The sequence below is a fragment of the Macaca mulatta genome, chromosome 6 (assembly GCF_049350105.2).
Source record: "Macaca mulatta isolate MMU2019108-1 chromosome 6, T2T-MMU8v2.0, whole genome shotgun sequence".
Classification (NCBI taxonomy): domain Eukaryota; kingdom Metazoa; phylum Chordata; class Mammalia; order Primates; family Cercopithecidae; genus Macaca; species Macaca mulatta.
This window is the reverse complement of record NC_133411.1, coordinates 187,532,113-187,603,274: the sequence shown is the minus strand read 5'-3', so window position 1 is coordinate 187,603,274 and position 71,162 is coordinate 187,532,113. Positions and strand designations below refer to the sequence as shown.

At 45.3% G+C, this 71,162-nt stretch overlaps 2 protein-coding genes across 5 annotated transcripts; both read left to right on the top strand.

Moving 5' to 3' along the window:
• Positions 1 to 23,460: 23,460 nt before the first annotated feature.
• On the top strand, positions 23,461 to 43,655 carry ZNF354A (zinc finger protein 354A). 4 transcript variants are annotated; one of them, XM_015141603.3, is made up of 5 exons: positions 23,461 to 23,579; positions 24,921 to 25,003; positions 26,847 to 26,973; positions 28,512 to 28,607; positions 41,621 to 43,655. In XM_015141603.3, exons 2-5 carry the CDS (start codon positions 24,971 to 24,973, stop codon positions 43,180 to 43,182), a joined length of 1,818 nt encoding a protein of 605 aa, XP_014997089.3. In that variant the 5' UTR covers positions 23,461 to 23,579; positions 24,921 to 24,970; the 3' UTR covers positions 43,183 to 43,655. The 4 variants fall into 4 exon arrangements, with proteins under 4 accessions (XP_014997089.3, XP_077793625.1, XP_077793626.1 ...); XM_077937499.1 differs by having other exon boundaries at positions 23,461 to 24,052; XM_077937500.1 differs by having other exon boundaries at positions 23,461 to 24,080.
• An 8,669-nt stretch (positions 43,656 to 52,324) lies between these two features.
• Positions 52,325 to 61,546, top strand: MSANTD5 (Myb/SANT DNA binding domain containing 5). The gene is made up of 6 exons (XM_078004380.1): positions 52,325 to 52,378; positions 55,796 to 56,131; positions 58,263 to 58,376; positions 60,034 to 60,118; positions 60,618 to 60,929; positions 61,273 to 61,546. Exons 1-6 carry the CDS (start codon positions 52,325 to 52,327, stop codon positions 61,509 to 61,511), a joined length of 1,140 nt encoding a protein of 379 aa, XP_077860506.1. The 3' UTR covers positions 61,512 to 61,546.
• Positions 61,547 to 71,162: the final 9,616 nt, after the last annotated feature.

Here is a 71,162-nt window from a genome sequence, read left to right as displayed (position 1 = left end):
GTTGTGAATTAAATAAAAGACGGACCTTCAGAATGCCTGGTACCTGGCGTGCATTTGGTTTACATTGGAACTTCCTTCCTCCTGCTTCTGAGTTAGTCAGGTTAGCTTAATGCCTTCGTTAAGATGGAGCTGGCCTTTCTGTTTGTCACTCCTCTGTGCTGTTAGAAAAGCAGACAAACTCCCTAGCACTGCTGCAAACCAAGTCAGATGGCAACAACTTTAGCTTTCTGTCCTTTCGTGGTTTGTGCTGCTTTTTCGAAGTTCAGGTTTATTGAGGCATAATTTATAGAGAGTAAAATTCTCCTGTTTAAGGTGTTCAGTTTGATGAGTTTTGATAAATGTATACAGTCATGTTATTACAGCCACACTCAAGATAGAGAATAGTTTCATCAACCCACCAAGTTCTCTTGGGCCCCTTCTCAAATCTGTCACCTCGGGGGTGGATTTCTTCAGGTGATTAGTGCTCAATCCTATAGATCAGTGTCGTGGGTTTTCCCTGTTGTTGTGTTCTCTTACAAGCTTCTCTACCGATCCTTGAGTCCCACTGTGAACCCCACGAGGGGACGTGCTTTCCTTTAGGGCACACGGGTGTGGAGCAGGAAGCAACCAGGTCTGCAGCATAAATTCTCTGTTCTCTAATTGCTTTGATGCAAGGGGATAGGAGTGAGATGGGAGGGGCTACCTACACCAGGTATTTCATAAACAGTCCTTTTATTAATTACACTGATTACTGCTCTGCTTCCTGCTTCTGCTTTGGTTTCTTGCTATCTACAAACTTAGGGTCTCCTAGGACTCTGACGTAAAGAATGGCTACCGCCTGTGCTGTAGCCGTCTTCCAAACGTGTTCTGGACCTCAGCTTCCTTTGCTGTGGTTTGTCCAGTACTATGTTCCTGTCCTCTTTCTTCTTGCCAAGAACGTCACAAAAGCATATTTCTCTCAGATGGTCTTCCTTCTGGTCACAGCAGTGTCATGACTTTATTTCTGCCTTATTTCTTTACCATAAATGTCATGTGGCTTTGCAAGGGGGAAGTGAACTTGTGTGCCCAGCCTGCCATCCTGAAGCGTAAGTCTTCAAGGATCCAATTCATAAGAATCTATGGTATATCTAAGAGGTCAGCAAATAGTCAAATTATCTGGATGTCTTCTTAAGTGAAATAATTCTTCAGAAAAAAGAACAAGTTCCATGACTCACACTCACGTCAGCAGGTACCTTGGCTCTCTTCATTCAAGTTTTTTTTTTTTTTTTTTTCAGTAAAATGAAGTCCTAATTAAAAGAAAAAATGAACAGATTCTCACAGGTAGTTTCAGGAAGTATCCCAAAGACACTTAAGTACTGACATCTTCGATAAGTTTAGCTTAGTTTTTTAGCCATTCTGTAAATATGGCCTGATAGTAGGTTACCTCCCCAGCTTACATATTGTGACATGGATGGAAGCTACAATTTAATTTTTACCAGTGTGGAACCTGAGAGAGGGCAGCTTGACCTGGGTCATAAAGAAATTCAAAATTCAAAAGGGACTCAAGACATTAAGTTAAAACCTACTAAAGTGGATATAAAAATATAAAACACCTGCCTCACCTCAGCTCCCACTAATTTTTTGAAAGAGATTCTTTAGAAAAGGAAAATTCATTTAAAAACAAAACTAACACCCATTTATCTTTCCAAGGCATAGATGACCACCGTCTTTCACTTGGGCCTTTCTTTTCTCTCTTAAAAATCAAGGGGAGTTGGAGGTGCTATAAAAGTCCGTCTTTGGGTTGCAAAGAAAGGGAAGCTTTCTGTAGGCAAAAATCTCCGGCAGGTGGGCTGCAGTCTCCTCTCCATGAGATCTTACAGGTATAATATTCTGGCAAAAATGGCTTTTCATTCCATGAGAGGGAAGGAAGACGGTGAGGACATCACAGCTTTCAAACCTCTTGTGAGAGGCCAGTGTCCACCGTCCTGAAGTGGGACGGTGGTGAAGCTCTCACATTCGCTTGCCTTTCGTGTCTTCTGGCTCTTCGCTCATCCTCTTCTACTGATCTTGCTAGGGTCCCTCTCTTCCTCCTGCTCCCTGCTGTTGCCATACAGGCTCCTTTCTGTGCCTTGGACATATTGGGGTTGTGATGCTGGAAATACTCTTGGAAACTGGTTAACACCTTCCCATCCATCAGGTATCTGCCTTAATGGCAGAAAAGCCTTCCCTGACAGCTGCACTCCAAGTGACCCTGTACAATTACTCTATCGTATCAACCCCGTTATTTTCTTCATAGCATTTATCACCAGCTATAATCTTCTGTATAATCTGTATACTTTATCCACTAGAATGTAAGCTGGGGATTTTACTACCTTGTTCATGACTCCTTTCCTAGGCTTAGACCAAGTCCTGATATATAGAAAATACTCAAAAATGTTTGTTGATTGAATAAATGACCAAATGAGCTTAGGCTTCTTGATGCCAGGCCAGTGCCCCTTCCTTCACTGGCCCCCTACGATACAGGCATGTGACGTATTTGGAAGATGGAAAACAGAAAGGTTACCTCCAGAGGTTAGTAGAGTCAGGAGAATGGAGAATTTGGAAGCAGAGAGAGAGCCTAAACAGACTAAGAAGCATGGGAAGGGAGAGCAGGGATTAAGTCTGGATTGTGGCCTGTGACAAGATCTCCAGAGAATATTTCTTGATTTATCCACACACACTGTGATGGGGTCTTATTACACATAACAGCAAATTCCAAAGCAGCAGTGGCCACAGAAAACAACGAAGGCAAAGGAAGTAAGCCCGGGAAGAGAAAGGTTTTTGGACAACAGTTCCTTCATCTCAGCACTTTTCATGGATTTCAAATAAGCGGTAACAATATTTTTACTTGCACATTTTCTTTGAAAATAAAAGTGATCTTATTTTGATTTTCAAAAAGGAAATGATCAAAGCACCCGTTTCCATTTTTCTTGCTATTTTATCTTATTTACAGGTGTAATGGTTACCATTCAGGTGAGTTGGCATATTCTGAAGCACCCAGCAGCTTTCTCTCCAACAAAATTATCTTCCTCATTTTGTTTAAATTTTATATAAGTAGCTGAATGGAGTTTTAAAGTGCTGACAGTCAAGGCTGAGAAGTTACTACATACAATCCCATGATCCTTGAGCATGATGCATAGACTTTGAGAACTTTGAGGTTGGGCTCTGTGCTCTGTTCAGTTTAGTGTTCTTTTCTTTTTTCTTTCTTTTTTTTTTTTTGTAAGGTCAAGGACATATGGTGTTGTGCTAGATACTTGGGAAACAGTCACTATCTTCAGGGTGCATAGTAGATGTTAAATAAATGTTTAAGATATGCGGGGGGAGCAGATATGAAATTGTAACAAAAAGTAGTACAGGGTAAATGTCCCAAGAGAAGTGCAAAACTTGGAGACCTAAAGCAGAAAATTATGGCTTTTCAGAGGGGTCAGGGAGAACCTTATGAAAGGCAAGTATTTGAAGATAGAAAAGATGGGCTTTTTTTGTTTGTTTGTTTGAGACAGAGTCTTGCTCTGTCGCCCAGGCTGGGGTGCAGTGGCACGATCTCGGCTCACTGCAAGCTCTGCCTCCCTGGTTCACGCCATTCTCCTGCCTCAGCCTCCCGAGTATTTGGGACTACAGGTACCCGCCACCACGGCCGGCTAATTTTTTTGTATTTTTAGTAGTCGGGGGTTTCACCATGTTAGCCAGGATGGTCTTGATCTCCTGACCTCGTGATCCACTCGCCTTGGCCTCCCAAATACTGGGATTACAGGCGAGCCACCATGCCCCGTCGGGCACTTACTATTAAATGAATGAATGCATGTATTAAGTTAGCAAAGGACAGAAAATTCCAAGCAAACACAGAGGCAGGAAAGCATCGCAAGTGTAGGATTCAAGCAGGGGAAGAAAAGCCAAATGTCTGGAGCAGCAGGTTGAGGAGACTGTGCTGTTGAGGTCTGGGACCCCAGTAGACGCCAGTAGAGTGTGCTGGATGTTTCTGTGAGCCTTCATCCCACCTTGCTGGAGGTAAATTCAGTCTGTCATTTGGGTGTTCTCTCTTCTTCAGCATCTCAGAGACTTTGTGGTTCCTTCACACAAAGGAGAATTGCCCCTAATTTTTGGCTCATTACCGTGGCCCTTTTGTCAGAGTTGTCACGGACCCTTGAATGGCAGTGAGTCTGATTCTCTTGTTGACCTGCAGGCATCTTTCTTCACAGTGGAAGCCCTGTTGCCAAGGGTACAGCCTCGCTAGCTTCACCACACAGTCGGGCCCTGCAGAGGCCGCCTCTTCTTCCCCAGGTTCTGCCAGAAGTAGGACACAGGCCCCTTGATGATCGTAGAAACCACCACACCTTCCTGGTATAGGGCAGTCTCCTCCTCCTCCTTTGTTACTTCTGCTTCTACCTGTGTTCCTCCAGCATAATCCACTTCAGGAACCCAAGCTCTTGAAGACCAGACACAAGCAGGGGTAGCAGGGCATTTGCTTTCAAGCTTCTGCCACAGACTTCCCTGAAGTAAGGCAGCAATTCGCCTGGCTACTTGCTTGGAATAGGCGAGGAAAACACTGGCAATACAAAGCACAGATTAATAGTTCAATAAATTATCCTTCATAAGCTTAACTGGGTGGACAATGAGAAAGCACTGAAGGTGAATGAATAATAGCATTCATACTTTATTATTCACTTTATTCTTCCATTAGATTAAGAATAGAAGGGAAGATGAAAGGTGGAGGATGCTAGAAATTGCAGATTTGGAGGACAAAAGTCTTACCAGGAACTCATTTGTCATGGCCAGCTAAACTCTGGGCTGCCCACTTCCTTTTTCCTTCACTTTGTTTAATCAAGGCTGAAGCAGGTGGCCCTGGTAATAGGGTTGCGAGGTTTCCTGTTGCATCTACCAGGGAAATCAACTCTTCATTTGTTCCTGGACATTACATTCACTTTGAAAGCTATCTATGGGGAGTTTTTAGCTGAGACTATTTTCAAATAGGCCTTCCGTGAAGAGAGACATTCACCAGGCCTCGAGTAACAGAAACCCAGAAAAAAGTGACTTTAAAAAGTAGGGGTCCGGTTATTCTTATTTACATCTGGAAGCAGAGTCAGATTTGAGGATGTGCAAAGCCCCCCGGATCCTCCTGTATTTCAGCTCAGTAATCCTTACCATGCTTTTGGGGCCTGGTGGTCACAGTGCTGTGGCTCCACCTCCAACACGATGTATCTAGGAAGGAAGCAGGGTACGCGCAAAGCATCCAGTCACTTGCGTCTATCTGCCTTGTAAAGAGCTTTTGCAGAAGTTTCATCCTTTGACTTTCGCTTGTATTTCGTTGGCCAGAACTGTTACATGGCCATTCATAGGTGTCAAGGGGGCGGGGAAATGAAGTTTTCAGCTAGGCACGTTGCCACTGAGAAAAATTCAGGTTGGTTTGTGAAGAAGAAACGGATGCTGAATAGACAGCTAACAGTGACTGCCACATTCTATACCATTTTGTCTTTTGATCCAAATTAATGTGCCTTCTGGGAGAGCAAGCCAAATTTTAGCAAACGTAAGTAAATCTTCTATCAATGCTTCTCTCCTCTGTGTGTCCACCAAAATGAATATAAGAAGTAATTTTTGTATTGATATCATGCATATTATAATTTCCCTCCATTTGCATCTCTGTTTGCATAGATTGTACTGAATTGATTCTATTTAGGGATGCATAAATGTAGTTCCAGTTCCCTGTCATGACCAGTTCTTTGTTAAGTATCTTTTAGTGCTTTCTTCTTCTCTCACTTTTTACTTTTCTGCATGGGCTAGCATCTCACCTGTATTGGTAGTTCAATAACAACTTATTTCCAACTTCCATATCTTTTTTTTTTTTTTTTTTTTTTTTTGAGACGGAGTCTTGCTCTGTCACCCAGGCTGGAGTGCAATGGCACGATCTCGGCTCACTGCAGCGTCCACCTCCCTGGGTCAAGCAATTCTCCTGCCTCAGCCTCTTGAGTAGCTGGGATTACAGGCACACACCACCACGCCCGGCTAATTTTTTCGTATTTTTAGTAGAGACGGGGTTTTACCATGTTGGCCAGACTGGTCGCGAACTCCTGACCTCACACAATCCACCTGCCTCGGCCTCCCAAAGTGCTGGGATTGCAGGCGTGAGCCACCGCGCCCGGCCTCCAACTTCCATATCTTTATGAGCCAGTTATCGCTTATAACTGCATTGTCCTATACAGCCAACTGTATTCAGAATAAGAGCTAGTCTCACAGATGCCTTAAATTCAACATACCTAAGGGAACTTAGCGTCTTTCTCTCCTCGACTTTTACCTGCTCTGTGTTTATTCACCTCGGTGAGCACACATGCCCACGCCAGAAACCTGTGAGTCATTCCTGAATCTTCCCGTATGTTTCTTCCTCCCCACGACCATTTGATGTTTAAAGTTTTGTCCAGACAGAGTACTGAATATTCTTAAATGTGTGCTCTTCTCTCTCATCCATTACTACCCGTTGGGTTCACCTAGTTCGGACTAGTTGTTTTTAGCTATTTGTTGCCATATGAATAGCTGTCTGTTAGATTTCTTCAGTCACTGCATATCATCCAGAAGCTGCAGTTCTCTGTAGTAATTTTTAAATTACCGTGTTTTCATTTGGATGATATTTTAAAACATGAACAATTGTGGATCACCTGAATGGCTGCCTTAGAGCTGAGTACTGACAACTGATGTTGGTGTCTGCACATGCATTTTGTTTTCATTGTACCAATGGGCATTACTGTAATTATTAATAGCTTATGCAAAAAAGACGGGGAATTTGTACCTCAAAATGAGGCATTTGGGATAAAGTTCCATGAAGTCACTGTCTTTTGTTATATTAACAAAAGTTTTACTCTAGTTCAAAGAAGTAAAGCCATCCTGTGGTCTGCGTGGTATAAGCTGCCGAATTCAAAAGTACCTGTGCTGTGACAGTCAAGTGTTCGCGGTGGAAATCTGTCTCCATACAAGTGATGTCACATTGAATCAATACATTAATTTGAATTGTATTGTTTTTGTTTGTTTATACAAATTTTTATAGTTGCAGAAGAGCTATAAGCATAAGATGCTTGCACTTAATTTTAAGTTTGGATATATCTAAATAACAATATACTAACAATATTTAAATAGAGTTTTGACTCTAGGATAATTTATCCTTTTAAAGAGGGTGCATATATTACTGAAGTGGGTTGGGTCAGGGTCAGCAAACTTTTCTTTTTTTCTCTTTTTTTTTTTTTTTGAGACGGAATCTCGCTCTGCCTCCAGGCTGGAGTACAGTGGCACAATCTTGGCTCACTGCAACCTCCGCCTCCAGGGTTCAAGCAATTCTCCTGCCTCAGCCTCCTGAGTAGCTGGGACTACAGGCACTCGCCACCATATCCAGCTAATTTTCGTATTTTTAGTAGAGATGGGGTTTCACCATGTTGGCCAGGATTGTCTCCATCTCTTGACCTCATGATCCACCCGCCTCAGCCTCCCAAAGTCCTGGGATTACAGGCGTGAGCCACCAGGCCCAGCCAGCAAACTTTTAAGGTAAAGAGCTGGATAGTAAATATCCCAAGCTTTGGTGGCCATATAGCCTCTGCCATAACTAGTCAACTCTGAGGTTGAAGCATGAAGGCAGCTGAAGACAGTATGTAAACAAATGAGCATGACTGTATTCGGTACAACTTTGTTTACAAAACCAGGCTAGATTCGGATTCCATGTACAGTTTGCCAAGCCCTGGTCTAGAGAATACAATCCAAATCCTTTGGCTTGATGTACAGTGTATTCATCTCTCTAGAGTCATCTCCTACCCAGTAAGTATTCTAGCTGGACAGAACTACTTGTATTTCCCAAGCACGTCACCCCCTCCCACTATTCCATGCCCTAGCAAATTCCCCCTGAGGTATCCCTGTCTTAAACTTACTATCTCTGTCTCACTCTTTAAGATAAAACTTAAAAATTGCCTCCTCTTGGAAGCTTCTCTGGCCCCTTGAGCTGAGTTTATGCTTCTTTATACTTGCTCTGTACTCCCAAAACATTTTTGGTAAACTTACCTGTATTACAATTGGGCATTTACTTGATGAGTTGACAGTCTACTGTTCTAGACAGTCTCCTTGAGAGAACTGAGAGGATCTTTTCTTTTCTGCAGCTCAAGCTGCTCTACCTACTGCCCCCAGACTTAGGGAGTGATGGAAAGAACAGAAGGAAATAAGAGAAAGCATGAACTTCATTTTGACTTCCTATTTACCCAAAGAAACTGTGAAACAAATCCCAGAAATGTCTGAGTTTTCCTTGAATTGGCAGTAAGGTATTTTTCATTTGTGGAAGTGAGTCTTGTGATCTAAGTCAGTCTGAAAAAAAATAAAGGGGGTTTAATGTTTGCACATCTGGGTTTTGGGACTGTGAAATTCATGCTTGTTACAGAAGTTATTTAACTTCGGCCAGGCGCAGTGGCTCACGATTGTAATCCCAGCACTTTGGGAGGCCAAGGCAGGTGGATCATGAGGTCAGGAGTCCGAGACCAGCCTGGCCAACACAGTGAAACCCCGTCTCTACTAAAATCTACAAAAATTAGCTGGGTGGTGGTGGGTGCCTGTAATCCCAGCTACTCCGGAGGCCGAGACAGGAGAATCGCTTGAACCTGGGAGGCGGAGGTTGCAGGGAGCCGAGATTGCACCACTGCACTCCAGCCTGGGCGACAGAGGGAGACCCCATCTCAAAAAAATAAAAGTTATTTAACTTAAATAAATGATGGGACATCATTGAAAAATAAGAGACGAAGAAGAAAAAGAAAACATGCTGTGTGTGTTTGGGGTATGGGTAGGTAGGCTGAGGTGGGGGAGACAATAATGAAAGCCTGGATTTTTAAATCCTACAGCAGAAAGAAGCCCAGAGGGGGCTGTTTAGGGAAGTAAGCCTGTGAGTGGTGGAAAGGGCAGTAACTCTAAGTCCTGGGGAGGGTGAGATTTGAAGACTCAGGGCCAGGAATGTTGGACTTTCCCTCTTCCTCCACCTCTTTGCCCTTCTCTTGCTTCTCCCTGCTCCTTTCCTCTATTTCTGTCATCTAGATGTTTCTATCCTATGGTATCTTCTACTGAATTTTTGGGAAATGTTAATGCTAGTCATCTAATTGTTAAAATCAAACGCTTTTGCCCTATGTAGTTCTCATTAAATGATGTTGATGATTTTATACAAATGTGTTGACATTTTACCGTATTATGTTTTTAACAGGGTACAAACTTCAGACTCTCTCTCTCTCTCTCTCTCTCTCTATATATATATATATATATTTTTTTTTTTTTTTTGAGAAGATAAGAGTCTTGCTCTGTCACCCAGGCTGGAGTGCAGTGGTGTGATCTTGGCTCACTGCAACCTCCACCTCCCAGGTTCAAGCAAATTCTCCTGCCTCAGCCTCCCAAGCACTGGAACTACAGGCATGCACCACCATGTCTGGCTAATTTCTGTGTTTTTAGTAGAGACGGGGTTTCGCCACGTTGTCCAGGCTGGTCTCAAACTCCTGACCTCAGGTGGTCTGCCCGCCTCGGCCTCCCAAATTTCTGGGATTACAGGCATGAGCCACCACGCCCAGCCTCAGACAATATTTTTGTATAAATATATATAAAAAAAAATTTAAGGTCTTCCCCAGTGGAACAGAACAGAAGCCTCAGAAATAACGCCACACATCTACAACCATCTGATCTCTGATAAACCTGACAAAAACAAGAAATGGGGAGAGGATTCCCTATTTAATAAATGGTGCTGGGAAAACTGGCTAGCCATACGTAGAAAGCTGAAACTGGATCCCTTCCTTACACCTTATACAAAAATTAATTCAAGATGGATTAAAAACTTAAATGTTAGACCTAAAACCATAAAAACCCTAGAAGAAAACCTAGGCAATACCATTCAGGACATAGGCATGGGCAAGGACTTCATGACTAAAACACCAAAAGCAATGGCAACAAAAACAAAACTTGACAAATGGGATCTCATTAAACTAAAGAGCTTCTGCACAGCAAAAGAAACTATCATCAGAGTGAACAGGCAGCCTACAGAATGGGAGAAAATTTTTGCAATCTACCCATCTGACAAAGGGCTAATAGCCAGAATCTACAAAGAACTCAAACAATTTACAGGAAAAAAACAACCTCATCAAAAAAATAGGCAAAGGATATGAGCAGACACTTCTCAAAAGAAGACATCTATGCAGCCAACAGACATTTGGAAAAATGCTCATCATCACTGGTCATTAGAGAAATGCAAATCAAAACCACAATGAGATGCCATCTCATGCTAGTTAGAATGGTGATCATTAAAAAGTCAGGAAACAGATGCTGGAGAGGATGTGGAGAAATAGGAATGCTTCTACACTGTCGGTGGGACTGTAAACTAGTTCAACCATTGTGGAAGACAGTGTGGCGATCCCTCAATGATCTAGAAATACCATTTGACCCAGCAATCCCATTACTGGGTATACACCCAAAAGATTATAAATTATGTTACTATTAAGACACATGCACTGGCTGGGCGCAGTGGCTCACGCCTGTAATCTCACCACTTTGGGAGGTGGAGGCGGGCAGATCACTAGGTCAGGAGATGGGGACCATCCTGGCTAACACGGTGAAACCCCGTCTCTACTAAAAATACAAAAAATTAGCCAGGTGTGGTGGTGGGCGCCTGTAGTCCCAGCTACTCAGGAGACTGAGGCAGGAGAATGGCGTAAACCTGGGAGGCAGAGCTTGCAGTGAGCTAAGATTGCACCACTGCACTCCAGCCTAGGTGACAGAGCGAGACTCCATCTCAAAAAAAAAAAAGACATATGCACACGTACGTTTATTGCGGCACTATTCACAATAGCAAAGACTTGGAACCAACCCAAATGTCCATCAGTGATAGGCTAGATTAAGAAAATGTGGCACATATACACCATGGAATACTATGCAGCCAAAAAAAGGATGAGTTCATGCCCTTTGCAGGGACATGGATGAAGCTGGAAACCATCATTCTCAGCAAACTATCACAAGAAAACCAAATACTGCATGTTCTCACTCATAGGTGGGAATTGAACAATGAGGACCCTTGGACACAGGGCGGGGAACATCACACACTGGGGCCTGTCAGGGGATGAGGGGCTGGGGGAGGGATAGCATTAGGAGAAATACCTAATGTAAATTAATTTTACATTATTAATTAATGTTAATTAATTTCATTAATGTAAATGACGAGTCGATGGGTGCAGCAAACCAGCATGGCAAATGTATATCTATGTATCAAAACTGCACATTGTGCACATGTGCCCTAGAACATAAAGTATAAAACACCAAAAAACAAAAAAAACCTTAGGGTCTTCCTTTAGTCAGCCATGGAAGTTAGTGGTCCTTCTCTAGAAACATTACCATCATCATCATCATCATCCCGTTGACAGCTTGTGGTATGCCAGGCACTGCACATGTAGCATCTCAGTGCTCACACCAACCATATAGGAAGAGTTCTATGATGACTCGTATTACAGATGTGGACACAGAAAGGTTAAGTAACTTGCCCAAAGTCACACAGGTGGGAAGGGGCAGGGCAGTCTGGCTCCTGAGGTGAGGTGCTTCCCCTCCAGACTTTTACTTCCTCTCCGGATTCTAATTCCCAAGCTTGCTGATTTTTTCCAATTTTTAGGATCTTCATACCCCATCCATGTCTATTTATGATCTATATCCATCTTTTGCAAATAATTTGTATAAATGATCCGTGTAAATGTCTCTTGGCGTTAAGATGGCTCATGAGGAAATAGAAATTATATTTTGCAGTCTTTGTCTGGTTTCCTCAGTAATGGATATGTCTATAGGATATGAACTCAATAGGTTAGAAATAGATCAGTAATGGTACGACTGACATCATGTGGTTCCTGAGGTGATACGTTGAGAAGGACAAACATCACCTATGCGATAGTACCGCCAAAATGTTTCACCTCAATCTATTCATGAGTAAACAATCAGACAAACGCACTTTAAAGGACATCCTGCAAAGCCGCTGGCCAGGACCCTTCGCCAGCCTCAATATCACAAAAGACACAAACGCTGAGGAACTCTTGAGACTGATGGACTGTGGGATCTGGCCAGCAGCCCACAATGCAATGGGGCTCTCTCTTTGCTCCCAGGCGGATCGGCAGGTCGAGAAATAATAGACACACACAAGATGGTGACAGCTGGGTCCAGGGGGGTCACTGCCTTCTGGTCCCGCAGTGCCAACAATGCACTGGATATGCCAGCATTTATTATTAAGTTTAGTGAGGGCAGGGGTAGGTAAGTGAGGGATTTAAGATCATTTGATTATGAGGTGAGATGGTCACATGGGGATGAAGCAATTCTTTAACATAACATCTGTACGCAGAAGTACAGTGTACAGAGATAAGAATTTACAACGTAGTGTGTGCATCTAATTTCTAACAGAGCCTTAAAACGGATGCATGAGGGGCACCTGTCCATACGGATAAGATAGGGCTATAAACGCCCTCATCTTGCCGCAGCTCTTCTAGGCCTCTTTAGGGTTAAGGCGTACTCCCTTCTGAGAATTTGTGGTCTAACCAGTTGTCTAACTTCACGTCCTGTTTCTATGAATTTTTTGTAACCAGCTTTTGCTGCAACTGTTACTGCTGATTAATATCTTGCTAATCACAGGTTATGGAAAGACGGTGTTCCTGTTTTAAGGCTCTGTTAGAAATTAAATTTCATGTCCTGTTTCTATGAATTGTTTGTAAGCAGCTTTCTACTGCTGTGTATATACACAGATATATGTATATATACACACAGTATATATATGTGTGTTACTGTTATGTAACTTATATGTATGTAACTGTTTATGTATATACTGTGTGTATATATATATATGTCTGTGTCTGTATATACACATACACACAGTATTACATATATATACTTTCTATATATAAAGTTAACAAAATGTTAACAATGGATCTAGATGAATGTTAAATGGATGATGATTGTGGTACTCTCACAATTTTTCTGAAGGTTTGAAATGTTCATAATTTAAAAATATATCTGAGAGTAGAGAAAGACTGGGAATATAGATCAGGCAAGATTAGTCCAGCATTGATTGTTGTCGATGCTTAAGGTTGAGCATATAGGGGTTCATTAAATTATTCTATCTACTCTTTTAGATGTTCAAGATTTTTGCCCAATAAAGAGTTGTTAAAAAAGAGAACGATTTAGTCAGAGTTCCTGCTGCTGACTCTCACTGAACGTTTGATGAGGATAAGCTGCCATGACAGATGGCTCCTCTCCCTGTGTCTTACCCTCACCCCTGCTTCTGCTCAGCCCCAGCTGTTTCCCTTGCCTGGACCCTGACCCCATCCCCCATTTATCATTCAGCCTGAAGCCAAGGTGATGGTTTTTTAAATGCAAAACTGATTATACGAGCCCTGCCTGAAACCATTCAGTCTACCCAGTATTTTAGGAGGAAACTTTCTACGTCTGCTCAGCCCGGACCCTACCTACTCACCGGCTGCTTTCCTTGGGTTCCGGCCTCAGGGCAGTTTTAAGTCTCTGATTCCTGCCCCAGTCTTCCCTACACCTATGTAGAGGCTTGTCCCTCAGACCGGAATGCTGTTTTCCCTCTTTACCAAGTCAGGGCTTATTCATTATTTAAATATCAGTTCAATATCACTTCTTGAAATCCTTCCCTAGTCTCTCTGCTTAGCATGAAGCCCCAGCATAGGCCTGGCCCGTTTCTCTGGTAACATCCCAGTTGGAATGATAATTCTCTGTGATTGGCTAATGCCTTCCTCTAGGTTGAAAGCTCTCTGATGTGTCTGTTTTGCTCATCATTGTATCTATAGAAGGTGCTTGATATAGATACATAATTTCACCCATTTTTAACCAATTTTTTTTTCACTAACATTTAGAATGCTTATCTTCATAGAGTTCCCTTGTACTTTAAAAGGACAGGTGATTGTCTCCTGAAGCTTAATTTCAGTTCTTAAATTGATGTGATCCTCTCTGACAATACGGAAACATTACTGTCATAATGCTCCTTGAAAAACTGCTTAAATCACTTGGCTTCTGTTGCCTTTCACAATCAATATGACTTCATGCAACATGATGCAGCAGTTCACATCTTTCTCTCAGCCCCCATCAAGGAAACATTGTTTTCTAAAATTAAAATTGTGAATCCACTCACAGGAGGATGTTGTCAAACAAACAAAGAATCATCACCTATATTACACTGCCAAATTTTCGATAAGCTTAATTCCTCTAAATGCATTTAACTTAATGAAGAGTAATACAATTTAATAACAACATAAAATGGAATAGTTTATCTTTCCAGACCTAGACATTGGGCAGCTGTCTTCTGCTTGATAAATTGTGTCAAAATGCGAAAGTTTTTCCTCCTCCTTCAGATTTATTTCTCCTTATTTTTATATATGTGGCTTTGGGAATGATCTATACGTACATATTTAATTAAATCATCAGGCTATAGTGTTTATGGTTACACATCTCTGGGATTTGTTATTTCAAGTTCCCGAGGCACTGATATTTATATAACCCAATAAAATTTGATTTTTTTTTTTTTTTTTTTGAGACAGAATCTTGCTCTGTCGCCCAGGCTGGAGTGCAGTGGCGCACTCTCAGCTCACTGCAAGCTCCGCCTCCCGGGTTCACGCCATTCTCCTGCCTTAGCCTCCCGAGTAGCTGAGACTACAGGCGCCCGCCACCACTCCCGGCTATTTTTTTTTTTTTTTTTTAATTTTTAGTAGAGACGGGGTTTCACCGTGTTAGCCAGGATGGTCTTGATCTCCTGACCTTGTGATCCGCCTGCCTCGGCCTCCCAGAGTGCTGGGGTTATAGGCATGAGCCACAGCCCCCTGCCAAAATTTAATAATTATTAGTGTATTAGTGAAGATTATTTCAGTTGCAAGTGGCATACAACCAAACTCCAGCAACAAAGGGATTTTATTGCCACATGTAACTGTGGAAAACAAAGTTGGAGGTTGGTTTCGGGGGCTCAGATGAGGTTGATGGGGGCGTCTCTTCATCTCCCGGCTTGCTTTGCCCCGTGCTACCGTCGTTCTCAGGTAAACTCTCTTCTTACAGGTAACAAAGGAAGGTTCATGAAGCAACACAGTGAGTTATCAATTGATATAGGGTGAATTTTGGATATTTACAGATGGGGCAAAAGGCCCCAGCTGAGCCTAAACTGGGGTTCTGATTGTGCCCGGGTGTCTACTTACGTGGCAAGATTTTCTGCGGGGAGGCGGGTGCTTAAGGAGAGGATTTGTTACGGGACTGCTGAGAGGGGCCAAATGGGGAGGCATTACGTGGTGCTGTTTGTTTCACCATGGCCCAGGGACTTTAAGCTTGGTGCAAAAGTAACTGCGGTGTTAGCCATTAAAAGTAATGGCAAGGCCGGGCGTGGTGGCTCACGCCTGTAATCCCAGCACTTTGGGAGGTCCAGGCGGGAGGATCACAAGGTCAGGAGATCGACACCATCCTGGCTAACGCGGTGAAACCCCGTCTCTACTAAAAATACAAAAAACTAGCCGGGCGTGGTGGCGGGCGCCTGTAGTCCCAGCTACTCGGGAGGTTGAGGCAGGAGAATGGCGGGAACCCGGGAGGCGGAGCTTGCAGTGAGCTGAGATCTGGCCACTGCACTCCAGCCTGGGCCACAGAGCGAGACTCCGTCTCAAAAAAAAAAAAGTGATGGCAAATTACTTTTTTGAGCTGCTGTGGATTGTAGAGAGCTATAACAGAGGGTGAAATAATCACTTTTTATGAAGAATTTCATAAATTCTGAGGGGAATGTGCAGTTTTGGTACATTAGGGTGTGATGCCCTGCAGAGTTTTACAGCTCTGGCCAGGCACCTTTTTTTTCTTTTTCTTTTCTTTTTTTTTTTTGAGATGGAGTTTTGCTTTGTTGCCCAGGCAGGAGTGCAATGGTAAGATCTTGGCTCACTGCAACCTCCACCTCCAGGGTTCAAGCAGTTCTTCTGTCTTAACCTCCCAAGTAGCTAGGATTACAGGCGCGCACCACCACGCCCAGCAGATTTTTGTATTTTTTAGTAGAGACGAGATTTCACCATGTTGGCCAGGCTGATCTCGAACTCCTGACCTCAGGTGATCCACCCGCCTCGGCCTCCCAAAGTGTTGTGATTATGGGCGTGAAGCCCCCAAGCCCGGCGCCAGGCACCGTTTTTAGGGTCCTCTGGGGAGTGGGAGAAGGGCTGTTTGAAGGCGGTAATGGAGAGAACAGAGACCTCTCTTATGCAAGGAGAGTGTAAAAGGAAACTGTGGCCCAGAAATTCACTCCCTTAAAACTATCAATAACTATGTACCCCTGGGGAAGTCTTCATGTATTCCCAGGCATTTGCGAGGAACGCATAAAGAGGTACCAGCATGCACAGAATGTTCGCAGCAACACAGTTATTTTTTCCTTTTTGTTTTCCCCCAACCCGTTTTCTCCATCCCCGACTTCTTTTCCCACTCCCTCTTCCAAACGTCTTCTCCCACCCCCCTCTCTGTCCACCCTCTTCCCCCCATCTTCTCTCTCCACAGTCCGCTCTCTGTTGCCCTCTCCACCCTCTTCTCCCCATTCCCATGCCCTGAGGTCTCCTTTGATCCCCTTCCCCTCTCCCCAATCCCCCCCCCCTTTTCCTCACTCGTCTTTTTTTTTTTTTTTTTTTTTTTTTTTTGAGACGGAGTCTCGCTGTGTCGCCCAGGCTAGAGTGCTGGCTCGAACTCGGCTCACTGCAAGCCCTGCCTCCTGCGTTCACACCATTCTCCTGCCTCAGCCTCCGGAGTAGCTGGGACTACAGGCGCCCGCCACCTCGCCCAGGTAATTTTTCTATCTTCAGTAGGGACGAGGTTTCACCATGTTGGCCAGGATGGTCTTGATCTCCTGACCTGGTGATCTGTCCGCCTCCGCCTCCCAAAGTGCTGGGATTACAGGCGTGAGCCCTGGCGTCCGGCCTTCCCCCACCCCTCTTCTAAATGTTTTCTCCCCACACCCTCATCCTCTCTCCCCACCCTCTTCTCCCTAGGGTCAGCTTTCCATTCCTTCTCTCCAAGGTCTTTCCCCGTTCCCCTCACCCTCCTTCTCCGCGGCCTTCCACCATCTTACCATTTCCTGTCCCAGAGGTCTCCTCCCACTGTCTTCTCCCCATTCCCTCTCCCCGAGGTCCCCTCCCCACCATCTACTCTCTAGTGCCTCTACCCACCCTCTTCTCCCCACCATCTTCTTTCCACCCCATTCCCCCCCTTTTCCCTCCCCACCCCCTCTTCTTACCCCCTTTTCCCTCCCCCACTCCTATTCCGAATCCCCTCTTCCAAATCACACCCCCTTTTCTCCACCCCCTCTTCTAATTATCTTCTCCACACCCCTTCCACTATCTTCTCTCCATTCCCTCTCCCCAAAGTCTTCTTTGTCCCACCCCCTCTCCCCACCATCTTCTTCCCATTCTCTCCCGGAGGTCCCCTCCCCACCATCTGCTCTCCATTGCCTCTCCCTGCCCTCTTCTCTCCACCCTGTTCTCCTCCCCATCTCCTTTTCATTCCCTCTCCCCAAAGTCTTCTTTCCATCCGCTCCCCACCCCCTCTCCCCAGCCTGTCTCCCCACCTCTTCTCCCAGCCCCCTCTCCCCCAACAACATGTTTTTAAAGCTATGGTTACTCTTAGCTGTAAAAAATTCTTAAACAGTCAAGGCAGGAGGATCACTTGAGCCCAGAAGTTTGAGGCTGCAGTAAGCTATGATCACATCACTGCACTCCAGCCTCTGTGACAGAGCAAGGCTGTCTCAAAAAGAAAAAGAAAAAAGGATGTTCAGATAGGGCCGCTGTCTGGCCTATTATAAGCCATTTGATTAATGACAGAGAAAGGATTTTTTGTTTTGTTTTGTTTGTTTCCTCTGTTTCTCATTTTTTCATCTCTTTTCTTGCCTTTCTGTGGGCTACTTGAACAGTTTTTAAAATTTCGTCTGGATGTATTTATAGTATTTTGGGTTTTATACTTTGTATGGCTTTTTAAGTGGTCATCCTAGGAATAACAATATACGTACATGACTTACCACAGTCGGCAAAGTGCAGAAACCTTACTTCCATATAGTTACTCCTGCCTCCCTGCTTTTTAAATAAAATTATCTCAAGTATTTCCTCTATATACATTGAGTCCGCATGAAATGGTATTATACTTTTCGCTTCCCACATAACTATGATTTCAGAAGCTCATAAGCAGGATAGTATATTCTATTTATCCCTGTTTTTACTTACTGCAATGTTCCTTTCCCTTCCTTGAGTTCCATGCCTCTTTCTGTTATCATGTACTTTAGAGTGCCTCCTTTAGTTAGATGTTAAGGGTAGGTTTGCTAGCAACAAATACTCCTACTTATCTTTTGTCTGAGAATATTTTTGTTTCCCTTTCATTACTGCGTGATACTTTTTGCCAGATATAGAATTCATGGTTCATAATTCTTTTTTTCTTTGTACTTGAGGAAAATGCACTACTTCCTTCTGGTTTTCAGGGGCTCAGATAAGTGGGAAGTATGGTTTTTCTCTTGGTTTCTGGTTGGAGCAGGGTGAATACTACCAAAAAGCTTCTCTGTGTTAGGCCACACTTATGCTGGTCCTTTGGCTGCAAGGAACAGACTTTTCTTAGAGCTCTTTTTGACTGCGCCAGTCTTAGTCATTGAGGCTCTCATAGACTGGGTGGCTTAAACACCTATTGCTTCCAGCTCTGGAGGGTGGAAACTCCAGTACCGATGTGCCTAAAGATCCAGTGTCAGGTGAGGGTCCCAGTCCTGGTTTTCGGGTGGCCGTCGTCTCATTGGATCCTCACAGGGTAGAAAGCAGAGAGAGAAAGCAAGTCCTCATGTCTCTTCCTACAAGGACACTAATCCAGTTTATGAGGATGCCACCCTCATAGCCTAATCACCTCCCAAAGGACCCACCTCCTAATAACACCTTGTTGGGGAATAGGATTTTAACACAGAAATTTGGCAGAGGGGGCTGGGCACAGTGGCTCACACCTGTAATCCCAGCACTTTGGGAGGCTGAGGTGGGCGGATCATGACATCAGGAGATTGAGACCATCCTGGCTAACACGGTGAAACCCTGTCTCTACTAAAAATACAAAAAATTAGCCGGGCGTGGTGGCAGGCACCTGTAGTCCCAGCTACTTGGGAGGCTGAGGCAGGAGAATTGTTTGAACCTGGGAGGCAGAGGTTGCAGTGAGCTGAGATTGCACCACTGCACTCCAGCCTGGGCAACAGAGTAAGACTCCATCTCAAAAAAAAAAAAAAAAAATCTGGCAGAGGGACAGAAATATTCAGTCAATAACTGCCTGTTGCTGGTTCTAGACTGGAAGCTTCTGGAACGAGTTAGCTGGGAGATCTGGGAGGCAATAAGGAAAATGAAGAAATTTACTACCATGTTGTGCCTCAGCCCCAAAATCCCCAGTTTTCCTTCTTCTTTCCACATTTCAGAGACTTCCTATGCTTGTTTTTGTGTTTTGTCCAAGTTTTCCTTGTTGTAAGATGGAAGACTTGGGAGGCATAGGGTTCCTCCATTTTGGCCCAGATGTAGAATTTTTCCAGCATTTTATGTATTTCTTTATTTTTGAGTCTGAGTCTCGCTCTGTCACCCAGGCTGGAGTGCAGTGGTGCAGTCTCGGCTCACTGCAACCTCTGCCTCCCGGGATCAAGCGATTCTGTCTCAGCCTCCTGAGTAGCTGGGATTACAGGTGTGCACCATCACTCCTGGCTAATTTTTGTATTTTTAGTAGAGACAGGGTTTCACCGTGTTGGCCAGGCTGGTCTTGAATTTCCTGAACTCAAGCGATCCTCCCGCCTCAGCCTCCCAAAGTGCTGGGATTACAGGCATGAGCCACAGCACCCAGCCGGATTTTTCCAACATTTTATTATGAAAATTTTCAAACACAAAGTAACATTGAAAAAATTTGACGGTGAACACCCATATACCACCACCTAGATTCCACCACAAACATGTTACTATATTGTTTTAACATGGTTCTTGATACATAAAACCTGGAAACAACACAAATGAGCATCTATAGACTTATGTTTCCAAAATGGCAGCCTAGGCACAATTGGCTTCATTCTCTCCCCCGCCAGCAAACAAATATAGAGCACCAAGATTATCACCAACGATATCTCTGAATTCAAATATGAGGAGGAGACAGTTATCAGGGCCACAGACAAGTGAGAAAGCTCCAAGCAGACAGTCTGCAAATTGAACTCCGTATCTGTAACAGCTCTCCCTCCATCTGCCTGACCAACTGTGTGGAGAATTTCCCCCAACTCATGACTTCGACACTGGAAAAAGTGAGACCGACGTGTACAACCAGCCTCCTCACTCATCCTGGGTTCCTTGACAGGAGATCTGTCCTGCCTCAGCCCACAGGAAGCACCAAAAATCCTTGAAGGAAGACATATCCCTGAGGACAGCCAGAGACAAAGCGGGAGGCAGGACTACCATTCCCAGCTTTGGAAACCCTGCTTGGTAACTTGGCCAAAGGAGATGCCAAATCCAAGTGGCTGTTCATCAGCGTTATGCTGTAAGAGGTTCATGCCACAGGTTCCCTGGTCATGAAGCTGTGGCCAGCCTTCCCGCACTACCAGCATATCCCTTTTGGAACCTCCCCCATTTAAGGCAAGCAGCACTGTTGACCAGAACCAAGGCCAACCTGGCCCTGCAGCACCATCTAATGCTAAAAAGAAGGCAGAGACCGAGTTGTGGGGGGACAGAAACTATCAACAGGCTGCTAGGCGCGGTGGCTCACGCCTGTAACCCGAGCAGGCCGGGCGAGGCGGCTCACACCTGTAATCCCAGCACTTTGGGAGGCCAAGGCAGGCAGATCACTTGAGTTCAGGAAATTCAAGACCAGCCTGGCCAACATGGTGAAACCCTTTCTCTACTAAAAATACAAAAATAAATAAATAAATAAATAAAAATTAGCTGGATGTGGTGGCAGGCGCCTGTAGTCCCAGCTACTCAGGAGGCTAAGGCAGAAGAGTCACTTGAACTTGGGAGGTGGAGGTTGCAGCGAGCCGATACCGCACCACTGCACTCCAGCCTGGTGACAGAGTGAGACTCCGTCTCAAAACAAAAACAAAACCAAAAGAAAACTATCAAAACTATCAACAGGTAAATTACAAAGAATCTCTAAGTAAACATATCCAATAAAAATCAAAACAAGCCAGACGGAGAAAACTGGAATAAATAATCCTCCAATGTAACCATATAGCTGTACGTTCACAAGAAACAACAGCAAAGAAAACTACAGCCAATAGCTCTGCTGAACACATGTAAAAACCCTCAACTAAACACAAGCAAGCTGAATTCACCAACATATTACAAACGTCATTCACCATGATCAAGTGACATCAAGCCCAGGCACAAGGATGGTTCAACATACCCAAATCAATAAAAATGTTACACCGCATTAACAGAACTAAAACCAAAAGGCGTATCCTCATTTCAATAGATGCTGAAAAGCATTCAGTAAGATTCAGCATCCCTTTATGATAAAAACCCTCAACAAACATGGTATGGAAGGAATATACCTCAAAATAATAGAGGCCACATATGATACACTCACAGCTTTACACTGTGTTAGGTATCATAAGTAATCTAAAGATGATTTGAAGTATGTAGGAGGATACCTATAGGTTATATGCAAATAGCATGCCTTTTTTTTAATAAGGACTTGAGCGTCATCAGGTTTTGGTATCCACGGGTATCCTGGAACCAATCCCCTGTGGATACCTAGGGACAACTGTACTGGACGTTAGTAAGGGCCTACTTCTCAACTTGGGTGGATGGTTGCAGGGGTATTATCTTTGTAATCATGTGTTCTATGCTTATAACCTATATGTTCTAATTGGGTTTTTGTATGTATATTTCACATTTTAAATAGCATAAGTGCTGGAGTGGTTAAATCAGAAGTTCATTGATTCTGTTCCTTTCTCATTACTTCCTAAGCTGATTTCCAGCTGGCTATTGAGGTCTACTTGTGATATGGTTTGACTCTGTGTCCTCACCCAAATCTTCATCTTGAACGGTAATCCCTACAGGTTGAGGGAGGGGTCTGGGGGACGGCCACCCCCATGCTGTTTTCATCATAGTGAGTGAGTTCTCCTGAGATGTGGTTGTTTGGAATGTGTATGGCCCCTCCCACTTTGCTCTCTCTCATCAATTTAAAGCGGTTTAAGAAAATAATCTTCAAAGATATAGCTGCAAGGATATTAAAGGTGTTAAAAAAATTTAAATATAAACAACTGTATAACTAAAATATAAATTATATAAATAACTAGGAGTTTAAATATATTGAAATAAGCTTAATTTAATGAAACTTTGTTTTGTTTTTTTGAGATGGAGTCTTGCTCTGTCACCCAGGCTGGAGTGCAGTGGCACAATCTCGGCTCACTGCAAGCTCCGCCTCCCGGTTCAAGCAATTCTCTGTCTCAGCCTCCCGAGTAGCTGGGACTACAGGCGCCCCTACCACGCCCGGCTAATTTTTGTATTTTTAGTAGACACGGGGGTTTCACCATCTTGGCCAGGCTGGTCTTGGATTGACCTCGTGATCAACCCGCCTCTGCCTCCCAAAGTGCTGGGATTACAGACATGAGCCACCGCCCCCAGCCAATTAAACATTTTTTTAAAAAATAATAATTAAATGCAATGGAATCCAATGAAGCTATCAAAAATGCCACTGAGGGAGAATATTGACAAATTCAAATGTTCAAGGCATGTTCTTCAGTAGGGAAGCGCCAAACTTTCTAAATAGAGCCGGTGTTCTTTTTGTAACGGAGAAGATTTAGTTGAATATATATATACACATCCGTTGGCTTCAGAGTAGCTGGAACCTCCGTCCCCTGTGCTTCAGGCACGTCCTGGGAGACCTCGTCCATTCTCACCTCAGCGACGAAACCCTCCACATACCCTTTTTCTCCCCACATTTATCCCCCAAGATGTTATATAATTACGTGTATGGTTTATTGTCTGCTCCCTACCCCCCCAAAAAATGTTCTCCGCGGCAATGACGTTTGTTTCATTCATTGATGCATTTGAAACCACTTGCAACCGTGCTTGGCACACACCGGGTGCTCAGCGCTCCTCTGGTGAATAACTGAGGGGAAATAGGTCTGTTCTGGGCCGTTGTTTTCCTGCCGCCCACGCCCGTCCTTCCGAAATTCACACCGACCCAGAGTTGCAAGTTACCGCCGTCCGCGAACCTCCCTCCCCTTCTCTTCCCTATAACCAGGAACCTGGGGCCCTCCAGCTCACAGGGGCCCTCTTGTGGCGTGTGGGCGCCTAACAGCTCAGCCTGGACCCCGCCGCAAACGCATGGAACTACACTTCCCCGAAAGCCGGCGTCCTCCCGTGGACTCCATTTCCCAGCGGCCTCCGCGGCTGCCCCGCCCCTCCTGGTCCCCGGCGCGCCGCGGGGTGAGCGGCGCGGGGCCTGAGGTCGCCCAGACGCCGCCGGGGCGGAGCCGGGTCCCGAGGCTGCAGTCCGGCCCGGCGGTTCCGGAGCCTCCCGCCTGCGGAGTGCGGCCGGGGAGGCGCGGCCCGGGAACGCCCGAGCTTAGGGAGGTGAGCGGCGGAGGCGGGCCAGGCCGGGAGGAGGCGGCGCCCGGCGCGGGGACGGCCTGCAGCCGCCGGGGCTCGGAAAGCCTTTGTAGGCGCTGGCGGGCACCCCCGCGTCTGTCACCGGCCTCCGCGCCGGGACCTGGACTCTCGCACCCCCGCGGGGCGCTCCCTCGCCGCTGCCGGTGCACCTGCGTCCGACTCGCCGCAGCCCGCCGTGGACGCGGGGCCTGGCGTTTCCTCCTGGGCCCGCCCTGCCCACTCCGTGTGGGCCTCGTGGAGTCGGGGCACCGGGACCCCGAGGGCAGGGCGGACGCAGCCGGGCCCCGGTTTCCGAGCCGGTCCCCAGGACGGCCACCCCTTCCCTCCCGCCTCGGGACACCAAGTGCTTTCCTCTTCAAAGCCGTTTTCTGGCCGGGCTCGGTGGCTCACGCCTGTAATCCCAGCACTTTGGGAGGCCAAGGCGGGCGGATCACGAGGTCAGGAGATCGAAACCATCCTAACACGGTGAAACCCCGTCTCTTCTAAAAATACAAAAATTAGGCGGGTGTGGTGGCGGCACCTGTAGTCCCAGCTACTCGGGAGGCTGAGGCAGGAGAATGGCGTGAACCCGGGAGGCGGAGCTTGCAGTGAGCCGAGATCGCACCACCGCACTCCAGCCTGGGCAACAGCGCGAGACTCCGTCTCAAAAAAAAAAATGAAGCATTGTGTTAGAAATGGGATACGTGGGGTCGGGCGCGGTGGCTCACACCTGTAATCCTAGCATTTTGGGATGCCAAGGCGGGTAGATCACCCGAGATCAGGAGTTCGAGACCAGCCTGGGCAATACGGTGAAACCCCGTCTCTACTAAAAATAGAAAAAACTAGCCGGGCGGGGTGGCGGGCGCCTGTAGTCCCAGCTACTCGGGAGGCTGAGGCAGGAGAATGGCGTGATGAGGCGGAGGGAAGTCGTCCCCGGGGCCGTGGCTGTGGGAGTCCCGGCCGGCCTCGCAGGGCCGTGAACGGAGCAGGTGCCCCGGCGCTGCCTCAGTTTCTCGAGCGGTGCGGCGGGTGCTGGTAGTGCCAGCTGGCGCCGAGGGACTCAGCGGCGCGGGGCAGCCCTGGCCCTGGCGGGCTCGGCGGGTCGTGCTGCCGCTGCGGGTCCGGCGTCCCCTCCGTGAGCCCCAAGCCCGTGAGACCTGGGCCTGGACGGCGGCCGGCGCTGCTCCGGTCCGCGGGCTCCCGGCTCCTCCGACTCCCTGTGCGGGCGCCCGGGGTCTTTCTCGGCGGGAGTCGGGGTGTCAGAGCTGCGGGTTCCGGGGCTGGAAAGCATAAGGGGCTTCTTCCCGGCTCCCTTTTCCTTCTCAGATCTGCCTGCTGGAGACTGCACCGTCCTCAGGGGAGAGCCCGGAGAGGACATGGCTGCGGGGCGGCGGGAAGCGAGGCCCCAGGTGAGCTCATTGTCCTTCCAGATCCTCGTGGGTGGATTTTCCCCGCTGACTGAGGTTCTTCACCCGGGACCATCTTCAGCCAGGATGGAGCCCAAGTCCTTTTCCCTTGGAGGCGCTGGTCCGCCCTCATGAGTGGTGGATTCTGTAGGGAGGACCTGCCGCCCTCCCCGTCCATGTCTAGTGGTTCTTTTTTTTTTTTTTTTTGAGTCTCGCTTTATCGCCCAGGCAGTGGCGGGATCTTGGCTCACTGCAACCTCTGCCTCCTGGGTTCAAGCAATTTTCCTGCCTCAGCCTCTCAAGTAGCTGGGATTACAGGCGCCCGCCATCACGCCCGGCTAAGTTTTTTGTGTGTGTGTTTTTATTAGAGACGGGGTTTCACCACGTTGGCCAGGCTGGTCTCAAACTCCTGACCTCAGGTGATCCACCCGCCTCAGCCTCCCAAAGTGCTGGGATTACAGACGTGCACCACTGCACCCAGCCCGAATAAATCATTTTCTATACACATTTGTGTGTGTGTGTGTCTATGTATGTATGCTACCATGTATGTTACCATTTTAACCTTTTTTTATTATGGCAAAATATATATAACAAAATTTACCGTTTTAACTTAAGTGTGTAATTCAGTGGCATTTTAAGTACTTTCACATTGTTGTGCAACCATCATCACTATCCGTCTTCATTGTGTGGATTACCACATTTATTTCTTAACCCTAAGGGGCAGGCATTAAAAGGCAGTTTTCCAGAGTAGTTAAGAATGGAGGCTGAGTCAAGCATCTGACTGGATTTGAATTACACAAGAAAAAACAAAGTCGCAGGATAAGAAATGTATACAAGTCAGCTGGCCCCAGTGGCTAACACCTGTAATCCCAGCACTTTGGGAGGCTGAGGCAGGCAGATCACCTGAGGTCAGGAGTTCGAGACCAGCCTGGCTAACATGGTGGCCAGGCTGAAAATACAAAATTTAGCTGGGCATGGTGTCCAACGCCTGTAATCCCAGCTACTCAGGAGGCTGAGGCAAGAGAATTTTTTGAAGCTGGGAGGTGGAGGTTACGGTGAGCCAAGATCATGCCGTTGCACTCCAACCTAGGCAGCAAGAGCCAAACTCCATCTCTAGGGAAAAAAAAAATGTGTACAAGTCACACAGCTTGTCAGTGACTGTGTGACCTGGACAAGTATCTTGTCTGTGACTTTGTTTTCTCTTGTGTAAAGTGGTAACAAAAATAGTATCGTCTTCGTAGGATTGTTGTGAATGTTAAATAAAGATTATACACTGCAAATTGACAAAGCTCTGAGAGCAATACTTGGCCCATAGAAAGCCTTCAATAAATTATAGCTATTTTACTTTTCATCATTACTATCCTTAAGCTTGAGTAAACACACAGCGAGTACCTTCAGTTATTTAACCTAACCTCCATCATTAAGTATGTAGATTGTTCCTGGTTTTTTGCTCTTACAAACACCATGAATATGTTCTTGTGTGTACTTTTGTGCACTGTTCATTACAGTACAAATAGAGTAATTGGTACTTTAAGGAGTATACTCTAAGGGTTCTAATATGTATTATCAAATTGCCATCAGAAAGAGTTTTCTAATGAACACTCCCACTAATGGCCGTAATCCCTATACCCATCTCTTACAGTGGCTGCACAAGGCCTGAATCTCACTGTGTGCCGCTCAGTATATATTTGTTACTGGCCAATTGTTCATTAAAGGAATGATCTGGAACCTTCAGAAGCTTGAATAGTATCAGAACTGTTATCACGGGTAGCCTGTCTTCCCCACTGCCATCCCGTCCACTCTGTGAGGGGGGTCCTGGGTGAGCTGGAACGACTTGTCCTTACAGGTGTCACTGACGTTCGAGGACGTGGCCGTGCTCTTTACCCGGGATGAGTGGAGAAAGCTGGTTCCTTCTCAGAGAAACTTGTACCGGGATGTGATGCTGGAGAACTACAGGAACCTGGTCGCACTGGGTAAGGAAGTTTCCCCTGTAGAAACAGAATTTGAAAATTGGGATAGCTCAGCACCTCCTTCCCTGAATAAAAGCGGTTGATCGCTGAAAAACTTGAGCTGAGTTTGAGGATTATACAAATCAAATCTCTATAAATAAACATTAAAAACATATTCCCCTTATCGGCGTGGAATTGCCCTGCGTCTGGGAATGAAAAAGGTGGTATTGATAATCGTTCTTCTCCCTCCATGTAATTGCACATTCGAAGCTTGTCCATGATTCAGGCATCATTTCCCAACAATTCTGTAGTTTGCTCATCTCCCAGCAGGGGGCTTCGTTCAGCCTCTAGGCCTGCCACTTGCCTTTCCCACTTGTCTTTTCCGGGGATCAGCAAACTTTTACCATAAAAAGCCACGTAGGCCGGGCGCGGTGGCTCACGCCTGTAATCACAGCACTTTGGGAGGCCAGGGCGGACGGATCATGAGGTCAGGAGACAGAGACCATTCTGGCTAATGCGGTGAAACTCAGTCCTCTACTAAAAAATACAAAAAAATCAGCTGGGTGTGATGCCGGGCACCTGTAGTCCCAGCTGCACTGGAGGCTGAGGCAGGAGAATGGTGTGAACCCGGGAGGCGGAGCTTGCAGTGAGCCGAGTTCCCGCCACTGCACTCCAGCCTGGGCAACAGCGAGACTCGGTCTCAAAAATAAATAAATAAATAAAGGCACATAGTAAAGATTTTAGGCTTTGTGGGTTGCATAATGGTCTCTGTAACATATTTCTCTTTTTTTTTTCCACCATTCTTGGCACAGGGCCATACATAAACAGGCAGTGGTCTGGATTTGGCCCATGACCCATAGTTTGCTGATCACTGCCATCCTTCAAAGGCAGTCAGATAGGCCGGGCGCGGTGGCTCACACCCGTAATCCCAGCACTTTGGGAGACCGAGGCACGTGGATCACAAGGTCAGGAGATCAAGACCATCCTGGCCAACATGGTGAAACGCCATCTCTACTGAAAATACAAAATCTTAGGCGTGGTGGCATGCTCCTGCCGTCCCAGCTACTTGGGAGACTGAGGCAGGAGAATCACTTGAACCCGGGAGGCAGAGGTTGCAGTGAGCCAAGATTGCATCACTGCACTGCAACCTGGCAATAGAGCGAGACTCCTCCTCAAAAAAAAAGGGGGGGAGTCAGATAGTGTTCTCTCATTTTAGACAAGCTACCTGGTACATCATCCTTTTCATAGATAACCTACTTATAAGTTTTAACCAGTCTCTCTGTCTTAACATTTCCTCTTTTATAGAAAGCTTATGGCATCCTATTACCAATACTGCATGTCGGTCATATTTTCCTAACATAGAATTAATTGTACCAAAGTCATGTCCTATAAGTCACTTGTCTTTTCCTTACACTACCCACTTACCTCCTAGGAGCACAACTTAAGCACTACACAGAAGCTCTTTGTATCATCCTGTGAGTTCTGTGTTTAAATTTGGGATAACTGTATCAAAGCAAAACCAAGTCTGATTTGTTTTGTTTTGGTTTTTTGTCTACGTGCAGGACTCCCATTTACCAAACCGAAAGTGATCTCCCTGTTGCAGCAAGGAGAAGATCCCTGGAAGGTGGAGAAAGACAGTTCTGGCGACTCCTCTCTGGGTAAGTGGGTGGCCCAAGGTGCTCGGGAATCGCCGCAGACAGCGGTCTGGTTAATGAGAGGAGGTAGGAGTGTTGGTCGGGAAACTCCTTTGAGGATTCTCAGACCTCAAGAAGGGGTGGGGAAGGGGAAGCCCACTACGATTACTCCCTTGTAATCACTTCCCCATGAATCTCTCAGAATCTCTTTTCTTATTCTTTCCTGTTGTTTTAGAATGGGGCTGTATTTTCATGTATTCATTCAGCAAACATAGTATGTTTCAGGAATTTCAAATAATCACTCTGGCTGAAGCTCAGTGTGTATTTGGGAAAGGAGGAGGTGAGGAAGGAAATAGAAAGCTGGGAAAGGGCCGCGTGGTAAGAGCTTTGGCACAGTTCTAAGAGGTGGAAACTGTCCCATGGAGCACTGGAAATAATTGAAGGATTTGGGCAGGGAATCGTATGGTCCTTGGTATCTTTGAAAAGTTGGTTTGAATCAGAAACAATTGAGTCTCCATCAGTGTAAGAACAGCTAAGGGACCTGCGGCGTGTCCTTACTCTGGCGAGCATCACCACCCTGAAAACAAGAGTCCAGGGACGTGGACAGAGCTCCCAGCAAGTTACAGAGCATTGTTAGGACGCCACCATCTATGTTCAGTGAAAATTATGTGTATGTGTAATGTGCACGTAAGCCCGGAGAGAAAGGTTAGGATGACACACCTTAATTAACTGGTGACATTAGTTATACTTGGAATAGGATTGAGAATGGGTCCTGTGGAAGGGGACGTTATTTACACGTAGTTTTAATTTTTCACAAAGAGAATATATTCGTGACGTTCTTATGTGATTTGAATTTACGAGAATGGTCATGTTAGAAGTATCGTGATTGAAAGTGAGGCAAAACGCTGGGCATGGTGACTCACACCTGTAATCCCAGCACTTTGGGAGGCCGAGGCAAGCAGATCACCTGAGGTCAGGAGTTTGAGACCAGCCTGGCCAACATGGCAAAACTCTGTCTCTACTTAAAATACAAAAATTAGCCAGGCGTGGCGGTGCATGCCTGTAATCCCGGCTACTCAGGAGGCTGAGGCAGGAGAATTGCTTGAACCTTCGAGGCGGAGGTTACAGTGAGCCGAGATTGTGCCACTTCACTCCAGCCTGGGCGACAGAGCGAGACTCTGTCTCAAAAGAAAAAAACGCAGGAAGCCTTGCAGAGCGATTGCAGTCATGGAGGGAGGCAGGAGGTGGGAGGGCCTGGATGAAGGCACTTGCCGTGAATTTGTGAGGGGGGAGGAGGAGGTGCCCGCGTGATCAGGGCACAGGAGCAGGTGGGTGTGTGGTAGATCTCACGTGAGATGTGAGTGAAGTAGTCGGGTGGAGATCGCTGGTGGGCAGGTGTGTAAGTGACAGGGCCGAGACTCAAGGGAGGTCAGGGAGCCATCAGCATGACAGGGGCATTGGAAGCCTAGAGCTGGCCGAGTGAGGGGGCCAGGTGGAGGCCCGAATCCCAAGAAACCAGCATTTGTGAGGTGCTTAAGCAGGAGGAATCTGTGACAGAGCCTGAGAAGTAATCAGAGGAAACGGGGAGTGGCCATCGTGGCAGTGGGGGACTGAGAGCAGTTGGGGGACTGAGAGCGGTTGAGCTGGGGGGACTCTGGCTCTGGGGGATTGAGCTTGAACCCTCGCCCACAGCTTTGTTGTCCCTTGTATAGCACTGGGCAGAAAGGGATGTAGGTCTCATGCTTCTGGAGTGCACGATCTAGCGGGGGGACAAGGTGAACACACATTGCATACAAGGCACAGAAGGACACGTTCCAGTGAGGACCACGTGGGAAAGACACTCGGTGCAGAGAGAGTGCAGAGCAGGCAGGTGGTGTCAGCAAAGGCTTCCCTGAGGAAGGGCCCAGGATCCAAGAATATGGAGAATTGCTCCAGGCCTAAGAAATGGTGTTTGTAGGCCGGGCGCGGTGGCTCACACCTGTAATCCCAGCACGTTGGGAGACCGAGGTAGGCGGATCACGAGGTCAGGAGATCGAGACCACAGTGAAACCCCATCTCTACTAAAAATACAGAAAAGTAGCCGGGCGTGTTGGCGGGCGCCTGTGGTCCCAGCTACTCAGGAGGCTGAGGCAGGAGAATGGCGTGAACCCGGGAGGCGGAGCTTGCAGTGAGCAGAGATCGCACCACTGCACTTCAGCCTGGGCGACAGAGCGAGACTCCGTCTCAAAAACAAAAGAAATGGTGTTCTTGAAGATCCGGAGAAGCAAAGTCAGCGAGGAGAAGGCGGAACAGGTGCCCGAGAGAGCTGTGGGCCCTGTCACAGGGTTTGGTTGGTGCTTGAGAGCCAAGCACAGGCTCTGAGGAACCATAAGTAGCACAGGGCAGGCCCAGGCTGCGTTCTGCAGCCACCAGCCCATGTGGAGAACCTGATGGCCACAGTGCAGGGCTTGTCAGGTCCAGAGGGCTCAGTGACGGCCCCTTGTGCCATGGGTCCAGCAAGGAGCTGCAGGGCAGGCATCCTCGGTCCCCACAGCCCCTGTGCTGGGGAGAGCTTTCTCCTCCCTGAAGAAAGTTGAGATTTTTTTGATATGGGAACCACACTTGTCTATCTTTTTAACTGTCCTTTGGGAGAAATACACTACATGGTCTGGCCCTGGCTACCTCTTCACCCTCAACTCCTTCTACTCTGCCCTTCATTCAAGGCCTCTGATCACCGTCGGCCGCCCTGCAGTTTGTTAGGGGGCCAAGCAGGCCCCACTCAGGGCCTCTCCCTTGCTTTTTTCTGTCTGGGACTGTTCTTTGTGGTGGTCATGGGCCCGTGTGGCTCACTCACTTCCTTGTGCTGCACAAGCTTCGGCTCACACAGGCACAGCTCATCTGACACATGGCCCTCCAGCCCCCACATTATCTCCTCAGCCTGCTGTTTATTTTCCCTCCCTGTGCTTAGTGCTGTGTAATAGTACCTGTTTCTTCGCGATCTGTCTCTGCCTCTGCATTGTAAGCTGCTGTAGCAGGGGCTGCCTGTTTCATTCACTCCTGTTTTCCAAGAACCTAAAACAGCCCCTGGCAAGGGTAGGCGTCCAGTTACATAATGAATGCACGAGTGACTTGGACTAGGTTAGTGGTGTTGGAAACAGAAAGAAGTGAACCAGTCCCAGAGATATCCAGGAGATACACCTAGCAGGACTGTTAGACATGGGAGATAGAGGAGATGGGGTAACAAAGAAAATGAAAACAAACAAAAGGGAGATGGGGTTGTCAGGGATGCTTGCTTGGTTTCTGGTTTGTTCTGTGATGGTCGGTGGTATCATTCAGTGACATAGGAACACTAGAAGGAGATCAGATTTGGAGGTGATATAAATTCGGTTTTAGATTAATTAAATTGAGTTGTTTTTGGTTGACCTAGTTATCCCAATGGCGATGCCAAGTAGTGTTGATTTTGGAGTACAGTACCTCAAAATACAGACTGAGTATGAAATGTAAATTTGGAAGAACCTCGTCAATATAGGGTAATTGAAATAATGGGGGAGGGTGAGTTGGCCTAGGGATAGCGTTCATATTACAGTAAGTGAGAAAGAGCCTAGGACTGAATCTTGAGGAACTCCATCGTTTCAGGAAGCCAGGCAGAGAGAAATGAACCCGTAGGGAAGACAGGTGACAGCGTACTCTAAGGAAAATCAGGAGAGGCACGTGACATTGGAGGCAAGGCTCGTGATGGGACGGTGGCAGTAGATGAGGAAAGGTAGACGAATGTGAGGCAGGTTTGGATGGCAGAATAAACAAGTCTTGGTAATTGATTAGATGAGGGGGCTGAGGAAGGGAGAAGTATTAAGGATAACTCTTAAGGTTTTGATTCAGAACTGGCGCCATTTACAGAGACACGGGGTTGACCAGGTTTGAGGGAACAATCGTGGGTTTGGTTTTAGGTGTGTTGACTTTGAGGCATCTAAGCTGCTATCTTGCTTAGAGGATGAGTCTACAATTGAAGTTGCCTGTGGAAAGATGCGGAGTGAGAAGAATTGGGGGCATAGAACTAAAGCTAAGGCACTCCGAGGATGATAAACTGTGGTACATCCACACAGCCGTAAAGTGGAATGAGGAAGACCTCTGTAAATTCCGCTATGGAGTGATCTCCAGAATGTGAGAATAATCACAGAACAGAGCAGTTAGTATTGTTATCTGAGAAAGGTGGGTGGGGGATGCCAAGAACAGTGTGTGTATTTGCCTATACTGTCATGGACCACATAATGTTTCAGTCAGTGATGGCCTACATATGTGATGATGGTCCCTTACATGGTAATACTGCATTTTTCCTGTCCCTTTTCTATGTTTAAATATGTTTAGATGCACAAATACTTACAATTGTGTTATAGTAGCCTACAGTGTTCAGTTAAGTAACATGCTGTATAGGGGTGTAGCCCAGGAGCAACAGGCTATACCGTATAGCCTAGGTGTGTAGTAGCCTGTTCCATCTGGATTTGTGTAAGTACACTCTGTGATGACTGCATAATGACAACATTGCTAACAACGCATATCTCAGAACATATCCCAGTCATTAAGCAGTGCAATTATTTTTTTTTAGAAAGATAAAAGAAAAAGAATAAAAAGAGATCAATAAAGATGGCTATCTATGAGGTGAAGGAATACAAAGGATGGAACGGGGTAGAATCTAGAACTTTTTGAGGTCTCATAATTTTGACTTCAGAACTATAAAAAAGGTTTATAAAAATTATAAAAGAAAATTAAACAAAAATGAACAAGTACCCCCTCCATATTGAGAGCAGAATGAAACAACCCTAATTGTGGTTCAGATCGGTGGCTTAGCCACAGAAAGAATTACTCGAATTGCCTTTACATTGCAGCAGTTTGACTTATTAGTGGTATGTATTCTAAGGGCAAAAGTAACTGCAAGCAATAGTGTCCATTTTGATGGATGTGATAAGAGCAGTTTCGATGTTTTTGCAGATGAAACGATTGCTGTCTGGGATTTGCTTTAGCATAATCTAGTGGAAGAGATGTAAGGGTTTGTATTAGTTTACTAGGGCTCCATACGGAAGTACCATACACTTCGTGGCTTAAAACAACAGAGACCTACTGTCTCAGTTCTGAAGGTCAAAATCAAGATATTCGCAGGGCCCCACTCCCTCTGAGACTCTGCGTAGAATCTTCCTGGCCTCTCGCTAGCTTGTAGTGATGGCCAACTTGGAGATCTCCATGGCCTCAGCTGCGTCAGTCCTATCTGTGCCTCCGTCTTCACACTGTGTTCACCCTGTGTCTTCACATTATCTTTCCTTCTGGATGCCTGTGTCCAGATTTCCCCAGTTTACAGGGACAGCAGTCACGTTGGACTAGGGCTCACCCAATGACTTCATCTTAATTTGATTGAACCTGCAAAGACCATATTTTAAAATAAGGTCACCTTCTGAGGTCCTGGAAGTTAGGACTTCTACATGTCTTCTTTGAGTGATACAATTCAGCCCATAACAAGGTTATAGATAGAATAGTGTTGGTGGTTACTGAAGCTGGCTTGGAGATTCATTGTACAATTCACACTAGTTTTACATATGCTGAAAATTTCTACGTTAAAAGCTTTAAAAATAAGAGTTACCACAACAAAATTTCCAGAACAGCTTTTCTCTTTTCCACCAGCACAAAGATTATGAGGATGTTTACAAATATGCAATACTACCCCCATCACAGTTTATGTATAGTTCCCAGCAGATTGCTCCCTGAGTTCTCTGACTCCAGAAAACCCTGTGTGACTGCAAATGCAAGTGACATTTCCGTAGGTGGAGCTGTTACCCTGACTAGCTGTAGGACAAGGTGATTTCCGTAGGTGGAGCTGTTACTCTGACTAGCTGTAGGGCAAGGTGATTTCCATAGGTGGAGCTGTTACTCTGACTAGCTGTAGGACAAGGTGATTTCCGTAGGTGGAGCTGTTACTCTGCCTAGCTGTAGGACAAGGTGATTTCCGTAGGTGGAGCTGTTACTCTGACTAGCTGTAGGACAAGGCGATTTCCGTAGGTGGAGCTGTTACTGACTAGCTGTAGGACAAGGTGATTTCCGTAGGTGGAGCTGTTACTCTGACTAGCTGTAGGACAAGGCGATTTCCGTAGGTGGAGCTGTTACTGACTAGCTGTAGGACAAGGTCATTTCCGTAGGTGGAGCTGTTACTCTGACTAGCTGTAGGACAAGAGGATTTCTGTAGGTGGAGCTGTTACTGACTAGCTGTAGGACAAGGTGATTTCCATAGGTGGAGCTGTTACTCTGACTAGCTGTAGGACAAGGTGATTTCCGTAGGTGGAGCTGTTACTCTGACTAGCTGTAGGACAAGGTGATTTCCGTAGATGGAGCTGTTACTCTGACTAGCTGTAGGACAAGGTGATTTCCGTAGGTGGAGCTGTTACTCTGACTAGCTGTAGGACAAGGCGATTTCCGTAGGTGGAGCTGTTACTGACTAGCTGTAGGACAAGGTGATTTCCGTAGGTGGAGCTGTTACTCTGACTAGCTGTAGGACAAGGCAATTTCCGTAGGTGGAGCTGTTACCCTGACTAGCTGTAGGACAAGAGGATTTCCGTAGGTGGAGCTGTTACTGACTAGCTGTAGGACAAGGTGATTTCCGTAGGTGGAGCTGTTACTGACTAGCTGTAGGACAAGGTGATTTCCGTAGGTGGAGCTGTTACTCTGACTAGCTGTAGGACAAGGTGATTTCCGTAGGTGGAGCTGTTACTGACTAGCTGTAGGACAAGGTGATTTCCGTAGGTGGAGCTGTTACTGACTAGCTGTAGGACAAGGTGATTTCCGTAGGTGGAGCTGTTACTCTGACTAGCTGTAGGACAAGGTGATTTCCGTAGGTGGAGCTGTTACTCTGACTAGCTGTAGGACAAGGTGATTTCTGTAGGTGGAGCTGTTACTGACTAGCTGTAGGACAAGGTGATTTCCGTAGGTGGAGCTGTTACTCTGACTAGCTGTAGGACAAGGTGATTTCCGTAGGTGGAGCTGTTACTGACTAGCTGTAGGACAAGGTGATTTCCGTAGGTGGAGCTGTTACTGACTAGCTGTAGGACAAGGTGATTTCCGTAGGTGGAGCTGTTACTCTGACTAGCTGTAGGACAAGGCGATTTCCGTAGGTGGAGCTGTTACTGACTAGCTGTAGGACAAGGTGATTTCCATAGGTGGAGCTGTTACTCTGACTAGCTGTAGGACAAGGTGGGGATGAATACTCCAGCAAATAAGTCTGTAAAACTGACTTGCATTCAAAGACTTGGGTGCTGCCTTCGGCCCTCGTGCTGACTCTTCATCTATCCCGTAACCATTCACATCCCATCTTATATGTCAGTTCTTACGAAACACTCCAGCAACCTCCTGCTGCACCCCTTTTCTATCTGCACCCTCACTGTCTAAGGACAGTTGGATATGATTCTAAGCACATGGTCACGTCCATTTCTAGCTTACGTTTCTATTGTAGAAATTGTCACATTGTATTGTGATTACCTGTTGATGTCTTCATTTCTAATGTCTAACCATAAACTCCTTGAAGAAATCAACTGTTCCTTTTAATTACTGGATCCGTAGGGAACTGTGGATCACCGATGCCTAGGACAGAGCCTAATACGTAGTAGGTGCTTTTTAAATATTTGATAAATTAATAAAGTGAGAAATGACCACTGCTTTTTGAAATAACATGAGCAATTCTGTGTATTAAGAGGGGTAAATCCAGTGGGAAATAATACTGGAAAGGCGAGAAACAGGTCAAGGGAGTAACTTAAGGATCAGGAGCAAGTCACTCTACAGTAAGGAGATCCTGAACTTAGACATATTCACAACGGCTTGTTAGAGACATTTTAGTGATGAGATTTAAGAGAATGTGCAGCCTGGGCAACAAAATGAAACCCTGTCTCTACAAAAGATAAAAATATTAGCCAAGCTTGGCAGTGTGCACCTGTCGTTCCTGCTGCTCAGGAGGCTGAGGTGGGAGAATCGCTTGAGCCCGGGAGTTTGAGGCTGCAATGAGCTATGATGGCACCAGTGTACTTTGGCCTGGGTAACAGAGCAAGACCCTGTCTCTCAAAAAACAAAAAAGAAAAGATTTTGATAAGTGCCTAGGGAAGAGAAAATTCTAAGATAAAGCTAAGAATTTATGGTAAAGTAATTGAAGAGATCATGATGTCATTTTGAACTGGAAAACATATAAAAAAGGTTTGAAAAGGAACGCTCTGGGTTCAGATTTGGGCAGGCTGAATTTAAAAAGAAAGATCCTCAAGTGGAAATTGTAGCCGGCAGTTGGAAAGACCTCAGTAAAGTATTTTTCAGGATAGTCATACACGTAGGAGGTGTGGGAGTGAATGAAATCATCCAGGGAGAGCAGGTTGAAGAAACACTGTCTGGGTGTAGTAGGAGTCCAGGTGGAAGAGTCTAGACCTAGTAACAGGAACTGGTCAGGGCAGTGGCCATCAGCAAGGTCGTTCTGTTTCTCAGCTTCTAACCTAGGCCTTTACCTTGTTCTTCAGGTTGCTGAGGCCTGGGCTTGATTCTGGGAGGGAGCAAAGGTTGAACTGAACCTCAGGAGACCTATTTGTAGGCCTCTGGAAAGTTCTAAACAGATCATAAGAAAGAGTTAGGATAGCCACAATCCAAAACCCATGTCTGCTTCAGTGAAAAACATGATTTCAGGACTAAAATATTGGCACTTTAGAGTTGGGGTGAGTTTTCCAGAATTGATAATGGACTTTTGAGTTGTAATCACATCCATTAAAAAATAAAAGCTCCCCTATGTCCCATTTTCTTACTCTCCTTTGGAAACTGTTGAAAAGGGTTTCTGCTCTTGATGTTTCTATTTTCTCCTCTCCCATTGTTTCCTCCATGCACTCCAGTCAGGCTTGCTTCCCTGTGATTCCACTGATAGCTCTGTTATTAAATCCCAAACAACCTCTATCTTGGCACAATCAGGATTAAGTTTTTAGTCCTCAAATTATTTGCCACAGTTATCATTCACTCCTCCCTGAAGTACTTCTTCCTTTGGCTTCTGAAACACTGTACTCTCCTGATATTATTCTTCTTAACCTCCAGATATTTCAGTGTCCAAGTGATTCCTTTCAGTTCTTCAGCTTTAAATAAAACCCACATGCTGCTGACCCCCAAATGCCTGTCTGTAGCTCTGACCTTCCCCAGATCTCCAGAATCATCAATATAACTAGTATTTCGGTGTCTTCCTGCGACTCTGTTAAGGCATCTCAGCCACCACAAACATACCTGAAGCAGAATGCCCCCCAGACCTGCCCCTTTCCTGGTCTTCCCCTTCTTGGTAATTGGTGGCAGCACTCAGAATTCTGGCTGGAAACCTAGGCATGATCACTAACTTTCCTGTTTCCCTCTCAGCTTCCTGGGACTCCTGAGTCTTGTTATTCTCGGTCCCGCTAGCTCTTCCTTCTCAGTACAGCCTGGTGTAGTCATCTGTGCCTCCAGCCCTTTCTCACCTGAAGAGCTGCAGTAGCTTCTTCAGTAGTCTCTCCCTTCCCTGCTTCCACTGGTGCCCTGGCATAGTCGGTCCACGCAGCAGCCAACTCAGATGAACACATAATTCCCCAGCTTCCCATAAGGCTTAAATTCCAGAGTCCTTACCATGACCTGGGCCTTAGAGGATTTGTCCCCCGCCTCCTGCTCCACTCTTTGTTTTCTGTTTTTTGTGTTTTTTTTTTTGAGACGGAGTCTCACTCTGTTGCCCAGGTTGGAGTGCAGTGGTGTAATCTCGGCTCACTGCAGCCTCTGCCTCCCGGGTTCAAGTGATTCTCTGCCTCAGCCTCCCGAGTAGCTGGGATTATGGGTGTGTGCCACCACACCTGGCTGATTTTTGTATTTTTAGTAGAGAATGGGTTTCACCATGTTGGCCAGGCTGGCCTTGAACTCCTGACCTCAGGTGATCCACCTGCCTTGGCCTCCCAAAGTGCGGGGATTCCAGCCCTGAGCCTGCCGTGCCCAGCCTGTTCCACTCTTATTTTATCATTTCACCATTTTCCCTCTTCCTGCTTTACTCCAGCCAGTCTCTCTGCTGTTTCTGAGTCAGCCACACTTTTGTGTTTGCTGGTTCGTTTGCCTGGGGAGCTCTTGAGCACTTTACTCAGATAGCCACATGACTTTTATTTATGTACTTGTTATCTGTCCCTTCATCCCCCTCTTTCCCCAGCAGGCATGCATGCACACGCTCCAAAGTATAAGCTCCTTGAAGGCTGGAATCCCTTCTTATTGGATACATTATCTGCATTCCCCAGAACATTACCTGGCCCATAATAGGCACTTAATGAGTATTTGTGAATGGAAAGGATGCTGCCAGCATATGTAAAGATAAACAAGGAAAAGTCATGGAGTGTCCCTGAAGCTGCATGTAGTTCGGCCTACATGGCAAGAAGCCAGGGGAGAGGGGTGAGGACAGGTGGCTAAAGGTCAGGTCAGATAGTACTGTATTCACCATGTTAAGAGACTTCAGATGTGAATCATTGAAAATCTGTTGGAGGATCTTAAGGGAGTTTGCAACATAGTAAAATAATGAACTTAGAAAGATTGGCTGGGCGCGGTGGCTCACACCTGTAATCCCAGCACTTTGGGGACGCCAAGGCAGGCGGATCATGAGGTCAGGAGTTAGAGACCAGCCTAACCAACATGGTGAAACCCCGTCTCTACTAAAAATACAAAAATTAGCCAGGCCTGGTGGCACACACCTGTAATCCCAGCTACCCAGGAGGCTGAGGCAGGAGAATCACTTGAACCCGGAAGGGGGAGGTTGCAGTGAGCCGAGATCGCGCCATTGCATTCCAGCCTGGGTGACGGGAGACTCCATTTCCAAAAAAAAAAAAAACATTATTCTGGCTGCACTGTGGAGGCTGAATTGACAGAGGGCAAGACTAGTTAGGAGATTATGGTAGAGATAGTAATGCATGGCAAACAAAATACCACTTAAGTACCTGATCCCATTGCTCAGGGCTCTAGGAAAGGTGAGCGGCCTTTCTTAACACTAGGCCTAAGGCAGGTTCTGTATCGTTGCCTTACAAGCTAGAATTCAAGTTGCAGAATCTTGCTGCCTTCTTCCCAGCACATATATTAAGCCTAGAAACAATGACCGATAAACACAAGGAAAAGCACTTCATTTTTGCCACTGCCCCTTCCATATATTTGGCCCAAATAATGTATTAAAATTTGATCACTTAATTTAGCAAGACTGAAATGGAGAAGGAACTAGGAAGGTGTTAAGCATAAAGTTAAGAAACTCTGCTTTCCCTTACAGTAGATAGAGGGCATGTGAAGTTAGTCAGGGAGGGCGTGTGGAGTGAAAAAAACCCTAAACCCTAGGCAGTACCACTGTCAAAGAAGGAATGAAGAAGAGTTATCCATGAAGGGAACTAGTGAGTGAACACTAATAAGGGAAAAGCAAAGGTATTGTGTTTATTAAGCAGAAGTAATGTGTAGATGTGTGAAAGTAACTGTCAATCCAAATACAGTGAGATACAAATAATCCCTTTAAACACTTACCTCTACCCCAGGAGAAAATGCTAAGATATGTGTATAACCATCCCTGACAGAATTTAGTATTGAATTGTATTCTTATCCAATTTTAATATTTCTTCAATTCTGTTCTTGACTGTTCCATGTTAACCATGCTTTATCTTATATATCCATGCCTGTCTTACTGTTGATCTTTGACTCTCTTCAGCCCTCCCATGTAGCGTCTCTTGCTTGATGCATGAATAGGTTAACTTCCTCTCTTGCAGCTCTTGGCTCTAGGCCTGTCTTGTGGCACCTCTTGTCGATTAATTCAATAACAGGGCCCTCCTGTTTGAACTGGCCCTGAAACCTCTCTAATCACCCATGTGTTGGCCTAGGAGACAACTTCTACAAGGGTCTGAAATGTGTATGTATGTATAATACATATGCATGTTTGTATATATGTGAACTACATAAGAATATTTGACATTGTTCAAGTTAGAAATGTATACGTAATTAAGGCAGATTAACAAAACATACAACTTTTGTATATAATTGGAGTGCTATCCAGAGGATCTGTAGGAAAATAGGGCACGCTGATCTGCTTGTGAAGAACGGTTATGTTAGAAAAGGAGAGTGAGATATATACAGACATAGATATATAACTATAATATACTGTATATGTGTGTAAATATTATAAAGGTCGGTAATACATATGTTTAATACTCTGGTAAGTGCTATAGTAAGGAGAATGGACTGTGGCTGCTCAGAGTCAGAGGATTGAAAGAGTCCAGTTTTGAACTGAATCTGAAGGATATGAGGGAATTTGACATAGGGTGGAGGGACTTTCCAGATTAAGAATAATTACACAGAGGCCAGGCCCAGTGGCTCACATCTGTAATCCAAACACTTTGGGAGGCCAAGGTAGGTGAATCACTTGAGGTCAGGTGTTCAAGACCAGCCTGGCCAACATGGTGAAATCCTGTCTCTACTAAAATTATAAAAATTAGCTAGGCATGATGGTGGGTGCCTATAATCCCAGCTACTCAGGAGGCTGAGGCACAAGAGTCGCTTGAAGCTGGGAGACAGAGGTTGCAGTGAGCTGAGATCGCGCCAATGCACTCTATCTAGCCTGGGCAACAGAGTGAAACTGTCTCAAAAAGAAAAAAAAATTACACAAAGAAGATAAGTGTCACAAAAAAGTAAATTGTAGGATTCCATCATGGGTTTTGGGTCCTGACCCCAGACTTCCTTTTTCAACTCATGCTCCCCTTACAACACTTCTCTCTGTTCTTCATTAGCCAATTCTCCTGGTCACTCTCACCCTCTTTAAATGGTGGGTTTGCTTTATTTTTTTCTTCACCCTAGTACTTAAATTGCTGTCAATTATATTTTATTATACTGTCTAACTGTCCTATTTTTTCTTCTTGCAATTTTTTTCATACAGATATCAGGGCCTTATTTAAATATCACCAATATTTATTCCTTCTACACATTTAGTCTCAGTAGTCAAATGCTATGATATCTCATGAAACATCTTCAATTTCTTTTTTTCCCTCCAGGATCGAAGAGCAGTCATAAAACCACAAAGTCAACGCAAACACAAGACTCTTCATTTCAGGGACTGATACTGAAAAGATCCAACAGGAATGTACCTTGGGATTTGAAATTAGAAAAGCCTTACATATATGAAGGCAGAATAGAGAAAAAGCAGGATAAAAAGGGAAGTTTTCAGATAGTTTCAGCCACCCACAAAAAAATCCCCAGTATAGAAAGAAGCCATAAAAATACTGAATTAAGCCAAAACTTCAGCCCAAAGTCAGTGCTTATTAGGCAACAGATACTTGCCAGAGACAAAACACCACCAAAATGTGAAATACAAGGAAACAGCTTCAAACAGAATTCACATTTACTTAATCAACCAAAAATTACAGCAGATAAACGCTATAAATGTAGTATGTGTGAAAAAACCTTCATTAACACTTCATCCCTTCGTAAACATGAGAAAAACCATAGTGGAGAGAAATTATTTAAGTGTAAAGAATGTTCAAAAGCCTTTAGCCAAAGTTCAGCTCTTATTCAGCATCAAATAACGCATACTGGAGAAAAACCCTACATATGTAAAGAATGTGGGAAAGCCTTTACTCTCAGTACATCCCTTTATAAACATCTAAGAACCCATACTGTGGAGAAATCCTATAGATGTAAAGAATGTGGTAAATCCTTCAGCCGAAGGTCAGGCCTTTTTATACATCAAAAAATCCATGCTGAAGAAAACCCTTGTAAGTATAATCCAGGTAGGAAGGCATCTAGTTGCAGCACATCCCTTTCTGGATGTCAAAGAATTCATTCTAGAAAGAAGTCCTACTTATGTAATGAATGTGGCAACACCTTTAAGTCTAGCTCATCCCTTCGTTATCATCAGAGAATTCACACAGGAGAGAAACCTTTCAAATGTAGTGAATGTGGGAGAGCCTTCAGCCAGAGTGCATCTCTTATTCAACATGAAAGAATTCACACTGGAGAAAAGCCCTATCGATGCAATGAATGTGGGAAAGGCTTTACTTCTATTTCACGACTTAATAGACATCGAATAATTCATACTGGAGAGAAGTTTTATAATTGTAATGAATGTGGTAAAGCCTTAAGTTCCCACTCAACACTTATTATTCATGAGCGAATTCATACCGGAGAGAAACCCTGTAAATGTAAAGTATGTGGAAAAGCCTTCAGACAGAGTTCAGCTCTCATTCAACATCAGAGAATGCATACTGGAGAAAGACCCTATAAATGTAATGAGTGTGGGAAAACTTTCAGGTGTAACTCATCGCTTAGTAATCACCAGAGAATTCATACTGGAGAGAAACCATATCGATGTGAGGAATGTGGGATATCTTTTGGCCAAAGTTCAGCTCTTATTCAACATCGAAGGATTCATACAGGAGAAAAACCTTTTAAATGTAATACATGTGGAAAAACTTTTAGACAAAGCTCATCACGTATTGCACATCAGAGAATTCATACTGGAGAGAAACCCTATGAATGTAATACATGCGGGAAACTTTTCAACCATAGGTCATCCCTCACGAATCATTATAAAATTCACATTGAAGAGGACTCCTAGAAAGTAGATTTGTGTGTGTGAAAGCCTTAAACCAAAGCTCATCAAAGAATGCATCCTTGAGAGAGATGTAATAAATGTAATGGATGTGAAACTATGATAATTTAGCCCTCATTAGGTATTTAATTCCATGGATAAACCTCAACTATATAATAGATATGAGGAAAGTGTTTGTGCTTGTCAGACACTTAAAAAAATAACCTGAGATGAAGAATTTACCGCTGGAGACACTGACTTCAGCCATTTGTGAAATGGGTTTGCTTTTTCCCTTTTCCTACAGACATACATGCTAGATGTCATGTGATCATCAGAAACAGATCCAAGTGGGTGGGGAGGCGTGCTTTAGATTTCTCATTAGAAGACCACCAAACTGGTAATATTTTTATAGCATTTTAATAGCATACAAATGAATTGATCAAATTGTACCTTTTTAGAGAAAAGGACCAAAATAAAAGAAAAATGAATTATGAACTACCTCTCAGTCTCTGGGGTTCGTCCTTTTCCTACCCTCATGTCAAACTTGTGCATGGATTTCATTAAAAAAGAAAAAGAAAAATCTGGTCTTTTATTCTAGTAGTTGGGAATTTTCTACTCAACTGTGTCTTAACTTTGTTTTGGTTTTTATTTCTCTGAAGTCATTTATTAGGAAGGTGTACCAGTTATTTGCCATAAACTGTATTAGATAGAAAAACAGGCAAATTATTTCAGGTTTAAAGCTACTAAATATGTTTTTGTTTTTTGTTTTTTGAGACAGAGTCTCACTCTGTCGCCCAGGCTGGAGTGCAGAGGTGCGATCTCAGCTCACCACAACCTCTACCTCCCAGGAGCGAGAATCAAGTGATTCTCCTGCCTCAACCTCGTGAGTAGCTGGGATTACAGGCACCTGCCACCATACCCAGCTAATTTTGTATTTTTAGTAGAGATGGGGTTTCTCCATGTTGGCTAGGCTGGTCTCAAACACCTGACCTCGGTTGATCAGCCCGCCTCAGCATCTCAAAGTGCTGGAATTACAGGCATGAGCCACCATGCCCAGCTGCCCTAAATATGTATTTTTTAAATGTATAATGAACACATCAGAAGAACTTCACAAATCTAACACCTGTGGCAAACTCTTGTAAAGGACATTGCTACGGTCTGAATGTTTATGTCTTCCCCCGAAATCCATATGTCCAAATGCTAACCTCCAAGGTGATCATATTATGAAGTGGGATGTATGGAGAGGTGATTAGGTCATAAGGGCGGAGCCCTCAGTGCCCTTATCAGAGAGCCCCAAGGGAGCTTGTTCTGCCCTTCAGCCATGTGAGGGCACAGTGATAAGATACCTTCTTTGAATCAAGATGGCCATAACCAGACACCAACCATGCTAGCACCTTAAATGGATTTCCCAGCCTCCAGAACTGTGAGAAATGTTTTATTAGTTACCTAGTATGATGAGGTATTTTGTTACAGCAGCCCAAACAAGACATGTGAATTGTTTCATAAACTCAGTGTAGTGTGACAGATCCTCTACCGGCTTACCTAAGGGTTTATATCCACTGCTTGAGCCCTGAAGGCTGGGAAAGGCCATGGTGCCCAACCAAGGAGCAAGTGTCCCTGTGAACCCAAACATCCCGGAGTGTCTGGGAACACACTAAGCAAACGGTCCAATCACACACATGAGGCAAAGAGCCAGAAAACTGGCTTAAAAGCAGCTTAGAGGTGCAAGGTGGTACAGATCTCCAGAGCGGTCCTGCTGCCGCCCAGGAGTGCCCTGTATGGAAATCATCATAAAATCTGCTCATCAAGCTGGACTTGTCTGAGTCATTCTTTGGTCTCAGCTCCTTCCCAGTTTGAGGGGGGACATTACAGTCCCAAGTTTTTCTCATAACAGTAAATATTTTTTAACTTTGGAGCAGGCACTATATATGTTTACAAGTATACAAGTCTTAAAACTGTACAAGTTTTAAGACAGACACAGGCTTTTCTTCAAGAAGCCATGAATTGAGGGGAAGGGGATGGAATTGAACTAGCAAATGAGCAAGCAGATTATGTTGCAGTTTTTGTTGTTTCAATAGACAAATAAGTTACGACAATATGTTCCACTATGAGAATATTGTAAAGATTTGCACAGGATGAAGAAAGAGACTCATCAAGAGAGCCTGGAGACATCAAAGCTTTCCAGGGCCAATGATGCCTGAGCTCTATTTGGGGAGAACAATAGGAACTCCGAGGGAGAGAGACGCATTCCGATTAAGAGGAAACTGCATGCGCCAAAGCACAGGTGGGTAATAGGGCACATTTGGGAAACGTAATTTAGAACTAGAGAGCAAGAAAATGACAAATGTTAAAGCTTGAGTAGACGGCAGAAGCCAAATCACAAAAGGCCTTATTTGCCAAGCTAAGGAGTTTGGATTTTATGGTAAAATTGGTGGAGTCAAAGACGGTAGGCAAGGGAAATTGCATAGAAGATAAGTGTATGGGGTTGAAGAGAGCTGATGCCTGATGACTGATGACTGATGCCCCCCAGGAAATCTGGGCTGTTTAAATTCAAGTAGTAGGTAAATGAGGTCCCAGCTCAAACAGGGACAGCACTGACGAAGAACAGAAGACAGATAATTATGTATTAGAATAAATAAGGCACGGTTTTCACAGGCAAGTAGGTGAGAGTGGCGAGTGAGAAGAAACCTGACTCAGGTAGGGTTGCCAAACGCCCTGTATTTAAAGATTTTGTCCTGAATCCTGTATTAACTTGGTTAGGATGCCTTAAATGTATTCAGGGTTTCTCCCCTCATTAATGAAAAATCAGCACTTAAAGCTATGGTTCTGCTTCAGTAATTGGCTCTTAAATTAAGCGCTTAAGTGGCAATACAAGCTGGAAATCATACCTCCACAAATAAAGAGATGAACAATCTCTTTTATGTTCTCTCCTATGTGTTTGAGGGAAGACAAAAGAGGGAAGTGAGAATAAAAGTACTTGTTTTCCATATTAAAGAAAGGAAAAGATTGTTCTTTTGGCCAAATTCCTAAATTGTAAAATAATCTCCAATAATTCGACCTTTGGATCAGTACACATGGTCTGAAAAATCAGTGATGGCCTCACTGCCAGCAGCCACGCTTCTGAGATCAACTTAATGACAGCCTCCGAATGCCACTTAGTGCTGCTTCTAGACCACGATGGGTCAGCAAGTCCCTCCCTCCAGTGACCGTGCTTCTGGAAGTTAGCCGGTCGACAACCATCTAATTCCAGTGACCACACTAACACACTTAAAAGTGTAACAATCCATAAACAACCCTGCCTCTGAAAATTCGCCAATCCCAGACACAGCTGCTCAAAATTTTGGATAAGATCAGCTCTGGCTTTCTTCAGGGATACTGTTCCTGCAAACACAGTTCTCCCTTGCAGGCATGCGTAAAGTTTGACTTTTCTGTGTCACATATCAAGTTCAAGTTTATTGTTAGTTTGTAAGTTTCCAACCTTTCAATAGTTCGGCCTCAATTTATTGGTAATTATGCTTCACTCTTGTGAGATGATCAAACTTAGTATTTTCAATTATTGTGATTACTATAATTTATTTTTTATTTTATATTTTGTGTTAAGGATACTTAATATGAAATCTACCCTATTGCCTATTTTCATTTATGTATATTTGAATCAAAATGCAAGTATAAATTTCATGATTAATTTTCAAGGCCGGGTGCCGTGGCTCACACCAATCCCAGCACTTTGGGAGGCCGAGGTGGGTGGATCACAAGGTCAGGAGATCGAGACCATCCTGGCTAACACGGTGAAACCCTGTCTCTACTAAAAATACAAAACATTAGCCTGTAGTCCCAGCTACTCGGGAGACTGAGGCAGGAGAATGGCATGAACCAGGAAGGCGGAGGTTGCAGTGAGCCAAGATCGTGCCACTGCACTCCAGCCAGGGCGACAGAACGAGACTCTCTCAAAAAAAAAAAAAAAAAAAATTGGCCGGGCGCGGTGGCTCACGCCTGTAATCCCAGCACTTTGGGAGGCCGAGGTGGGCGGATCACGAGGTCAGGAGATCGAGACCATCCTGGCAAACACGGTGAAACCCCTTCTCTACTAAAAACGCAAAAAAATTAGCCGGGCATGGTGGCGGGCGCCTGTAGTCCCAGCTTCTCGGGAGGCTGAGGCAGGAGAATGGCGTGAGCCCAGGAGGCAGCAGAGCTTTCAGTGAGCGGAGATCGCGCCACTGCACTCCAGCCTGGGCGACAGAGCGAGACTCTGTCTCAAAAAAAAAAAAAAAAATTTTTTTCCAAAACATTTGGTATCTATTAAATTAGAGAAAAGATGTTCTGAAGCTCTTTCTACAGTACACAATTGTTCATTCAGTATTGAACATATTGGAAAATCAGATATAAGCCAGGATATACTAACAGCTAAGCCTAAGAGATACATGATTTCCTCAAATAGTGCTAAAGAAACGGATAAAGTAACAAATTTTCTGATGAAAGGAAATTCAGATAAAAATAAAACAACCATAGCCGAAATTATAATGACCTTCCACACTGTATATCACCATCATCAATCTTTTCAGCTCAAATGGCCAATTGGACACACCAAAAGTATTCCTGGTTCTAAAATTGCAAACGAATTTTCAAGGGCCAGGATAAAAGCCACAGTAATAAAAATGTAATCTTTCTGTTTACTACTAGAGACTGTAAAAGATCTAAAATGTCTCTTTTTACAGTATAACCCCAGATGCAAATAATAACAATGAGAATTTTTTTTTTCCTGTGCGATGTTTATCTTTTGAAAAACTGTGCTTATAAAGTTATCTTATCCCTTCTAGATGAGACCTGGGAAATTGAAGTTTTTTGCAGAAACTCAATTAAGTCAAATTGTATTCCTTTGGTTGATATAATACAAATACAAATTTATGTAGATGTGTAGAAGTGCAAACAACTTTTTTTTTTTTTTTTTTTTGAGACGAAGTCTCGCACTGTTACCCGGACTGGAGTGTAATGGCACGATCTCGGCTAACTGCAACCTCCACCTCCTGGGTTCAAGCAATTCTTCTGCCTCAGCCTCCCAAGTAGCTGGGATTACAGGCACCCGCCACCATGCCCAGCTAATTTGTGTGTGTGTGTGTGTTTTTCGTAGAGATGGGGTTTCACCATGTTGGCCAGACTGGTCTCGAACTCCTGACCTCATGATCCACCCACCTCGGCCTCCCAAAGTGCTGGGATTACAGGCGTGAGCCACCGTGCCCAGCCAGAAGTGCAAACAATTGCTATTCAAAATTAAAGCAAAGCTTGGAGTACGCTGTAGAAGGTGTCCTGTCCATATTCTGCATTTCTGCATGATGCTACACAGACAACCTCTGATAGCCATTCTATTGACACTGAAGTCATCATGAAATTGTTTCCTGCCTCGGCATTTAAACTGTTTAAACTGAGCAGTTAAAGGATTTTTGTGATTCTGTTGTCATTCGATATTCTTCTATTCTTCAATTCTCTCTTTAATTCTCTTGCAGTCAGAAACTTGTTGGAACTCCCGGTTTCAACTACAACATGCAAACAGCTTGGAAGTCATCACCCCTATCCTTATAAGAAAAAAGCTAGTCAAGCTGAAAATCAGTGACTTTTATCTTTCCGAGAACTGAAGTCACGACCGTGAAATCTGGAGAGACGGGTGTATCCAGAGACAGAGGTCTGTTTACTTGGAGCCTACTGGAGCCATAAACTGGTCGGAAAACTAACAGGTAATTTTGATGAATTGCTGGAGGTTGAATATGGACTAAACTGAGAATGTGGAACTTCTCGATCCATAGTCATAACGGGTCCCGCATACCGCCACTGCCATTAGCTCCAGGAGTCCCAGCAGATTCACCAGGTGATGATCTGAGAAATATCGCCTGAGGGCTGTGGCAGAAGAAGGGGAATCATTGTGAAATACACCCAGAGTCTTCTCCATAAAAGCCTACACTCCAGGGAAAAGAGTTTGCCAGAGTCTTATGCTAGCTGGAGGAAGGACGTTCCCCCACTCTCTCTGTCCTTCCTGTCTCACCTAAGGGAGAGGAAACTGTCAACATGGCTCAAGACTTTGAGGATTCCAGTAGATTGGAATCCTGCAACCAGGGGAGGGGAGGGAGGACAGGGCAAGGAGGCGAAGTTTTACCACTGGAGAACATTTGAGTAGGTCCAGCCCTTGGATACAGGAGTACTGACAGATTTTACTGGAAGATTATAGCATGCGTCCCGTCTGCCACCATCCCAACAGAGCCACAGTGCAACAGCGCTGGGTTATAGCAGACAGAGCCACAGACTGTCCCTGAGGGGGACCATTTGGGGAAACTCCGTCACAAGTGGAGACCAAAGCAAGGATACTAGAGGAATTTGAAGCCCCTGGCACCTATGAGTAGGTAATTTCTAGCCAAATTCATATAAATAAAGCAGCTAATGAAAATGATTACACATCATGAACTTCTGGGACTTATCCCAGAAGTCCAACGTTTGTTCAACATGTGAAAATCAACCACACCACATTTAATAGAATGGGTAGGGGGGACGTGTTTATCTTGATGCAGAAAAAGCATATCACAAAATGCAGCAAACTCTACACTTACACCAACGTTGGGATTTCAGCACTTCCTGTTTCACTGGAAGCTCGGTGAAGTCGAAAACAATTCAGAAATCATGGATGTTCATTGGTGCAAAATAGGACAACCTCTTTTTTTTTTTTTTTTTTTTTTTTTTTTGAGACGGAGTCTCGCTCTGTTGCCCAGGCTGGAGTGCAGTGGCGTGATCTTGGCTCACTGCAAGCTCCGCCTCCCAGGTTCACGCCATTCTCCTGCCTCAGCCTCCCAAGTAGCGGGGACTACAGGCGCCCGCCACCTCGCCCGGCTAATTTTTTGTATTTTTAGTGAAGACGGGGTTTCACCATGTTGGCCAGGATGGTCTGGATCTCCTGACCTCGTGATCCACCCGCCTCGGCCTCCCAAAGTGCTGGGTTTACAGGCGTGAGCCACCGCACCTCAGCCAAGACAACCTCCTATTTTGCAGTTGGGGACACAGGGCCCAGAATCCTTCCAAATCCTTGTGCAAGTTGAAGGCAGTCACAACCCCACCCAGGTATCCAATCAAACCCTGGATTAGGTACCACCCTGAAGGGATTTGGCTGATGCCATCAAAGTCCCAAATCCTTAAGCTAATCAACAGGGAGTACATCTGGGGTGGACCTGATTCAATCAGGAGGGTGAGATATAAGTTCTCCTTTTTTGCAGGGGAAGACACCGGCACCCAGCGAGAGCAGAGGATGTGCTGGAGCTCACAGAGCAAGTGAAAGTGCTGAGACTCAGTCTCAGACTGTTTCATTGAAAAGCAAGGTTTTAGGCTGGATGTGGTGGCTCATGCCTGTAATCCCAGCACTCTGGGAGGCCAAGGCGGGCAGATCATGAGGTCAGGAGATCGAGACCATCCTGGCCAACATGGCAAAAGCCCATCTCTACTAAAAATACAGAAAGTAGCCAGTATTGCTGGCGCATGCCTGTAATCCAGCTACTGGGGATGCTGAGAAAGGAGAATTGCTTGAACTCGGGAGGCAGAGGCTGCAGTGAGCCGAGATTGTACCACTGCACTCCAGCCTGGGCGACAGAGAGAGACTCCATCTCAAAAAAAAAAAAAAGAACAAGAAAACCAAGGTCTTGATACCCAGCACCCACTGCAAGTCATGGCCTGTTCCCTGACTGGGGCTGGCTTCTGCCCTTTGGGCCTTGTGCTCTGCTCCTACGCAGCGATATCCACTGCCTGGAAACATGCCTGTGGCCCCTCTGTCTCCACTCTCCAGTCTCATCCCCTGTGCATGCCCCTCCTTCCACAGCCGGGTTAAGAGTGCGTAAATTCTCTCTCTGCTCTCAACTTCTGTTTCATGACACTTTGTTGTTATCCCTAAAATATTATATTCCTTTGTCACTAAAACAATGACTCCTTATCTGCAAAAGCACCTCTTCTGGTTCTCATCCATAGCTCAGCAGACACTTCTGAGATTTCTGTAGACATCCACGATTTCTGACTTGCTTCCCAAATCTCTTCTGTTGACAATGATTTCTGCCCAGGAACCCTGATATCACTACGTACCCATTTGTTTTAGTCCATTTGGGCTACTACAATGTAATTCCACAAACTGGCTATGCTATAAAAACAAAAAGGTATTTCTCGCATTGTGGAGGTTGGGAAGTCCAAGAGGAGGCTGTGGTAGACTCGGTGTCTGATGAGGGCCCACTTTCTGGCTCACAGAAGGCGCCTTCTAGCTCCTTCTTTGGGTGGTGAAGGGGTTGCAAGCTCTCTTTGGACTCCTGTAAGGATCCTAATCCTATGCACGAGGGCTCCCCCTCATGACTCAGCTAGTCTTAATCACCTCCCGAGGGCCTCATGCCCTCACACCATCACATTAGGCTGTGGGGTTTCAACACATGAATGTTGGGGCACACAAGCATTCAGATGTGACACACTTAATTCCCAATTACTTTTCTCCAATGACTTCATTCCTTCCAGATCCCCTTGAATTCCAAAACTGTGGCTGTGTGAATTATTTGGGATTGGTATTGAAACAATTGGTGATTTTCTTTTAAATTTTTTTTGGGGGATATATGTGATAATTTACTACATTCATATAATTGGTAAAAATTAGATCAGTATAGTTGGGATATCATCAATCACCTTAAATATTTGTCTTTTCTTTTTTTTTTTGAGACAGAGTTTTGCTCTGTCACCCAGGTTGGAGTGCAGTGGCACGACCTCAGCTCACAGCAACCTCCGCCTCCCAGGTTCAAGTGATTCTCCTGCCTCAGCCTCCCGAGTAGCTGGGACTACAGGTACACACCACCACGCCCAACTAATTTTTGTATTTTTAGTAGAGATGGGGTTTCACCATGTTGGCCAGGATGGTCTCCATCTCTTGACCTCATGATCCACCTGCCTTGGCCTCCCAAAGTGCTGGAATTACAGGCATGAGCCACTGTGCCCAGCCAAATATTTGTTTTCTTTATGGTCGAGACTGTCAAATTACTCTCTCCTAGCTATTTTGAAATATACAATAGATTATTGTAAACTATGGTCACCCTACTGATGTATCAAACACTAGGTCTTATTTCTTTATCGAACTGTATATTGGGACCCATTAATCAATCTCTCGTCTCTCATAATGTTGAAAATAGAAGCAGCTCTAAACCATGGTGAAATCCACTCCCTTTATAAGGTAAATACTGGACCATTAGACTTGAACATTGCAGGCTTTGCCCTAGAGAGGGGCCCTAGAAAGAATCCTGGGCTAGAATGGAGGACCAAGTCTCCTCAGGGTTTTGTCTCCTGTGTTCCAGCTCACGCTTGTGAAGGGAGTGACTTCTGTAAGCCCAGTGCATCACACTGTGGGGCAGGTGAAGCACCCTGACACGGGACCTTGCCTGTGGACGCCCTCTGCACACCTGCCCACAGGGCTTGCCACGCGAGCGTGCCCAGGCCTCACTCCTGCTACTCCTCAGCAACGGGTGGACAAAGCAGCAGCCCTGAGGACCTGTCCTGGCCTCTCCTGTTCTGAGTGGACACGGCCTCTCCCTCAAGGCTGAGATCCAGAGAGGAAGATGATGTCCTCATGGAATCTGTTCTCTCAGGTGCTCTCTCCTGCGTCTTTGGCATGGGGAGGGCTGGGCTCTGTCTGCACAGTGGAATCACCCTGTGTGTTTGTCTCCATGACTTCTCTCTTCTCTGACCTCTCAGCTACTACTTCAGACCCTCTTGATACCATTTAGGTGGAAATTTACATGGGCCGGGCACAGTGGCTCATGTCTGTAATCCCAGCACTTTGGGAGGCTGAGGCGGGCAGATCACGAAGTCAGGAGGTCAAGACCAGCCTGGCCAACATGGTGAAACCCCATCTCTACTAAAAAATACAAAAATTAGCTGGGTGTGGTCGCAGGCGCCTGTTATCCCAGCTACTCGGGAGGCCGAGGCAGAAGAATTGCTTGAACCCGGGAGGCGGAGGTTGCAGTGAACCGAGATGGCGCCACTGCACTCCAGTCTGAGCAACAGAGAGAGACTCCGTCTTGAAAACAAAGAAAAATTTCCTGGGTGTGGTGGCTCACACCTGTATTCCCAGCCCTTTGGGAGGCTGAGGCAGGCGGATCATGAGGTCAGGAGTTCAAGACCAGCCTGGCCAATATGGTGAAAGCCCATCTCTACTAAAACTACAAAAATTAGCCGGGTGTGGTGGCGTGTGCCTGTAGTCCCAGTTACTTGGGAGGCTGAGGTCGAAAAATCACCTGAATCCAGGAGGCGGAGGTTGCAGTGAGCTGAGATCATTCCACTGCACTCCAGCCTGGGCGACAGAGCGAGACTCCATGTCAAAAAAAGAAAGAAAGAAAGAAAGAAAAAAGAAGGAAGGAAGGAAGGAAGGAAGGAAGGAAGGAAGGAAGGAGGGAGGGAGGGAGGGAGGGAGGGAGGGAGGGAGGGAGGGAGGGAGGGAGGGAAGGAAGGAAGGAGTGCCATGTATTCTCTCCCAACATTTCTTTCAAACTCCCTTGTTGCATGACACTTAATCTCTCTTAGATCAATTTCCCTTTGTCATTAGGGAACCTGAAAAGACTCCATTTTGATTTGCAAATAAAAAACTTCCTTGGTACATCAGAAACTACTACTGGCTCACCCTGTCCTGTTTCTTTTCTTTCTTTCTTTCTTTCTTTTTTTTTATTATTATTAATCCAAGGAGGTTCTTTGCAATTTTTATTAGTTTAAAAAATATTTGGCCAGGTGCAGTGGCTCACGCCTGTAATCTCAGGACTTTGGGAGGCTGAGGTGGGCGGATCACCTGAGGTTGGGAGTTCGAGACCAGCCTGACCAACATGGAGAAACCCCGTCTCTACTAAAAATACAAAATTAGTTGGGCATGGTGGTGCATGCCTGTAATCCCAGCGACTCTGGAGGCTGAGGTTGAACCCAGGAGGTGGAGGTTCCGGTGAGCCAAGAACGCACCATCGCACTCCAGCATAGACAACAAGAGCGGAAACTCGGTCTCAAAAAAATATATTTTAATAATAAATATATGTCTATAAATATGTAATACATAAATAGGTATATATATAAATAGATGTATTTATGTATTTAAATTAGATATATTTATGTATTTAAATATATATATATTTTTTTGAGATGGAGTTTCAGTCTGTCACCCAGGCTGGAGTGCAGTGGCGTGATCTTGTCTCATTGCAACCTCCACCTCCCAGGTTCAAGAGATTCTCCTACCTCAGACTCCCAAGTAGCTGGGATTACCTGCATGTACCACCACACTAATTAAAAATATATATATATTTTAAAACTAATCCAGGGAAGCCTGTCCAGTGTCTGACCCGTGCAGATCTTCCTTCATGCAGACACACCCCATTACCTTACACTTCCGTTACTTTCAGTCACTCCCCCAGTATTCTACCCTGTTGCTCTTCTAGTTTCCAAAAATCCAGCCAAAATTCATCATATATTAATTTTTTACACTGAAACATTGAAACAGTATCCCCTAAATTAGATGATTTTCCCAAATGTTTAAAACTGAACACCTGGCCGGGCACGGTGGCTCACGCCTGTAATCCCAGCACTTTGGGAGGCCGAGGCAGGTGGATCATGAGGTCAGGAGATCGAGACCATCTGGCTATGAAACCCCATCTCTACTAAAAAAAATACAAAAAAATTAGCCAGGCGTGATGGTGGGCACCTGCAGTCCCAGTTACTTGGGAGGCTGAGGTAGGAGAATGGTGTGAACCTGGAAGGCGGAGCTTGCAGTGATCACGCCACTGCACTCCAGCCTGGGCGACAGAGCGAGATACTGTCTCAAAAAAAAAAAAAAGCAAAAAACAGAAAACAAAAAAACTGAACACCCATGTTTCCTCACCCTTGAAAAGACAAGCAGCCCTGAAAATGTGTGAAAACCGTTTCTTTTAAATTCACGCCCTCCTGTCTAATACATCTCAAAGCCCAAGAAGGCTTTCCTAAGTCAGGCCCCAATCTCCTGCCCTGGGCCCCAGAACCGCCGTGGCACTTCCATCTGTCGTCGGAAATAAAACGGTCCCTGGCCTTCCAAGTCTCTTCAAGCTCAGCCTCTCAGCCCGGATTGTGCATCAGACCCACCTGGGACCCTCCGAGCTCCTGGTGCTCAGGATCAACCTGGATGGCCACACTGGAATCTCTGAGAAGGGACTCTCAGGGTGGTCACACCCTCTCTTTGGAGTGCTAGCCTGAAGCCTGGGCAGTTCTAATCTAATCTCCCACCTCCCAGGGGCCCAGTGAGGTGGGGCAGGACCAAGGTGGGCCCTGGACTCAGTGTAGTTCATGGCAAAGCCCATGGCACTCCTTTAAGGCAAAGAGCTCATGCTTGACTAGTGTTAGAACCACCAGAAGACTTTTCACCACACAGTGACCAGCCCAGGATAACTGAATTTGTACGACTGGAATTGGCCTTTGAGAAAGTCTTCCAGCGGATTCCATCGTAGAGTCAGGGCTGGGAAGCTGTCCTTTCACGGGATTCACCTGTAGACACGATCCACAATTTCACTGAATGCATAGGCCAGTGGGAGAGCTAGACTTGACCAGGGAGTTGTGTTGAAATGTACTGTGTCCAAGTTGAGGACAGCATGGTGAGGCAGCGCCTGTGAGGAGTGCCAGGGTTGGAGAAGGCCTCCATGCCCAGGGCGACGGGGGCCTGCAGGAGGAGCGGGCCTGCTGGGTGACTGGTGATGGGAGCAGAGCAACAAGCAGAAGCAGCAAAGGCCCAAGGCCACACAGTGCCCAGCGTGTTCAGGAAATGGGAGAAGCCTGGAGCCCGGACAGAGAAAATCAGCTTGATCTGAAGCTGTCCCACGGCCATGGAATGAAGAATGTCTGCCCTGAAAAGTCACAGAAACAGGCTTGGGTGCAGACCGAGGACAAGATAAGCAGGGTCCCCATTAGAATGCAACAGCTGTGGCCCGTGGAAGGAACCTTGATGCCTGCACTATTTTAATTTCAGCATGAATAAAAAGTCAGTTAATGGTACTTATTTAGAAAATAGGGTATCAGGCTGGTTGCGATGGCTCATGCCTGTAATTCCAGCATTTTGGGAGGCCAAGGTGGGTGGATCACCTGAGGCCAGGAGTTCAAGACCAGCCTGACCAACACGGTGAAACCCGTCTCTACTAGAAATACAAGATAAGCCCGGTGTGGAGGCACACGCCTGTAATCCCAGCTACTTGGGCGGCTGAGGCAGGAGAATTGCTTGACACCAGGAGGCAGAGGTTGCAGTGAGCTGAGATTGCACCACTGCACTCCAGCTTGGGTGAGAGAGTGAGACTCTATCAGAAAAAAAAAAAAAAAAAGAAGGAATGAAAATCGGCTACCAATCATTTCTGATTGAGAAGAAGCTGTCATTGGGAATAAAGAATTCAGGAATTATTTCTGCACTTCTGTTTTTGAAACAGCCTGGATGCAGTTGCTATTTATACCAAGGCAGAAACCCTGAAGATGAGTTGAATGGGAGGTGATGCTGGGGGTGAATACGCTGAGTGGAGGCTCCTGCTAGATGTAGAGCTGAGATGCCTAAAGTTCCTATTTGCCTCCAACAAGACAGAAGGCTCAAGCCTGGGGAAAAAGATGATGTTCATTAACATTTGGGGGAGAGGAAGGAATAACTTGGTCAGATTTTTGTCTCAGATGGTCCCTGAGGCAGAGTGGGGGTGTATTGGACAGGCCCAAAGTGGGAAGCATAGGGAACAGTTTCCGGGCCATATGGGCATCCGGAAACAGAGGCCTGAAATGTCTGTGGAAATGAAGAAAATGTGATATTTTTAGACAACATGGAAAAGCAAAGATTAGTCTTAAGCCAATACACGTGGAGTTTGTTCTGACTTAACAGGGTACCACTAGGCTGAGCATGGTGGCTCACACCTGCAATCTCAGCACTTTGGGAGGCCGAGGCAGGAGGATTGCTTGAAATGAAGAGTTCACAACCAGCCTGAGCAACGTAGTGAGACCCTGTCTCTTCAAAAAAAAAAAAAAAAAAAAAAAAAAAAAAAAAGCCAAGCGTGGTGGCACAAGCACCTGTAGTAATCCTAGCTACTTGAGAGACTGAGGCAGTAGGATCACTTGCCCAGGAGTTTGAGGCTGCAGTGAGCTGTGATCATGCCACTGCACCTCAGACTGGGCAGCAGAGCAAGACCCTGCCCCTAAAAATAAAACATGGGTAGAAATAAAGTACCAATCACTGTAAAGCCCCCTTTCCTGTCTTCTCAGACGCTATCATGAGCTAAAAGCCATGAATCAGGATTGTGTCGAGTAGAGTGGAATCAATCCCAAGAGTTAAGATTTATTCTGAGGGGCATCCCTAATCCTGGACTGCATCTGAGATTCTGAAGCCAAAAAACAACCTAGGAGTTGTTTCCCTCCCATGCTGGGTACTCAGCACCCTCCCTCTCGGTCCCCACCATCACTTACTTTCCCAAACTATTAACCACCCTCCATTATCCCTCTCTGCTTCCTCACTTCTGTATATGCACATCTCAAGTCTGTCCTCTTGTCAGGAGAAGGCTCTGTTTGCCTCTCTCCTCCCTACCCTAAACTCCTTTTCAATCTAAGCTTCTCAGAGAGGGCCCCACATCCATAACTGCCATCCATGACCATCCATTCACCCTCACCCAGCTGAAGCCCAGTCTCTTCCCCGAATCCTCACATCACAGTTAATCCTCAGAGGCCAAACCCTAAGGACGTCGCTGACCATCAGCGCCAGCTCAGGGGGAAGGGGTGATCTGTGGGAATGTAACAACCCGTCCCTTTGCCTTTGGAGATGCTGGGCTCAGAGACCCTTAGAACCCCTGCCGAGCTGATCTCCAATCTCCCTGTCGCAGTTATTCAATCATATTCTAGTCTGGATGAAGGGATTTTGCAGATGTGATTAAAGTACTAAATTAGTTTATCTTTAGTTAATCCAAAGTCTCAAGGTTGGGTGGGTCTAACCCAATCACATTTAAGATATTTAAACATGGTCGATCTGCACTGGCTTCAGAGACCTCCAGAAGCAGAGAGAAGCACACACGTTTCCACACTCCGGCTGCCCCTGACTCTCCTAGGTTCGGTCAGCGGAGACTAAGTACCAGTGTTCCGCCAACCCAGGAACAGAGCAGGCCCTGCAGGCGCAGCGAGAAGACAGATTCCCCGGAGAGCACTCAGGAGGAAAAATGGAGGTAACTTTAAGGCAGCCCGATGCCTGTTTCGTGGGAGGGTGGCTGGGGTTGTCTTTCATTTCATCTCACAAGAATTTTTGCAGCCATTGAAATGTACGCTGTTCCTTTTTATTTTATTTATTTATTTTTTGAGACGGAGTCTCGCTCTGTCGCCCAGGCTGGAGTGCAGTGGTGCGATCTCAGCTCACTGCAAACTCCCAACTCCCGGGTTCACGCCATTCTCCTGCCTCAGCCTCCCGAGCAGCTGGGACTACAGGCGCCGCCACCACGCCCGGCTCATTTTTTTTTTGTATTTTCAGTAGAGACAGGGTTTCAAAGTGTGTTAGCCAGGATGGTCTGGATCTCCTAACATGATCCACCCGCCTCGGCCTCCCAAAGTGCTGGGATTACAGGCATGAGCCATCTTACCCTCGCAGGTGCCCGCTTCCTCTGTATGCTCAGCCACAGGCGTTCTCTAGTAGCTGTTTTGAAGTCTAGCTCCACTGATTCCACCATCTGTGTCATTTCTTGGTCTCTTGATGGATTTTCTACCAGTGGTGAATTGTGTTTCTCTGTTTTGTTGTATGCCGGGCCATTGAAGGTAGGAGGCCAGCCCTGTGCATTTTACGTGATTAGGTGCCAAATACTTCGTGTTCTTTTAACTAATGTTGGGCTTTTGTTTGTCATGCAGTTAAATTATTTGGAATTAGACTGATGCTTTGGGGGATCGTTTTGAATCTTTGTTAGTTGGTATGAGAAGAAACTTCAGTCTGTGGGTAATTTGACCCCACTGCTGAGGCCCTGCTCTCCTAGCACTCTCTTCAAAGGCCCTTGGACTAGGCAGACTTTTCACTCCAGCTGTGGAGACTCAGATTCTCCATCGCCCAGAGTGACCCCAGGAATTTTTCAGCCTGGTCCTTTCTCGCGGTGCTTTCCCAGCCCAGGCAGTTTCGTCTCATTCATGCTCTGATCTCTGCTTGGACGGGGGACTTCCCAGTAGATCCACAGAGCTCTCTCTCTTCCCTCTCTCCACCCTCTCCCCAGTACTGCTTCTGTGTCCTATACTTGCCACTGTGAGGTCCAGCAGACTCTCCTGAAGTTCTCAGCTCAGGAGAACACATACGCTCTGCTTGATTTCCCTCTCCCTGCTCTCCAGCCTGGAAACTGGATGCAGGTTTGAGCTGGGTACTTGTAGGAGCCCCAAGTCTTGTTTCCTGCCTTCACTCCATTGCCCCATGCGCCCTTTTCCAGTGTCTAAAACCCCTGGGTTCATGTTGTTCGTCTGGCAGTTTACTTTTTAAATACAAAAAAAGCCAGTCGCAGTGGCTCACGCCTGTAATCCCAGCACTTTGGGAGACCAAGACAGGCCGAGACAGGCGGATCACTTGAGGTCAGGGGTTCGAGACCAGCCTGACTAACATGGTGAAACCCCGTCTCTACTAAAGAAACACAAAACATTAGCCAGGTGTGGTGGTGCGTGCCTGCAATCCCAGCTACTTGGGAGGCTGAAGCAGGAGAAGCACTTGAACCCAGGAGGCAGAAGTTGCAGTGAGCTGAGATTACACCACTGCCCTCCAGCCTGGTGACAGAGCAAGACTCTGTCTCAAAAAAAAAAAAAAAAAAAAAAAAGATATTCTAATATGTAAATATTTATCTTTTTTTTTATTATTATTATTAGAAAGTAACACTTCCCACCGAAACTACCAGAAACATCCAGAAAATGAAGCAGAAAAATGCAGCCCAGGAATCAGAAAAGGCCTCAGGTATGGGGTCCTCAGAGTCTTATATGTAGTAGAGAAAATTTTCCAGCCCACCTCCGTCTTCTCGAGTCTGATATGCTCATCCCAGCCCCAAGAGGGGGCATCTCAGGGGATTCCAGGGCTGCCCTCAGCATCCCCCAAGCTCCCTGCCCACAGCTCGGGTGACAGTGAGAGGCCCCGCAGGGGTGGGATGTGAGTCCCACATCAGAGGAGCGCTCCCAGGCAGCAAATACGCCGTCACACCCTGTCAGTATCCTCTGAGACATTTTAAGGAAGTTGAGCAAGACCCAGGCTCTCAGGTGCCTCCTTGCCTGTCCCAGTGACCGGATGTGTCAGGCATCAGGACTTAGGCAGATACCGAATCTCTCACTTCTCCTTTGAGGTCCTATTATCTCCCGTAACTGAATAAAGTCAAGTTCAGACCTGTCCGTGTAGAGGCAGCATCTTGCACGTGTGCAGGTGAGTTATGCCAAAGTACATCCATATTCCTCTTTCCTTCCAGTCCGGTCAATTAAACCTTGGAGTGACCAGGAAATCCAGAGTTTCCTGCAGGAATGGGAATTTCTTGAACGTGAAGTGTACAGGGTGAAGAAGAAGTACCACGTAGTATCAAAAACAATTGCCCAGCGTCTCAAGCAGAGAGGTATGAAGAAGAGCTGGCAGGAATGTCTCCAGATGCTAATAAGCTTGCAGGACTTATACTTCACTATTCAGGAGGCCAACCAGAGGCCAAGGTGCCTACCCTTGCCATGTCCTTATGGCGAGGCCCTGCACAGGATTCTGGGATACAGATGGAAAATCGGTGTCTTCTCAGGTTTGTGTGTTTTGTATTCATCTTCATAGTCCTTTAGTGACTGCCATTGGCTTCCCCCACCCCACCCCCACCATCCTTGTGCCCTGAGTAGAGCAGAGAATGACGAGACAGGCCCCTGCCCAGAGCCCCTGGCACACAGCACAGGGGACTTGCTGCTCTGATGGGCTGCCTGCCTCTATTTTTCCTTTTTGTTCTTCCCCAAAGTAATAATGCTGAGGACTTTGTTCAGGGACTTGTTCAGAATGGACATGGCCCTGGGGCTGGGTGAGGTCACAGGCAAGGATTCAGGTACAGGGTGGGTGATGCCCTCACGAGCCCTCCATGTGTCTTCTGTCTCTCTCAGGTCCTCCCTGTGCAGATGCGGTTGACCTCGCACCTCCTGAGCACCAGCCCCAGGCCTGTGGCATTCCCATAGCCGTTCAGGAGCCGACGTGGGCCCCGACACCTGTGATCTATGTGGGAAATCCTCCGGTACCCGAATGGGAGCCCTGGAACACGAATAGTCATGCTCCATATATGAATCCTGCTTTTCCCCCAGCAGCCCCAGGCCCCCTACCACAGTGGGCCATCTCTACTGACTGATCCAGATCTTGAAGACAATTAGAATCTGGATCCCGATTCTTCAGAAAGACTGAAAAGTAGCACAATCTGTGTGTGTTAGTGCATGACTCCTTCCCCTCCTCACCTGGTGCAATGAGAATAAATGTGAAATAAATGATCGACCGTGACCTCATCCCTTTCTGGCTCGTGCTTGTGGCTTGGGTTGAACCTCCAATTGTAGAGACCATGGGACAGGGAGGGGGCTCAGCCCCCTGGTGACCTGGGACCCATCCTTTCATTCCTGCATCATGCTTCCTGCATGGAAGCCCCTTTGTAGTAAGGGACAACTTTTACCCCGGAGGTAACTGCTCAATCCTGCCTTCATTTCCTGGCTGTGTGACCACAGAAACCTTTTTTTTTTTTTTTTTTTTTGAGATGGAGTCTCACTTTGTTGCCCAGGCTGGAGTGCAGTGGTGTAATCTCCGCTCACTGCAACCTCCACCTCCTGGATTCAAGCAATTCGCTGCCTCAGCCTCCCACGTAGCCAGGATTACAGGCGCCCGCTACCATGCCCAGCTAATTTTTGTATTTTTAGTAGAAACGGAGTTTCACCATCTTGGCCAGGCTGCTCTTGAACTCCTGACCTCAGGTGATCCACTCCCCTTGGCCTCACAAAATGCTGGGATTACAGGCGTGAGCCTCTGCGCCCAGCCAGAACTTTTATTTCATGTTTCTGAGCCCCCAGATCCTCATATTAAAATTGAAGCTGATATCTTACTTCAGGAGAGAGTTTTTGGGAAAAAACACATACCTGGCATAATCACTCTGTGTTACGTTCATTTTCCCACATTTCTCAGTGGTCTCATTGAGAAGTGAAGCCAGCTGGCTTCTGGGTGGGGTGGGGACTTGTAGAACTTTTCTGTCTAGTGAGAGGAGTGTAAATGCACCAATCAGTGCTCTGTGTCTAGCTAGAGGATTGTAAATGCACCAATCAGCATTCTGTAAAAATGGACTAATCAGCACTCTGTAAAATGGACCAATCAGCAGGACATGGGCGGGGCCAAATAAGGAAATAAAAGCTGGCCGCCCCAGCCAGCAGTGGCAACCTGATCACATCCTCTTCGATGTTGTGGGAGCTTTGTTCTTTCTTTGTTCTCCACATTGGGGTCTGCACCGCCTTTAAGAGCTGTAACACTCGCCGTGAAGGTCCGTGGCTTCATTCTTGAAGTCTGTGAGACCAAGAACCTACCGGAAGGAGAAACTCTGGACATATCTGAAGGAACAAACTCCGGCCACACCATCTTTAAGAGCTGTGACGCTCACCACAAAGGTATGCGGCTTCATTCTTGAAGTCAGCCAGACCAAGAACCCACCAGAAGGAATACATTCCGGACACATTGTTATTATATTTTTTTGAGACGGAGTCTAGCTCTTGTCCCAGGCTGGAGTAGGGTGGCACAATCTCGGCTCACCGCAATCTCTGCCACCTGGGTTCAAGCGATTCTCCTGCCACAGCCTCTCAAGTAGCTGGAATCATGCACCACCACATCTGGCTAACTTTTTGTATTTGTTAATACATGGAGACGGGGTTTCTCCATGTTGGTCAGGCTGGTCTGGAACTCCCGACATCAGGTGATCTGCCGGCCTCCGCCTCCCAAAGGGCTGGGATTACAGACGTGAGCTACGCACCCAGCCCGTGGTCTTATTTTTTTAGGAAACATGATTTTGAGATAATTACAGTTTTACATGCAGTTGTAACAACTAGTAGAGAGGGATTAGAGAGACCCCTCAGGCCCTGTGTCCAGGTTCCCCCAGCGGTAACAGCCAGAAAGCACAATATCATAACCAGGATATTGACATCCATACAGTCAAGAGGGTCAGCAGAAGAAACCGTCTCACTGCCCTTTATGAGGGACATGCACGTCCCTCCTGCCCTCAGCCCCTGCCTAACTCCTGGCAACCCCTGAAATACTCTTCCTTTTAATAAGTTTGTTATTTCAACAGTGTTATATAAATGGGATTGTACGGTATGTAGCTTTTTGGGAATAGTTTTTTTCAGTTACTCATTAGAGATTCCTCCAGGTTGTTGCATGGATCAATGTTCATTCCTTTTTCTTGCCGTGTAGTGTTCCACTGTGTGGATGTACCAGATTAAACCATTTGCCCATTGAATGACATCCAGGCTGTTTCCAGTTTGGACTATTGTGAATAAAGCTGCTATAAACCTCCAGATACAAGTTTTGTGTAAACTGAAGACTTCCTTTGGGATAAACACCCAGGGGTACAATTTCCGGGTGTATAATATTGCATGTGTAATTTTTTTTTTTTGAGACGGAGTCTCGCTCTGTCACCCAGGCTAGAGTGCAGTGGTGCAATCTCAGCTCACTGCAACCTCTGCCTCTGGGGTTCAAGTGACTCTCCTGCCTCAGCCTCGACAGTAGCTGGGATTATAGGTGCCTGCCACCATACCTAGCTAACTTTTGTATTTTTAGTAGAGACAGGGTTTCTGCATATTGGCCAGGCTGGTCTCGAACTCTTGACCTCAGGTGATCCACACACCTTGGCCTCCCAAAGTGCTGGGATTGCATGCATGAGCCACCGTGCCTGGCCTAATTTGTTTGTTTGTTTGTTTGTTTGTTTGTTTACCGGATGGCTGTGTCATTCTACACCCCCACCAGCAATGTATGAGTGAAACAGTTCTCCACATCCTCACCAGCATTTTGTTTTGTCACTGTTCATGAAAAGGCGAATAGAATGGCCTTCAGAGTGTCCAGCACAGAGGGCCTGAGCAGAGCTCGGAATGATGGGACTGGCCTCTGCCCAGGGCCCCTCTGTAGAGCATCACAAACAGTGATACCTAATTACGGCTTCCATTTTCAGTTCCCTAGCGGCTGGTGATACGGAACATGTTGTATGCTTATTTGCCATCTGTGTATCCTCTGCAGTGACATGGCTCTTCATGGTTTTGACCATTTTCTAATTGGATTTTTGTTTTTATTGTTATTATTTGAGTTTTTTATATATTCTAGTTTTAAGGGATATGGGTTTCACAGATGTTTTCTCCCTGTTTGTAGCTTGTCTTTTCATGCTCTTACGGGCTTTCACAAAGAAAAGACTTTATGAGGTACAATTTATCAAAATTTTAATGGGTAGTGCTTTGGGTGGCAAATCTAAGAACTCTTTCATTAGTCCTAGATCCTGAAGACTTTTTCCTATATTTTTCTAAAAGTGTTACAGTTTTACATTTTGCATTTAAGTCCCTGGTATGTTTGAGTTAAATCGTGATTAAAGTTTGTGAAGTTTAGGTTAAGGTTCATTTTGTGTGTATGTGCCTGTGAATGTCCGGTTGCTCCAGTACTATTTTCTGAAAAGGCTGTCTTTTCTGCATTGAATTGGTTTTGCATTTATGTAACAAACTGGGTGGGCATATTTGTGTGGTTGTTGTCATGGGTTCTGTACCTTGTTCCATTGGTCTACACTCTGCTAATACCACACACCCTTGCTTACTATAGCTGTATAAGTTGTTAAATCCTATAAATTAATTCTTCCTACTTTGTTCTTTGATTGATTTTTCAAACATTGAACCAGTCTGGAGTACTTCAATTGTTCATCATATAATTTTTTCATCTATTATTGACTTAATTTTAGTAATGTTTTATTAATGATTTCTGCATCAGTATTCAAGAAAGATGCTGTTTTACAGTTTTGTTATACTGTCTTTTTCTGGTTTTGGTATCAGGATAACACGAGCTTCATAAAGTAAATTTGCAAGTGAAATAAGCTAGCCACAGGAAGATAAATACTGCATGATCTCACTTTTATGTGGAATCTAAAATAGTCAAACTTATAGAAGACAGTAGAATGGTGGTTGCCAGGGCTGGAGGGAGGGAGAAATGGGGAAATGGGGAGATGCTGGTCATGAGTGTAAAGTTTCCATTACTCAAGATGAATAAGATCTGGAGATGGAATGTACAGCATGGTGACTATAGTTAACACTATTGTATTTTATACCTGAAATGTGTTTAGAGAGTAGATCGTAAGTGTTCTCGTCTTACACACACACACAGAGGTTAACTATGTGAGGCAATAAATATGTTAACTGACTTGACTGTGGTGCCCATTGCACAATATATACATATATTAAAAAATCAAGTTTTAAAATCGATACTTTGTTTGAGACGGAGTCTCGCTCTGTCACCCAGGCTGAAGTGCAGTGGTGTGATCTCAGCTCACTACAACCTCTGCCTCCCGGGTTCAAGCGATTCTCCTGCCTCAGCCTCCCAGGTAGCTGGGACTACAGGCACATATCACCATGCCTGGCTAATGTTTTGTATTTTTAGTAGAGATGGGGTTTCACTGTGTTAGCCAAGATGGTCTCGATCTCCTGACCTCGTGATCCACCTGCCTCAGTCTCCCAAAGTGCTGTGGTTACAGGTGTGAGCCACTGCGCCCAGACAATTCATACCATTTTTATCTGTCAATTATACTTGAATAAAGCTGAATAAAAAGACTACAGTCATCATTATGGATGCTGGTAAAAACAAAACAAAATTCTTTTGGTTAAGCTATTTTTTTGCTATGCACAAAGATAAAATTGGACACAGAAAACCAAGCTAACTAAACTAAATATCTAAAGCTATAGAAAGGCCACTGCACTCCAGCCTGGGTGACAGAGCAAGACTCCATCTAAAGAAAAAAAAAAAAAAAGTGCTTCTGTAAATAGAGAAGAGAGAATAAAGCCTTAGAGATTTAACTATATGCAGAAATCCAAAGACAAAAATCAAACATTGCAGAAGGATACTTCTGCTTGGATTATTTCCTTCAAACTTGGAAACACAGATTCAGAAGACATCCTTCTGTTGATAAAATAGTGCCAATCAACACAGACACTGACAAGGCTGACCTCAATGATCAGGATAAAGAAGATGATGAAATGTTAATTCAACTTGAAGAAACCTGGGGAATTTAAGTATCCAGAAATAAGCCTATTTGTACCTGAAGCTATTGATACCACATACATGTCTAAAAATTGTTCCGCAATTAAAATGAAAAGTTTAAAAGTATTCGTGTCAAAGTCATACATATTTCTTTTTTTTTTTTTTTTTTTGAGACGGAGTCTCGCTCTGTCGCCCAGGCTGGAGTGCAGTGGCGCGATCTCGGCTCACTGCAAGCTCCGCCTCCCGGGTTCCCGCCATTCTCCTGCCTCAGCCTCCTGAGTAGCTGGGACTACAGGCGCCGCCACCACGCCCGGCTAATTTTTTGTATTTTTAGTAGAGACGGGGTTTCACTGTGGTCTCGATCTCCTGACCTTGTGATCCGCCCGCCTCGGCCTCCCAAAGTGCTGGGATTACAGGCTTGAGCCACCGTGCCCGGCCCAAAGTCATACATATTTCTATACTCAAGATCATCTTACAATTTATACCTTCTTGAACAGGCCGACAACCATTTTTGTCCTGAAATAAGCCTTCAGAATTAAATGTTAATTTTAATTTATGGACTTTTTCAGCAAGTACTCATTTATATATATGAAAAATAATATATACAAATACATATATGAAAATGGGAATGAGAATTCTGGAAAACACTTTTTATTCTCTTTACATGAAGAAAATACATTTCCAGTCTAGTGCAATAAGTTACACTGATTGAAAAATAGTCCATGTACAAGTTTGTAGAATTTTGCCTGGAGTTGGAATCTGTAGCATTCAGCAAATGTTCAGAGGGATCCATGACTCCAAAAAGGTTACAAACTGCTGATCTAGAAAAATGGTTACATTAGTTATCCCTAAAGCAGGCAATGAATATTGTTTCTGCTTAAAAAAAAAAAAAAAAAAAAAAAAAGTCATTGCCAAATGCCAGGATATCTAGACTTTCTTCTATGTCATCCACTAGGAGTTTTATAGTTTTATATTTTGTATTTAGTTCTGGGATCCATTTTGAGTTAATTTTTGTGAAAGGTATAAGGTGTAAAGTCTTTGTGTACATTTTTTCTTTCTTTTTTTTTTTTTTTTTGCATTTGGATGTCCAGGCCAGTTTTCCAGCACCATTTGTTGAAGACTGCCTTTCCTCCTCTGTTTTATTGTATTACCTTTGTTCCTTTGTCAAAGAACATTTGACTCTATTTGTATGGATCTGTTTCTGAGCTCTCAACTCTATTCCATTGATATATTTGTCTCTTTTTTGGCCAGTATGATACTGTCTTGATTACTGTAGTTTTATAATGAGTCTTAAAGCCAGGTAGTGTCGGTCATTTTTTTCTTCTTTTCAATGTTGTGTTGCTATTCTGGGTCTTTTGCCTTTCCTTATAAATTTTAGAATCATTTTGAAATCATTTTGAAAGTTATTCACAAAATAACTTGCTGGGATTTCAATTGAGATTACATTGAATCTATAGACTAAGTTGAGAAGAACTGACAGCTTGATAATATTGAGTCTTCCCATCCATGAACATGGAATTTCTCTCCATTTATTTCGTTCTTTGGTTTCTTTCATTAGAGTTTGTTGCTTTACTTATATAGATCTTGTACATGGTTTGTTAGATTTATAACTAAGAATTTTATTTTGGGGGATGCTGGTGTAAATTGTATTGTATTTTTAATTTCACATTCCACTTGTTCATTGCTGATACTAAGAAAAATGATTAACTTTTATATATCCTGAAGTTTGTTGTAATTGCTTATTAATTCTGGGAGATTTTTTATTTACTCTTTTGTGTTTCTACCTTTTCTACGTAGATGATCATGTCATTGGTGAAGAAAGACAGCTTCATTTCTTCCTCCACAGGTGTGTACCTTTTATTTCCTTTTCTTCATATTGCATTAGCTAGGACTTCCATTGTGATATTGAGAAGCAGTGATGTGAGAGGACAGCCTTGCTTTGTTCCTGTTCTTGGTGAGATATAACTGACTTTCTCACTATTAAATATGATGTAAGCAGTAGAGTTTTAGTAGATATTATTTACCAAGTTGAGGAAGTTCCCCTCTATTCCTAGTTTAATGAGAGAGTTTTGTTTTGTTTTGTTTTGTTTTTTTAAATCATGAATGCATGCTGGATTTTGTAAAATGCTTTTTCTTTCTTTTTTTTTTTTTTTTTTTTTTGAGATGGAGTTTTACTCTGTTGCCCAGGCTGGAGTGCAGTGGCCTGATCTCGGCTCACTGCAACCTCCGCCTCCCAGGTTCACCCCATTCTCCTGCCTCTGCCTCCCAAGTAGCTGGAACCCACCACGACGCCCGGCTAATTTTTTTTTCTTTTTTTTTTTGTATTTTTAGTAGAGATGGGGTTTCACTGTGTTAGCCAGGATGGTCTCGATCTCCTGACCTCATCATCTGCCCGCCTCAGTCTCCCAAAGTGCTGGGATTACAGGCGTGAGTCACCACACCCGGCCATAAAATGCTTTTTCTGCTTCTATGAGTTCAACTTTAAAAATTCCACATACAAGTGATATACTTAGTCAGGTTTCCCCAGAGATACAAAATCAATAAGTGAGAGAGAGAGAGACATATAAGAGGGCATTTATTAGGGGGATTGGCTCGTGCAGTGAAAACTAAGTCCCATGGCAAGCCTTCTGCAAGCTGGAGATTGTGAGGTGCTGGTCATGTGATTCAGTCCAAGTCCGAAGGCCTCAGAACCAGGGAAACTGATGATGGAACTCTTAGGTCAGAGGCCAAAGACTTGAGAAACTTGAGGGCTGCTTGTATGAGTCCTGGAGTCCAAAGGCCAGGGAGCCTGGAGTTATCCTGGGATAAGAGAGGATGAGAGTGTCTCAGCTGTAGCTGATAGGTAAACATATTTGCCTTTTCTCTGTTTCTGTTCTCTCCAAACCCCCAGCATTGGACGATGCCAACCCACATTGAGGCTGGATATTTCCCACCTAGTCCACTTAGACTCACATGCTAATCTCCTCTGTAAACACCCCCATAAACACACCCAAAAATAATGCTGTACCAGGTTACTAGGGATTCCTTAATCCAGTAAACTTGATGCCTAAAGTTGGTGTCAAGCTAAAATTAAGTGTCATTGCAAGCCTCTCCCTTGTCACCTTGGCAACAATACACTTTTCCTGAAACCATACCTAATCTCCGAATAAGACAATAACAGGGAAAATCGTTCTGCCTATCATGATGCAAATACCCTGCATACAACCAAAAATGCGTTAATCCCTTCTCCAGAAGAAAAGATAAAGTTTATTCCTCTCCTGATATCCCATGACTTAATACTGTCATGTAAAATTAACAATACTTCAATGGTTATATAAATTCAATAAGTCTAATGTTAAATGATAAAGTAATAAGAGAGGAATGGAAACAAAGAGATTTGCTTACTATATGTATCTATACACACAGACCTAGTCTTGACAAAATAAGGAGGAAATACTTATAACAATTACAGTCCTTGTTTCTGTAACGGGTCACGTGGTCATGGCTGGTACTGATAACTACCTTCTACTACCCGTTCTGTGTTCCCTTTGCCTTCAGCAGGCACCTCAGCGGGTTGTTGTTCTTTACCTGGAAGGGTGACCCAAACCTTTATTCCTGGAGAGTCTGGACCATTCATAGTCTTGCCTGGATTGAGTTGTTCTAATTTTCCATTGACTTCATCACGGGGCATGCAAGTACTAAGAGACTCCCTAAGGGATCGTCTCTATTGCAGACATGCACTTTCTTACCTCCACTGTGGAGCAGTAATCCAACCATCCCAGCCAACACTGTAACTTCCTTCTTAGTCTCTTGGCTTAAGAAGTAATAGGCCAGCAGGCGTCTCTCAAAAGAAGAGTGGTTCCGTGCAGGTGGTGGTAGGGGCTTGCTCCAGAATTCCAAGGGCCTCTGCTGTGATTCACTCATAGGAGCCCATCAAAGACTTCACACAACATCCCTGTCTGCCACTGACACATCAAGCACCATTGGATCTCCTGGGTCATAGGGTCCAAGTGGCACAGCAGCCTGCACAGCAGTCTGGACCTGTTGCAGAGCCTTCCCCTGTTCTGGGCACCACTCAAAACTGGCAGCTTTTCAGGCCACTTGGGAAATGGACTGGAGTAACTCACCCAAATAAGGAATATGCCGCCTGCAAAATTCAAATAGACCCACTAGTCACTGTGCCTTTTCCTTGGTTGCAGGAGAGGCCAGATGCAACAACTTATCCTTCATTTAGAAGAGGTATCTCCACGGGCCCCACACTACTGGGCCCCTAGAAATTTCGCTGAGGTAGAAGGCCCTGAATTTTAGATTTTAGTTGGATTTATTTCCCATCCCCTGACACACACGTTTCACCGATGAGCCCAGAGGAGTCGCTGCTTCACACTCACTAGGTCCCGTCAGCATAATGTCATCAATGTAAAGGATCAGTGTATCGTTTCTTTCTTTCTTTTTGAGATGAAGTCTTATTCTGTCGCCCAGGCTGGAGCGCAGTGGCTCTATCCCGGCTCACTGCAGCCTCCACCTCCCGGGTTCAAGCGATTCTCCTGCCTCAGCCTCCCAAGTAGCTGGGACTACAGGCACGCACCACCAAGCCCGGCTAATTTTTTTGCGTTTTTAGTAGAGACGGAGTTTCACTGTGTTAGCCAGGATGGTCTCGATCTCCTGACCTCGTGATCCGCCCACCTCAGCCTCCCAAAGTGCTGGGATTACAGGTGTGAGCCACTGTGCCCGGCCCAGGATCAGTATATCTTATGGCAGAAAGAGGCCATGAAGATCC

What these genes read in the sequence shown, in the direction of transcription:
- ZNF354A (XM_015141603.3), top strand. Translation starts at nt 24,971, where the DNA reads ATGGCTGCGGGGCGGCGGGAAGCGAGGCCCCAG. An exon ending in CAGGAACCTGGTCGCACTGG is followed by an intron (nt 26,974 to 28,511) that starts GTAAGGAAGTTT and finishes GTCTACGTGCAG; the next exon opens with GACTCCCATTTACCAAACCG. An exon ending in TTCTGGCGACTCCTCTCTGG is followed by an intron (nt 28,608 to 41,620) that starts GTAAGTGGGTGG and finishes TTTTCCCTCCAG; the next exon opens with GATCGAAGAGCAGTCATAAA.
- MSANTD5 (XM_078004380.1), top strand. Translation starts at nt 52,325, where the DNA reads ATGTTGAAAATAGAAGCAGCTCTAAACCATGGTGAAATCCACTCCCTT. An exon ending in AAATCCACTCCCTTTATAAG is followed by an intron (nt 52,379 to 55,795) that starts GTAAATACTGGA and finishes AGTTGAGGACAG; the next exon opens with CATGGTGAGGCAGCGCCTGT. An exon ending in GAATGCAACAGCTGTGGCCC is followed by an intron (nt 56,132 to 58,262) that starts GTGGAAGGAACC and finishes TGACTCTCCTAG; the next exon opens with GTTCGGTCAGCGGAGACTAA.